This window comes from Lycium barbarum, chromosome 7 (genome assembly GCF_019175385.1).
Source record: "Lycium barbarum isolate Lr01 chromosome 7, ASM1917538v2, whole genome shotgun sequence".
NCBI classification, from domain to species: Eukaryota; Viridiplantae; Streptophyta; class Magnoliopsida; order Solanales; family Solanaceae; genus Lycium; species Lycium barbarum.
Window position 1 is genome coordinate 63291752 of NC_083343.1, and position 72089 is coordinate 63363840.

Sequence of the window (72089 nt, forward strand, 5' to 3'; positions counted from 1 at the left end):
GAAGAGAAGGATGTGACCTGTTATAGCCCGTATTTTGTACGTTCGGATAATTCAAGATAATTGCGAGAAGTTAAGGGCAAGACTATTTACCAAAATTATTTTAATGTACAAGTTGTTTATTAGTATGGAAATATTGAGAAAGGATAAGGGTAAAAAGGGAAATTCGCAAAGAGGTTCATGGTAATATTGAGGAAGGCTAGGGGCAAAACGGGAATTTCGCAAAAATTCAAGAAGGTTCTAGCCAAGCCCCTTTTGGCCGTGTGGCATAAATATATATATAAATATGGAAAAGTGATGACAAAATGAGATAAATTAGTCATCGTTATTTTAATTTAAGAAACTTCAAGAAAGAGGACATGTGTCCACATTCTATTTGATGAGGCTAATTATATATATGGAAAATTGCTCACAAAGCAAGACAAATATTCATCTTTCAACTCAAAGAAAACTTGGAGAAAGAAAACAAAGGCCATTCGGCCATGGTTCTAAAATATGTGTCCATGGAAATTGATCAAGAAAAATTATTTTCTTCTAGTATTCCAACTAATTTGAAGGCCCTAATTAACATGGAGTGATTGTTGGAGTAAGCAAAGCACTTGTTGTGCAAGTGGTGAACCTAGCCGAGCAAGATTTGTGAATGTTGTAGTATGTAGAAATGGATGAAACGCATGAAATATGTGTGTAAGGGAAGTGGCCGAATGGGGGATTGAATTGGTGTGATGTGATGAATTGATTTTACTTAGTATTTTAATTGTTGTTGTGGAAGATTATATGATATAAAATAAGGATTTAATGGTTGGAAATGAAGTTGTAATCGTTTGTGGATTATGGAAGAAGTTAATGTGATATTAGTATGGTTCCTTATAATTATAAGAATAGAGTTGCCAATGTGTAGGTTGTAAATATAAATCATGAATTTGAAAGTGAGACATGTGTTTGGAAGATTGTAAGTTGGGTTGTTGTGATTGAATTTGAAAGGAGGAAATGTGTCGCTATTGTTTTGTTGAATTTGGAAGGTTTCGGGTGAAGTAGTATGTTGATTGGGTTGTTTTGAACATTATGTGAATTGTTTGAAGTATTCTTAAATCATGTTAGAAAGATTTCGGATTAATACTTGAATGTGGGATCATTGGTGTTAGCTTGAGTATATGTGATTGAATTGAATACAAATGAAATGCCGTTGAATTGTGTGACGAAGGTTGCTAATGTTAGAATATATTTTGGATTGATTGTTGAAGTTGTTAGTATGATTGTTGGTATTGTTGTTGATAATTTGGCCGAGTTGAATTCTTGGATTGTGTTGATAAAATTAGCCGAGTTAGATTCTCGGGGATGGTGTATTTACAGGGAAAATGCTGCCGAAATTTCGGCAGATTATAAACGAATTCATTTGAAAGACTAAGACAAGTATATGTCGATAAGTCTAATGATTATGTCAATTCTCTTGAATGTAGACTAGCAAGTTTGGACAAATAAGCGTAGCTAATTGGACGTGGGACAGGTATGTAAGACTTACCCTTTCTTCTTTTGGCATGATCTTTGTGAAACCAACATGACAAAGTATATGTATGATTTCAAAGAAACTCCCATTTTTAGAGCCATTAGGATGGCTAACGTTCTTGATTTCCATAAGCTGTTTCATATGGTTGTGATGCGCATCTATGATGTCCGAAGATCTGTTTGATATGTTTCCGAATGGCATTCGAAAGATAATTGATATGACTAAAGTTTTGATTTTTAAATGATAGCACGTTTGATTATTCCATTGAGTCTTTGATATGTTTTGATACGTACATATGGTGCGAAAAGCTCTATCTGATTTGATCCATAACGGTATTCGAAAAGTACCTAACATGATTGTTGCTCTAATTTTCCAAAAATGGCTTCTAAAACGTTCGTAGAAGGTTCTGTACTTCAAACGCTCATAACTTTTTTATACTAAATCGGATTGACCCGAAACTTGTTTCTGAGCCTTCAGGTGTCGGTAAGTATATTTGTCTATCGAGTCTTGATTTATGTGCATATAGTTTCTCACGACTCTGCTCGTGCATGCCTTAATGTATCCTCCACTGAGTCCCGGGCCAGGATATGTTCTCGTGCATACTCCACAGCATTGTTCACCGAGTCCCTCTCACTTGCGGGCCGGGACACGTTATATGTATATGTATATGTTGATATGATGATAAGGGGATGGCGGCCAGGATGGCATATGATGACTTTAATCACCGAGACCCGCAATAGAGGGCCGAGACACGTTATGTATGTATGGTATATGATGCTGATATGCATGATTCTATCCACCGAGTCCCTCAATAGAGGGCCGGGACACGTTATATGTATACATGATATATGATGTTGACATGCATGATCCTATCCACCGAGTCCCTCACTAGAGGGCCGGGACACGTTATATGCATATAAGATATATGATGTGGACATGTGTGATGTTATCCACCGAGTCCCTCACTAGAGGGCCGGGACACGTTATATGCATACAAGATATATGATGTGGACATGTGTGATGTTATCCACCGAGTCCCTCACTGGAGGGCCGGGACACGTTATCTGTACATATGATACGATGTGGATATGCATGATTGTCACTTAAAAAGGCAAGTGCTTTGATGTTTTAAAAGGTCATACTTGATTCTGGTAAATCTCTGTTTCAGTTATGATCCTCTTTTCTGTATTCCATGCCTTACATGCTCAGTACATATTCCGTACTGACCCCCTTTTCTTCGGGGGTTGCGTTTCATGCCGCGCAGGTACACCCAGATGAGTTGAAGCTATTATAGAAGATGTTCCAGCGGAGATGGCAAGCTCCATTTACTCCTGGAGTGTTGCCGAGTCAGAGTATACATGCTATGATTTCTGATTAATGTTAGAAACTTTGTAGACAGAGTCGTGGGTATAGAATGTCAGTTTTGTAAGCGGCTCCATCAGCCGATGTGTCATTCTGTGTTATGTGATAAATTCCAAATGATTACAGATTTTGTGTGATTTAGGGAACAACGGAAAAGAATATTTCTAAAAGCTCTCATTATGTATTTCATTTAATTTAAGTTAGATGTCCAAGCGAGTATGTGTGTAATAAGAGTCAGCGGGTTCGCTTGGCTCCGAATATGGGGTCGGGTGCCCATCACACCCGAGTAAGGTTAGGGTGTGACAAAGTGGTGTCAGAGCAGGTTGTCCTAGGGGTTTTCTGCAAAGTCGTGTCCAGCAGAGTCATGTTTATGGGTGTGAAGCCGGCCACATTTATAAACAGGAGGCTGCAGGGCATTTAGGGATTGTTGACCTTCTTTCTGTCTTAGATCGTGCGATAGAGCCAAGTCATAGAAAAATGGAATTCCTTATATAAGCCTTACATACGACGGAATAAGGCGAGTGATGATATGGAAGGTCATGAAGGTAAGTCTTGATATATTTGTTCTGTTACCTGAAATTGGAAGCTCTGGATGGTTGGAATATGTCGTATGACCGTATGCTCTATGAGGCATTGTTGATATGTGCTGTGTGCAGATTTTGAATAGTAAGGATTGCAAAGGAGATTCTGCCAGAATTGTTAAAAAAAATCAGGTCATTTAGTTAAGTATGCCTAACAGGAAGAAGCGTGGAAAGGAAATATCGTAAATAGACAATAAGCGAGATGCATTGTTTCAGAAGGGCTATGGACTTGGCATGACATGAAGAACGATGGCGAGAAGGACGATTAACAGTCCAAAGGATTAAGATGGATAATATTCGAGGTTTAGTAAGAGCAAGGTCTGTCGAAGGATTCAGAGAAAGTCGACAATTAGTTTTGCTGTAAATTATTATGTAAGGATGGTGAGTGGAAATCCGAATAGGCTGATACCTAAAGTATTCATAAGTAACGGCGATGAAGGTATATTTGCTACCATTGGGAATCTAGGAATCTGGGACGAAGGGTAGTTGTACACATAAGTGAAAAGTGAGCACTGAAAATTGAAAAGGGTAAAATAGTAATTGTAAAGGGAAGGACGTGTTACGAAAATGTCTCGGAATCTGTAAGACTTCGACTTAATCCAGATTATGTAATAAAGTTCATGCGAGGAAGTGGACGCGATTATATCAGCATTAAGGCACCGGATTCCATCGAAGTTTCGAGGTTAAGCGTGCTAAGGTGGGAGAAATCTTAGGATGGGTGACCCCCTGGGAAGTGCGCAAGAAATTCTATATATCCAGACATAAGAGACAAATGAAAAGCTAGAGTGGCCTAAAGGAAGCTAGAGTATACGGGATGGTTGGAGACCATAAAAGGCCACATAGGACGAGACAGGCGAGATTAGAGAAGAGACAGAAAGTGCGTCACAGCTCTGGAATTTGGATAGGTTTGAATAGCGTTTGGAAGTATTTTGTGGGCTAGTTGATAGTAATTATATATATGAATGCGTATGATATCTCATATGTAATTGTATCGGTGGACATGTGAGTCCCAGCAACCGGCGCTACGGAAAAGAAGGCATTAATCAAGTAAGGGTATCGAAGTTCGAGTGACAACAAAAATAAATGGTACAAGTGTTACCTGGTAAGCTGCTATTATTTAAGATTGGAAACTTTAATACAACGATATTTGGAAAAGAAAGAGTGTGAGTAAATGGAAGACAAGGAGATTAAAATGTCAGAAAAAGGTGAAAGGTAAGAAACCTTAGTGAGTGAAGCCCCCGAGAGAAATTATCGGCAAGGTACGAGACTATTTGGATAAAATTCAAAGGTAGGCACGCGAAAAGGATAAAGTGTGGTAATATGGAACAAAAGAGGAATATGTGAGGTTCGAGAACCAATATCAATAAGTGGGGCTAAAGGAATGGTGACTATGACGAGGGATGTGAAGCAAGAAAAGAATGATTAGGCCTTGTGACGATGCTAGGAGATTTAGGTTCTTGAAAGGTATACAAAGGGATAAATGTACAGCCATATTAATATGGTTGCCTCAGATATGGAAGTGCCTTTCTGAAAATATGACTTAGGAGTGAAACAGAATTGTGCGTATAAAGTAATATTTCACGAACTTCAGAGCTGGTGCTGCAATACCGAGAGGTGAAGAGTGTTCAAGGAGGAAGAAACCCAAGAGGGTTAAGGATGAAAGTAGGAAAAGTATACTAATGGGTTGGTCAAAAGAAGAGGAGAATATTTGGGAGCAAAATAATTGGGGATCTTTAACCATAGGAGTAAGAAGGATACCTTAACGAGTTTGCGATAGGAACCCGATTACGCACCAAGGAAAGAGTAAGGATAATGGGTGAACACTGTTGATTTGGAAATTAATGGTATGGAATGAGAATGCATGCGAGGTCTGAGAGATTTGATCTTGGAGGAAATGGAATGAAATGCAAGAAACGCGCGGGGGAGACCGCCTGGTCATAACATCATAAATATAGTTAAGGGTTCGATGAACGAGGATAAAGAGAGTGTAAACTGTAAGGATTCCATGCTAAGGGAAAAAGTAGTAGGACGCTAAAAAAATATGGATGCCCAGCTGCAGCACAAACGCGTAGCTAAGAAGAATTACGAGTAAGTGAACTAAGCGGATGAAAGGATTAGTAGTGGATGGAAGAATACAGAAATGTTGGAGAAAAACTAGTAATGATATAGTCAAAAATGAAAGAAAGACTTAAGATGAGAAGTTTTCGATATGCTATGCACAGAGTTGGAAAGAAAGACGAGGAATAAGGTAATTACCGTAGACAAGAAGTAAGGTATAACCGAAGGCTTCATAAAAGGGACATAGTAAGTCTCGACATCCCCATGAACTAGTAAGTACAGGACACCATTAGTCACAAAAGACAGAGAGATGGAAAGACGAAAAAGAAGCCAACAGAATTGGATACCCTTATAAGTATTTTAGTTAAATATGAGAGTGCAAGTAGCAAGAAGATAGACAGGCTAGATTATACGATGAAGGAGCCCCTTAAAAAGGGGGGGGGGGGGGGGAGAATATATTATATCAGACTCTAAAGGAATCGCAACATTTCCAGGCTCCAGAGGAGGAAAATTTATTAGCTCGGGGCAGAGTTCGAAACATATCAGGCACATTAGAAGGAATACATGAAAGAAGTAAAAACGAATTGACAATGAGTGTACCATGAGGATGACATGAAGGGAAAGGATGGAAGACACCTTAAGAGAATGCTTCACGCCAACATGAGTTTTGATATGTTTAGAACATGATTTGAATCCCTCATATCGGGCAAATTGGCACCGTACCTAAGTACGCAGTGACATGTTTTAAAGGGTAACAAAGAGAGCAAGAAAGGTATGCAAGCTAAATTCACGAAGGATAATGGAGAGAATGATAAGACTCAAGAGATATTTCGGGTGACAAAGACTATTATAATGAAAGTATCAACAATTGGTAGCCGGGAAACTTGTGAAAGAAAGAAAGAACGCAGCGCCTGTGAAGGAAATAAAAGAGTTCATCAGATACTAGAGAATAGTTCGGGGACCATTAATTATACGGAGCATGAGAATACACGTTATGGAATTATATGAACCATCGACGCGAAGCGATGCTCAATCATATTTGTAAAGACTCCACACCGGAGAGTCAACAAGAAATAACGATGGACGAAACGAGTGCCAATACAACGAAATCGAAGACAAGTATACTTGTGTCGAGAAATGTGGGGGAAGGAAGTAAAGAAAAAGTTGTAGTAAGAGCTCAAAGATGTTGCGAACTAAGAAGTTAAGTGAACTCGGATCATAAGTTACCATAAGTGTAACTGGACTGCGAAGGATAATGAATGGCAAAGAAACATTACGTACATATGTCTTTGGATAAATATTTAGGATGAAAAATTAAAAGGGATAATGACAAAGACGTAAAGAAACAGGGAGTGAGGAAAAGAGAACACTACAGGCCGATGAATATTTATAGCATGGTAAGCGAAACAGCAATATTGTAGATAAAACGAGAGCAAGGAACAGCCTGTGGCCATATTGGATCGTCAAGGGAAGATTGCGCGCCAAAGACATGGCTTCTGTTAAGGTGTGGTGACGAAACAATAACAGAGAAGAGATGATCTGGGGAATACAAGGATAATGAGTTGGCGCAGCGGATTAGAAAACCTATGACACGGAAGGAGGACTCATGTAGAGACCGAGGAGTCCGATTATAAGAAAATAGGGTGAAAGATAAGGAATGGGCATGAAGAAAAGGACAACCATAAGAGGAACCCCCCCCCCCCCCCCCCCCCCCGAAGTGTTACAAGACCCCATAATACCAGTTGAACATTCGAGGACGAATGTTCTAAAGGGAGGGAGGATGTTATAGCCCGTATTTTGTACGTTCGGATAATTCAAGATAATTGCGAGAAGTTAAGGGCAAGACTATTTTACAAAATTATTTTAATGTACAAGTTGTTTATGTCACGACCCAACCCCATAGGCCGCGACTGGTGCCCGACCTGGACACCCGTATAGGTACCTATCAGATATAGTCACACTGAAACTACGACGATACAGAAACTTGTAAAGGAACTGCAAAGTTCATAACATCGTCACACATATATATATACATATATATATATATATATATATATATATATATATATATATATATATATATATATATATATATATATATATATATATATATATGTACTTCCAGATCACTGTCTCCTGAGGAGTCACAACTAATCATATCATGAAATAATACGCAAGCCGACAAGGCTGCCATCACATATCAATATCATATGCAAGCCGACAAGGTTGCCACTATAGACGGACATCATACCACAGCACATCGTATAGACACAGCTGAACAGAACCCATACACAACCCACACATATGTCTACAGACCTCTAAGAGTAACAACAGTATCATATGACGGGACAGGGCCCCGTCGTACCCCTGGATAAAATACATATACACCACAAGAGATTCTGTACCAAAATCTAGGCTCCGGAACAAGGGAGCTCTCCAAGATAGCTGAATAGGACTCCTAAGCTGGTGGGTTACCAACGTGAGCATCTGTACCTGCGGGCATGAATGCAGCCCTCCCGAGGAAAGAGGGGTCAGTACGGAATATGTACTGAGCATGTAAAGCATAAATACGATAAACAGGATCATACTGAAGTAAGGAGTACAGAAAAACCAGTACAATAACCAGAACCCACAAGGCTTACCTTTGAATCATAAATCATGGTGTCAATATCAGACTTAACCCGTTATGAAACTTAATGTCATAATTAGATAATCATCTTGTTCATATGCATATGTATAACGTGTCCCGGCCCTCTAGTGAGGGACTCGTTAAGTAAAATCATATTATGCATATATATAAGGTGTCCCGGCCCTCTAGTGAGGGACTCGTTAAGTAAAATCATATCCTCATCATGTATATATATATATATATATAACGTGTCTCGACCCTCTAGTGAGGGACTCGGTGAATAAGATCATCATATGCCATCCTGGCTGCCATCCCCATACCATCATATCATCATGTCATCATATCATCATATACATATACATATAACGTGTCCCGACCCTCTAGTGAGGGACTCGGTGAATAATGCAGTGGGTCTGTGCACGAAAACATGTCCTGGCCCGGGACTCAGTGAAAGATGTAACAGTAAGCACGAGCAGAGTAATAAGTAACCATATGTACCCAAATCATCTTTTGAAACTCAATAGACAAGTAGACTAATTAATTCTCGAGTGTCAGGATGATTGTCATATTAAGTTCTCTCTAAATGTCATTACGAACTACATAAAGGAAAGTCTCAGGGATCATAGACATGTATCAAATCAATATTGGACAGCTTATGAAGGTTAAGGACATTATTCATTATGGGATCCTTTAGGAATAGGAACTTTTATGCATCATTTACTATTCAATCATATACAGGACTCGAGGGCAATAGTTCGACTATCTTGAGAGTTCTAACATCAAGAAGGGAATAAGAATCATAAATCATACTCGGAACTCGTGAATAGAATTACCCCAAAGCTCATATCATATCTTACTTACATCTAGGACATGCCAAAAGAAATAAGGGATAGGCTTTACATACCCGTCGTAGATTAACCGTAACCAAGTGTGCTTCGTCGCTTCCTTTAGCCTATTTAATATGAGAGTAACACTATTGTCAATAAACTACGACTTCCCAAACTTATAAATCTACAACCAATCACTTATGGGAATCACTTCTTAATTCATATTTCTTGATTAATGTTTGATTAGTTAAGAACTTAACGGAAATCGGGCAGCATTTCCTTTATAAATTCAACAAACCCCGAGAATTCAACTCGGCCAAATCATCAATAACAATACCAACAACCATATTAAATCCATAATTTCCAGCCCTCAAAACAATTCCAAACAACCACCAAACAGCCCGCACGACAACAATAATAACTTGTCCGATTTCTCACAATTAATTTCGTAGTTCCCATCTCATAATTTAGCTATAACTAGGATGAATTTAAATATACCTAGGAGAGAATAGTTCTTACCTTATATGCCAAGAAATACTTATCTTCCTCCTTATTTTACCACGAAGAAGCCTCCAATTTGCTATCATCTGGAGGAAATCAACAGGGGCATAACCTTTATATCGTTCCTTACATATATTTTTTTGCGTGGAACCTTTCTATAATTTCTTGATTAGAACCCGTTCATTTACATTTGTAAAGGAGCTAAGTTGCTTCTCTTCATTCATTTTTCTAGTTTGTGAAAATGTAAATAAAAGGGATGTCAACCACATTCCTATATATAAACCGTGGGGTCCATCCATATAATATATCCTTGTCTAAAAAAATGCTCCACCATCAGATACTTAATTGTATTAGTCATACGTCCCATTCTTTGTAATGAATCCATGTGTCATGACCATTGACACTTGTCCCTTTGTTGGGGGCCATACCACCTTTTCTCTCACTACACTTATTATTAAATAAATTCCCCACATAATTAATTTCTTAATCTCAATTCACTTAAATAATATTCATTTTTAACATATTTCATGTACTCGTTATCATGGGCAAGTGATATAGCACTGGTCCATACCCCCTTTTGGTACACACAAAATATTATTTGCAATCTTCGTCGTCACACTTTTTGGTCTTAAATCATTTCGGGACTTCATTCCTCATATACACCGAGTTCTTAATTTTCATGCTCGAATATGACCGTATCCTCCAGGCTCGGATAAATTTGCTCATGTTGGACGGTCCAATTTCCTTGTCCAAAATACGGGGTATTATAGCTTGGAACGTATTTCACTCAAATAAACGTTGAACCTTAATGAAAATTATTTTATCCAACTCACTTGACCTCTAATCCTTTCAATACATCTGCACCATCACTCTAACCACTTATGGGGTTGAGGGATAACCTCGCCTCCATTACTAATGTCATTTAACTCGCACGCTTTCCAACGCACGAAAATACGGGATGTAACAGTTTATTAGTATGGAAATATTGAGAAAGGATAAGGGTAAAAAGGGAAATTCGCAAAGAGGTTCATGGTAATATTGAGGAAGGCTAGGGGCAAAACGGGAATTTCGCAAAAATTCAAGAAGGTTCTAGCCAAGCCCCTCTTGGCCGTGTGGCATAAATATATATATAAATATGGAAAAGTGATGACAAAATGAGATAAATTAGTCATCGTTATTTTAATTTAAGAAACTTCAAGAAAGAGGACATGTGTCCACATTCTATTTGATGAGGCTAATTATATATATGGAAAATTGCTCACAAAGCAAGACAAATATTCATCTTTGAACTCAAAGAAAACTTGGAGAAAGAAAACAAAGGCCATTCGGCCATGGTTCTAAAATATGTGTCCATGGAAATTGATCAAGAAAAATTATTTTCTTCTAGTATTCCAACTAATTTGAAGGCCCTAATTAACATGGAGTGATTGTTGGAGTAAGCAAAGCACTTGTTGTGCAAGTGGTGAACCTAGCCGAGCAAGAAGAGATAAGTGAAGAAGGTATGTGCTCAATCTTCTTTTACATGTATTATGGATGATTTGTGAATGTTGTAGTATGTAGAAATGGATGAAACGCATGAAATATGTGTGTAAGGGAAGTGGCCGAATGGGGGATTGAATTGGTGTGATGTGATGAATTGATTTTACTTAGTATTTTAATTGTTGTTGTGGAAGATTATATGATATAAAATAAGGATTTAATGGTTGGAAATGAAGTTGTAATCGTTTGTGGATTATGGAAGAAGTTAATGTGATATTAGTATGGTTCCTTATAATTATAAGAATAGAGTTGCCAATGTGTAGGTTGTAAATATAAATCATGAATTTGAAAGTGAGACATGTGTTTGGAAGATTGTAAGTTGGGTTGTTGTGATTGAATTTGAAAGGAGGAAATGTGTCGCTATTGTTTTGTTGAATTTGGAATGTTTCGGGTGAAGTAGTATGTTGATTGGGTTGTTTTGAACATTATGTGAATTGTTTGAAGTATTCTTGAATCATGTTAGAAAGATTTCGGATTAATACTTGAATGTGGGATCATTGGTGTTAGCTTGAGTATATGTGATTGAATTGAATACAAATGAAATGCCGTTGAATTGTGTGACGAAGGTTGCTAATGTTAGAATATATTTTGGATTGATTGTTGAAGTTGTTAGTATGATTGTTGGTATTGTTGTTGATAATTTGGCCGAGTTGAATTCTTGGATTGTGTTGATAAAATTAGCCGAGTTAGATTCTCGGGGATGGTGTATTTACAGGGGAAATGCTGCCGAAATTTCGGCAGATTATAAACGAATTCATTTGAAAGACTAAGACAAGTATATGTCGATAAGTCTAATGATTATGTCAATTCTCTTGAATGTAGACTAGCAAGTTTGGACAAATAAGCGTAGCTAATTGGACGTGGGACAGGTATGTAAGGCTTACCCTTTCTTCTTTTGGCATGATCTTTGTGAAACCAACATGACAAAGTATATGTATGATTTCAAAGAAACTCCCATTCTTAGAGCCATTAGGATGGCTAACGTTCTTGATTTCCATAAGCTGTTTCATATGGTTGTGATGCGCATCTATGATGTCCGAAGATCTGTTTGATATGTTTCCGAATGGCATTCGAAAGATAATTGATATGACTAAAGTTTTGATTTTTAAATGATAGCACGTTTGATTATTCCATTGAGTCTTTGATATGTTTTGATACGTACATATGGTGCGAAAAGCTCTATCTGATTTGATCCATAACGGTATTCGAAAAGTAACTAACATGATTGTTGCTCTAATTTTCCAAAAATGACTTCTAAAACGTTCGTAGAAGGTTCTGTACTTCAAACGCTCATAACTTTTTTATACTAAATCGGATTGACCCGAAACTTGTTTCTGAGCCTTCAGGTGTCGGTAAGTATATTTGTCTATCGAGTCTTGATTTATGTGCATATAGTTTCTCACGACTCTGCTCGTGCATGCCTTAATGTATCCTCCACTGAGTCCCGGGCCAGGATATGTTCTCGTGCATACTCCACTGCATTGTTCACCGAGTCCCTCTCACTTGCGGGTCGGGACACGTTATATGTATATGTATATGATGATATGCTGATAAGGGGATGGCGGCCAGGATGGCATATGATGACTTTAATCACCGAGACTCGCAATAGAGGGCCGGGACACGTTATGTATGTATGGTATATGATGCTGATATGCATGATTCTACCCACCGAGTCCCTCAATAGAGGGCCGGGACACGTTATATGTATACATGATATATGATGTTGACATGCATGATCCTATCCACCGAGTCCCTCACTAGAGGGCCGGGACACGTTATATGCATATAAGATATATGATGTGGACATGTGTGATGTTATCCACCGAGTCCCTCACTGGAGGGCCGGGACACGTTATCTGTACATATGATACGATGTGGATATGCATGATTTTCACTTAAAAAGGCAAGTGCTTTGATATTTTAAAAGGTCATACTTGATTCTGGTAAATCTCTGTTTTAGTTATGATCCTCTTTTCTGTATTCCATGCCTTACATGCTCAGTACATATTCTGTACTGACCCCCTTTTCTTCGGGGGCTGCGTTTCATGCCACGCATGTACACCCAGATGAGTTGAAACTATTATAGAAGATGTTCCAGCGGAGATGGCAAGCTCCATTTGCTCCTGGAGTGTTGCCGAGTCAGAGTATACGTGCTATGATTTTTGATTAATGTTAGAGACTTTGCAGACAGAGTCGTGGGTATAGAATGTTAGTTTTGTAAGCGGCTCCATCTGCCGATGTGTTATTCTGTGTTATGTGATAAATTCCAAATGATTACAGATTTTGTGTGATTTGGGGAACAACAGAAAAGAATATTTCTGAAAGCTCTCATTATGTATTTCATTTAATTTAAGTTAGAAGTCCAAGCGAGTCTGTGTGTAATAAGAGTCAGCAGGTTCGCTCGGCTCCGAATATGGGGTCGGGTGCCCATCACACCCGAGTAAGGTTAGGGTGTGACATGACCAATGCTCCCCCACACGTCATCAATATGATTTTCGGCCGATCTATGATTGCCGGAACTAGCTTCACCGCATCAAGAAAAACAAAGATTTCGGTAACATGAGAAAAGAGAACTCAAAAACTTTCAGATGAGGACTTCTCCGACGAAGATGAGGCAAGAGATACCTTACCGCAAAATGACGCTCTGGTCATCACTATACTTATTGGTAACTGTCAAGTCAAACGGGCCATGATAGATTAGGGGAGTTCTGCTAATATCCTCGGTTGGAAGGTGGTGGAAGAAATGGGACTTCTTGAGAAAATGATACCGGCTGCAAGGTCACTCTCCGGGTTCAATATGTCCAGCGAGACCACCAAGGGCGATATTGATCTGCCCGTAGAAGCCGGCAGAGTCATAAAATTGATGAAGTTCTATGTGATTTGCGGCGACATGCAGTACTACGCTATTTTCGGGAGGCTCTGGCTCCACGATATGAAAGTTGTCCCCTCAATGCTTCATCTGCTGCTTAAATTTCCTACCCCGGACTAGATCAGGCAGATTCGGGGGGAACAACCAGCTTGAAGGGAAATGTTCGCCGGGAAAGCCTGTAGTAGTGGAAAGTCCAAACAAACCCATCCTATAGTAATTACAGGACCCAGGTCCCGCATCGGATGTAGATAAACAGGCACCGGCAGAGAGCAAGAACAATTTGAGGCCGGAGGAGGTTGAAGATCACTTCTACGGGGTCCCAAGGTATTTCTAGCCACCAGACGATTTGGATGCTACCAAATTCACGGCTGAGGAGCTTGAGCAGATTGCATTACATCTGGATCTTCCGGAATGAAAGGTATACTTGGTCACTGGGTTAACCCCGGAGCTCAGGGAAACAATACTTATTTAAGGGATAACAATGACTGCTTTGCTTGGTCCTATAAGGATATGAAAAGTATTCCGTCGGACATGGTAACCCACAAGCTCGGGCTGGACCTCAGCATTCCACCAGTGCACCGCCCTTACGCCCTCGGACATGGTAATCCACAAGCTCGCGCTAGAAGAAGCGTCCCATAGCATAAGTCCGAAACAGGTTTGTCAAAGAAGAGGTAGCTCGTTTGTTAAATATCGGATCTGTACGAGAAGTTAAATATTCGGACTAGCTCGTAAACGTAGTTGTAGTGTCAAAAAAGGGTAATAAATTTAGGATGTGCATAGACTTTAAAGATCTAAATAAAGTGTGTTCAAAGGATTCATTTCTGCTGCCAAGTATAGATCAGATGATCGATGCTACGGCCGGACATGAGGTAATGAGCTTTTTCGATGCCTACTCCGGCTATAACCAAATAAGGATGTACCCGAAGGATCAAGAGAAAATTTCCTTCATAACTAATTTCGGTACATATTGTTAAAACGTAATTCCTTTCGGATTAAAGAATGCTGGGGCCACTTATAAGAGGCTCGTAAATAATTTTTTTAAACATCAAATAGGTAAAACCATGGAAGTCTATATAAGTGATATGTTAGTTAAAAGTCTCCATACCGGGGACCATATTAGTCATTTGTAGGAAACATTTGCTATCTTGAGACAATACAACCTGAAGTTGAACCTTGAGAAGTGTGCGTTTAGAGTAAGGTCCGGGATATTCTTGGGTTTTCTAGTCTCTCAAAGGGGAATTGAGATAAACCCGGAGAAGATAAAGGCTATCGAAGATATTCCGGAAACACTGGAGGACGTAAGGGCGGTGCAGCGGCTAACTGGCCGAATAGTGGCCCTTAGCTGGTTCATATCATGATCTTCAAAGAAGTACCACAAATTCTTGTCTTTGCTTAAAAAGAAGAATGATTTCAAGTGGACACTAGAGTGTCAACATGCGCTTCGGGATCTGAAAGCATATTTGTCCTCCCCTCCGCTCATGTTCAAGCCAAAAGACGGAGAGGTTTTATTGGTTACCTGGCCGTCTCAGAGGTAGCGGTAAGTGCCATTCTCATATGAGAGGATCAAGGTATGCAATTTCCTGTTTATTACTTGAGTCGAGTCATGTTTGGGGCCGAAACTCGGTAGCCCCTCTTGGAAAGGTTGGCTTTGGCCTTGGTAATGGTGTCGCGAAAGCTCCGGCCTTATTTCTAATGTCACGCGATTGTCGTGGTAACCAACTTCCCTTTAAGGAACGTGTTCCACAAGCCCAAACTTTCAGGGCGATTGGCAAAGTGGGCGGTTGAATTAAAGGAGTTCGATATTGAGTACAGGCCCCATACTGCAATCAAGTCCCAAGTCCTGGCAGACTTTGTGGCGAATTTTAGTCTGGGTGTGGCCTGTCAAGCTCAGAAGGAAGCTTCTTTAGTTCAGTGGGCTGCATCCAGAGTTTGGACACTCTACACGAATGGGGCGTCCAATGTAAAAGGCACGGGGATAGGTATGGTTCTCCGTACCCACACAGGAGATGTTTTGAGGCAAGCAATTGATAGCGTGCCTCTAACTAATAATGAAGCGGAGTATGAAGCTTTGATTGCAGGTATTTAGCTAGCCCGGGGACTCGGTGTGGAAGTCATTGAGGTAAAATGTGACTCCCTACTGGTGGTAAATCAAGTTCACAGAGTGTTCGAAGCCAATGAAGAGCGCATGCTGAAGTACCTGGAGAAGGTTCTAAGGTTGCTTACCTGGTTTCAAGAATGGATGGTGGTGCATGTCCTTAGAGAAGAAAACGTAGAAGCCGATACATTGGCCAACTTAGGCTCATCCACGGAATTGACAGGCCCGAACTCAGATCTATGGCCCAACTACTGCACCCAGCGTTGGATCAATTAGGATATGATGAGGTCAATTCCATAAGCTTGGTTTGGGACTGGCGGAACAAATTCCTGGACTACCTCAATCACGGGAAGTTACCAGAGGATTCGAAGGCTTCTCGGGCTTTGCGAACCAAGGCGGCTCGATACCGTGTTGTTGATGGCCTACTTCACTGCAGGTGCTTTTTCGGCCCGATGGAAAGATGCTTAGGGCCTGAGCAGTGGGATTATGTCATGCGGGAGGTTCACGAAGGCATTTATGGTAATCATTCCGGCGCGGAGTCACTCACCAAGAAGTTGCTCTGGGCTGGGTATTACTGACCTCGAATGGAGGAGAATGTTAAGGCGTTCATCCGGAAGTGTGATAAATGTCAACGGTATGCACGAATGTTACATCAACTAGGTGAAGAGCTGCATCCGGTTACATCACCGTAGCCATTCATGAAATGGGGGATGGATATAATAGGGCCGTTGCTGGCTGGACCTGGTCAGGTATGGTTCGTATTAATGGTAACCGATTATTTCTCTAAATGGGTCGAGAAAGCAACATATAAAAAGGTCCGAGAGAAGGAAGTAATCGAATTTATTTGGAATCATATAATCGGCCAATTCGGGATTCCGAAAGAGATCCCTTGTGACAACGGCCCGTAGTTTGTTGGAGCCAAGATCACGAATTTCCTTGAAGAATTGAACATCAAGAGAATCACTTATTCTCCCTATCATCCCAGCTGTAATGGCCAGGCGGAATCAACGAATAAGACGGTTATCCAAACTTTGAAGAAGAAGCTGGAAGATGCCAAAGGGGCGTGGCCATCGAAATTACCGGAGGTACTATGGGCTTACAGAACCACAGTAAAATTCAGTGCCGGTGAAACTCCTTTCTCCCTTGTATACGGGGTAGAGGATCGGAGCTCCCAGTCTAAGGTACGACCGGGCGCAAGAACAATCCAACGCCGAAGCGATGTTGATGCAATTAGACTTATTTGAGGAACATAGAGACCTCGCGTACATCCGTATGGTTGCACAAAAACAACGGATGGAGCGCTACTACAATCGTCGCACCAACCTCTGACATTTCAAAATCAGGGACTTGGTGCTGCGGAAGGCAAAGCAATGTAGTCGAGACGTGAATGTGGGAAAGCTAGGCCCAAATTGGGAAGGCCCGTACAAGATGATTGGTATTTTCGAAAAAAAGGTCATACAAACTACAGGAAGGAGACGGTAATTAGATCCCTAGTAATTGGAATGTTAGTTTCCTCAAAAGATATTATGCTTAGCTGGAAAACTGTGGCCGTTGGCGCTGTACTCTTTTTCCTTTCGACCGGTTTTTATCCTAATTGGGTTTTTCCGGCAAGGTTATTAATGAGGCAACACTGCTTGTCCATTACTAGGTTTTTTGGGAGGCATTATACAATGTTTGGAACCTCATTCTTTACTTCCAAAATCTGGGGTATACATATATGGATATACTGAAGATTGAAGATAAAACAACTGTGGCTATGTTTCAGAAATTTAAACAGGCGGGGACTGCCCGGACGAAATCGGCTCAGAAATGTAAATAGCATCACCAGGGACTGCCCGGACGAAATAATTGCATGTATCTAACTGGACTGGCCACACTAGATGGCAGCCGAAGTTCTATAACTCAAGTTAAAGTTAAGGAAATTAATGAAATTTTCCTGTTAAGAAATATTTTTGCCATGTTAAGCGAATATCTTTGCCATGTTAAGCAAAATACATTAAACGGATGCGATTAACCTCATACCGAAAAACTTTGTGCCAAAGCGAATAGGAGACGTTCTTTTCTAAGCACCGAGAAATAAGGGCCGTCTCTTATAATGATAATAACCTCTTACAAAGAAGGTTAAGTTCGGAAACCATAAGAACTAGTTCGAAAGTCAGCATAAAGTTCGAGTCGGATGAAAGTTATTCTAATTTAGTAAGGGGTATCTTTAAAGCAACTAGCCTTAAATGATCAGGCGACCTGTACCCGAAGGTCCAGAGAGCAGAAAGCAACATACGTGCCTAGCCTTTGAGGTTTTGGACTTGTGAATTTATGCCTGTGTCCTTTGAAAATATAAGAGAATACTAGAGCTGCAAAATTTAAATCTATATAAAATCTCTCTAGGGCTCGGAGGCAAGAGACAATTTCAAGGCTCCCAAAAGTAGCTGTAAAAACCAGACTTTGCGGAGACCTCGATATAAAACAAAAACAACAATCACAATTGTTCAAAAGAGAATTAAAACAAGGGCATGCAAGCCCTAAGATAAATAAAGCATGAGCGCATAGGCCCATCAAAGTTACCAGTTAGGGGGATGGCGGACCACCCTCAGCAGGAGGAGGAGCCCCCGAGCCTTCACTCTCGGAGCTGCTATCCTCGGATGATTGCAGGTTCGCCATTGTAGACTCAGCGGCCAGAAAATCTACTTCGGCATATAGAAATGCTTCTGACAGGTCCATCTTCTTATCCAAGGCATCCCGACGGGACTTCAGAATGGAAAGGTCACGTATCAGACTGGCCTTATGTTCCTGGGCAGCCCGGCACCACTAGAAAATTTCCCACCTTGCTCGAAGACGGGCCTGGGAAGCTTCTGAACAACTCAGCTGATCCTGGGCGGCCTCCAGTTTGCTTGTCAGACGACGGACTCGCACTTGTAGGTTTTGGAAATAGAAATTATTAGCCTGCAAGGTTCTCTTTTCTTCATCCAGCTATTGCTTGGCTTCATCGTAACTCAGCTGTAGGGAGTGCTTTAAGGATTCTGATTCACGGCATCTTATTTGGAGAATTTCAACCTCCCGGCGCAGGTGGCGATTTTCAGTGGTTACAAAGTCCGGCACTTGCATTTTCCCCGCCTCGGCTATTATAGAGGTGGTGGAGGTATGGCATGCGAGGATCTGGTTGGCAAGCTGATACAATATGACCTTTAGGTTTGGGCCAGGTGGCTCTGGTTGAGTGGAAGTCTCTCCGGCTTCGTTGGTGCTGAAGTACAATGGTAAGGGGTCGGGACCTGCATGCTTCGAAGGGTCCGCCGGTCCTTCTTACTCAACGGGGACGTCCGGCCCTGCTATTCCGGGGGTCGGGGGATTCTCCTCTCCGCCCTCAAGGTTAATCACACCCTGGTTTTTCTGCACCTCTTTCCAAGCCTCAACAAGGAGGCGCCGGGACCACTTGGGAGCCTATCCCATCAGTCAAGGCTCCGCCAACCTGTAAAGGACTCTGAACTTTGCGTTTCTACCCACCAGAGTGCTGAGTAGTGGCGGACATGATATTGGAAAGGGCGGTAGCACTTGAGGGGATCCTCTGGGCTGACGATCTCCGAGTTAAGATTCCTGCATGCAGCCAAGAGGCTCCATTAGCAAAGATGAAGAAGCATGAGGAATTATTTTAAATCTAGGTCCGATATCTCACCGTGGTTCTTCCTCTCCACCACTCTGCAGTCCAGCTTTTCCAAGTTCTGGTTACTCTTACAGTGGCTCTCAGCAGGTCCAGTACCCACTCAAACATCCCCGGTACAAAGTCCGGGGCCACAGGGGCTGCTGTAAAGATAGAGAAGGTTATGCAGCGACAAAGGAAAATTCAGATAATCGGAAGGAAGGGCTTATGAACTTACGAGTGTTGTTCCACGTCTCTGGAAAGGGCTCTAGAGAGGCATGGTGGAGAAGATCTGTTCATATCATCACAAAATGGTCGTACAGCCCCGGTCAAAGTCATCTTCGGCACTAGTAATCAGCCTACGAGAGCCGCGGGGAAACAAATATAGCCATGTATTTAAAGCTGCATCAAGTGATCAATAGATAAGGCGAGTCCAGCGCGATCAGCGAGTTCCTGTATATAGTAAATGGTCCTCCATAACGGAGGAGCGAGTTGGCCTAAGAAAACGCGGTACCTACGATAGAACGTCTCGATTAAATAAGGAACTGGTAAGGTGAACCCGATGGTGAAGGGGTATGTATGAACCATGGAATACCCCTCGACATGGTGAGTCATCCTGTCCTCAGAATCAACAGCAAGGGCCATGACCTCCGAAACTAGTTGCAGTCGGCGTAAACTTGGGGTAGGTCTTCATCGGTTATCAGGGAATTAATCTCACGCACAGATTCATGGCGAGTATCTATGCGGAAGTCTCCTCTGTACACACAGTCAAGGGGCAGAGTTTCTGTGGCAAGGGATCCTAGGTTGATTTCTTTGGTTATGGATGCTTCAGGGCTCTTCTCCTATCCCGAAGTCGGGGAATTATTAGAAAAATGAGGGGAAAAAGGGACTGAATTTGTCGGGCTTTGAAAAGACAAGGCCATGGTTGAAATTGATGTTAATATTATGGAAAGGAAGGTCTGAGTCTTAAGTAAAGGGAATCTAAACTTCGTGCAAAGAAAGAAATAATCTGCTTGAGTGGAAAGATTGGGAAAATATTTGGGGTTTATATAAGGAAGAAAATCTTTGAAACCCCAGAAATCAAGGCTTCAGTGGGGACGACAAAGCATCAATGGTCATCTTCATTGCCTTATGAAACTTCGGTTGATTGGCGTGACGATTGAGGTCTTAGAACATTTCGGGATCCGGAGCATTACGAATGAATTTGAATCTCTTCCATTTCCTGGGAAAATCTGTTCGAATCTCGAGAAGTGGGGGACTATCTGTATTTACAACTGCGCCAATATAGTTAGGACACGTGGCACAAAGGACAAGTCATAAGGTGGGTTAGCACTGTTACCACCGGTAAAAGAACAATGGTACCAGAGAAAGCGCTAGGCCTGGTGGGGCATTCGAGTAGACCCTATTGAGAACATAACGGTCTTCCATTATGAGTCAATTCAAGTATTACAGATATTGTGTGATTATGCTTAATGACCCTCTTCATTACTCATTATTGCCATGTATTTAAAGCTCATTATGGGCAGGGGCGTAATACATGGAACATGCGCCCCTAGCTTTTAGTATAAATAGGGATTGTTATTTCCATTGTAAAGAGAGGAGATACAAGCTAATATACTCAGTTCTCACACTTATTCTTTGCATAAACTTTAATCTTATTGTTATACTTACTAAGCTCCGGTGCCACGGCTTGATCAGAACGGAGAAATCTAAATCCGAAATTGTCACCTACTGCCCAGGCTTTTCCTTACTACTTAATTTATTTACTTATATTTACATTATCTCGATACGAGCATCATAATCTTATTGGTCACTTTGATCTACGTTTCCCTGACCACATCTATAAATTCAACCAAACAGTTTTGCGGGTAAACAGCTCATCTAGTCAAACTATAACTGAATCTTTACATAATATGTATAACCTCCAAGAAAATTTACAATATTAAGAATTTTGGAAATCTTCTCTTTCGCACAAATTATAGTTACTATTGTCCCCATCTCAACCCGTGTTCGTCGTTGCTAGAGTTTTGTCCGTTGGTCGCTGGTTAGTTCTGTTAGTTATTAGTGCTTCTTTATTGGAATGTTGCTGCTGTTGGTTGCTACCAACAGACTTGTTCCGCACGTACATGAAATCTTATGCAAATAATTTTATTGAAAACATGAGTTGGTTTGAGAAAGCACACAAAAAGATTGGAAGCTCGGCATACTTTGATGTTGCCTTAATTGACCAATTGTTAGCTATCACCTTTCGTTGACGACCGCACCTGTTCAACTCAGTCAACTACATAATTAAAATTTTGTTCAACAACAACTCATAATCACCTTAAATTGATCAAACAATGATGTTAATATGTTCCAGAGTTAATTTTCATATTAATCAATATCTCAATTCTCAACATGCTTATTGTAATGACTTGCTAGGTCATTATGGGAGGCTGACTTAGAAAACTAGACCTCCGTTGGGAATTCCAAGGCCGCAGGTCAGTCCGTAGCGTGTTTTTATGTATAAGTGCATGCTTTGTTTGCGTTTGTAGGGCCTCGGATTGGTGTTGAGATTTTTGGGTGAACAACTGGTGGAAAAACCAAGCTATTGGTCAAAATGGACCGTTGCAGCGGGTGAGGGACCGCTATAACAGGTCCATCGTAGCAATGATAGGCTCGCCGCACCAGGGAGCTAGGGATTAATGAGGTTCGCCATAGCGGGAATTTTCCCGCTATAGCGAGACCACTGCAATGAGACATTGACCACTGCAGCGGTCGACGCGAGGCAGAATCCGTGTTTTATATTCTGTATTCCGGACCCATTCCCTGCACAACTCCAAAACAGTTTCCAAGAACTCGTGTGGCAAAATTCTTAGGCTAGGGCTAAAACTCTCTTGAAAGGTAAGTCTCAACCCTTCACTTTGTTTATTCCACCATAATGTTAGATTCCATGTTTAGTTAAAGGGTCTCTAATGGTGAATGAAAGGATTCCTTAGAAACTGCAAAACCTTGAATAAATTAATGGGTAATTTATTTTATTGTTGTTTGATCATCTAGGAGCATAGATTGTCACTTCCTAAGATGAGAACTTGATTATTACATGATGGGAATGATTTATTGAGACTTAGGATTTTATAAAGATGGTAAATTTAGCGTAAAAAACTGCTTCTAAAATGGTTGAAACGATTAGAAAACCCATGAACGGATAGAATATGATTATTAGGATTAATACTAGTATGACTTCACGCTAGTGATAGTTCACCCATTTGAAAAGGGTAGAAGTAGTTGGGTTCTTTCCCCCAATTGTTGTATTGATTGAATAGATGATTCGAATACTCATGTAGTGCTATATTTCTAGACTTTGAATGTTCGGAAGCTTTGGGAAACGGGAAAGCTATCACAGAGTGATTGCATTTTCCTAGTTCCGCTTAAGGTAGGTTACGATCTACTTGAGTTAGACTTTGATTAGTTGATTGTATATATTATGCAATTGATAGGAGAAGCATGATTAGGGCTTTGGACATAAAGTGTGGTTGGAACTTCCTTAATTGATATTGGTTGACTTATTTGTGATTAACTATTATGAAATGATAAAGAAGGAGTTAATGAATACTCTTCTTGAGGACTTGAAGTAATCCCTTATTCATGCTATTGATTAAATGATTGTTGAGTCTTGATATGACTTGTGATATGGTGACTTGTGTTCCCTGATATTGATCTATTTATTGTTCACATTCCTTAATTGATTGTGGAATGGAAATACATTGTGATGATATAGATAATATAAATAAGAAAAGGCACATTTGACAGGGGGTGAGGATGTGGCCTAGTTATGGGCTCGTGATCCGAGGTTAGTTTCGGACCGAGTCGTACATGAACACCATAGGTCCCCGGCAAGTCATGACTACCTGGGAAAAACAATACGATTTAGCATGTATGTACACGGTTGAGATACTTTTATTATTTATTGCATTGCATCAGACTCATGGCTAATTGGTCAAACATCACCATTTGGCATGTGTGTATAGATATGTGACCAAGTGAGATAATTTGTGAGATACAGCTGTATTGGTGATTACATGATTTGAGTTACTTTTATTGATTGTTGGTTGTGTGGGCTTATCTTAATCTAGTGGAATGATTCTTGTAGATAATTTCTTGTGGTTATGTGTTGTTGTGCCTATCTGTCTATTTTATTGATTTCGTGATTTTATGCATGATACTAATCTTAGTCGGCCTATGATATCTACCGGTACATAGTGTTTGTACTGATACTACCTTGCTGCATTCTTTTAAGTGCAAATTGTGATCCAGAGGCGTCTACCAGACCTCATATTTAGCGTGAGGCATGTTTCGACAGATTTGAGGGTGAGCTCCTATCCATGCCATACCGCCTGAAGCTCTCTTTTTGTTGATGTCTATATTCATTCCATACAATGTTTACGCTTATAGACAATTATATATTCTTTAGACAGTTATGTTTTAGATTTCTTGTACGATGACTTTCGGATTTTGGGGTTGTAATAGTTAGGACTTTCACATCTTTATTTAATCATGGCCTGACTACATGTTTGGATGATTATTACTTACTTATATTCTTGATATGTCTAAAAGTGGCTAAGTAATTGGTAATCGTTGGATGGTGGGTTAAGGGGATTGGTTGGCCCACTAGGTAAATTAGTGTGGGTGCCACTCACGGCTCATTGGGTCATGACAAAGTTGGTATCAGAGCCCTAGGTTCGTCGATCTCATTTTATAAGGACAGGTCTAGTATAGGCTTGCGAATCGGTACGGAGACGTCTGTACTTATCTTCGAGAGGCTATGGGACACTATAAAAATTCAATTTCTTTCTTTCTTTCGTGCTACTTGATTCCAATTGGTATCTAGATGATTCAAACTGGTATCTGCCTTTTCTTTCTATTCTCTCCCAAATGGTGAGTACTCGTGCGGCAACAACAGCTAATGAGGTACCCGTGCCAGCCACTGGGGCCGCAGCTCGCGGTGGAGATCAGGTCGCTGGGGCCGTAGTTCGTGGAGGAGGCCAGGCCAGAGGCCATGGTCATGGTAGAGGCAGGGGAGCAGCAGCACCAGCCAGGGGCGGGGCTTCTGCGGCTGGTCAGTATTGCACTGAGTCCCCTGAGCCTCAGGTAATTCATAGATGGGGGCAGTAGAGAAGTATGGTGTGGAGTTTGTGACCTTCCAAGTCTTGGGTAATGCCAAGTTATGGTGGAGGGCTTTTGTAGAGTGCAGGGCAGCGGGATCACCTTTGTTGACTTGGACTCAGTTTTATCAGGTGTTCTTCGACATGTATGTTCCTCGTACTTTGAGGGACCGTAGGCGTGATGAATTCAGTAATATTGTAGCAGGGTAATTTGTTGGTAGCTGCTTATGAGGCTCGTTTCCATTCTTTGTCTCGCTATGCCCTCCAACTTGTGCCTACCAAGGAGGAGAGGGTTAGAAGATTTGTGAAAGGTTTGAACATTGCTCTTCGGTTGTCAGCTCTTCAGCTTGCAGCAACAGGTACTTCCTTTCAAGAAGTGGTTAATCATGTTAGGACTATCGAAGGTGTTAGACAGGATGGTTATAATAAGTACGTGGAGAAGAAGGCCCGGAAGGGTGTCAGTTTTAGTGGCTCTTTCTCTAAGGGCCAGAGTTCCCAGGTCTATTTGGGACGCCTTGTACAGCCAGCCATGCAGGCTTCAATTAGAGGCCCATCAGGGGACAGTGAGTACTATTCCAGTCAGCCAGGGGGTTCGCAAACCAGAGCTCCGGATTATGGTGGTTATTTGGCTTCGTCCATTTATGTGCAGCGTCCGACGCTAGACCGCGGATGCTTTGAGTGTGGTCAGACGGGGCATTTCAAGAGCAATTGTTCTAGACTTAGGCAAGGTGGCCAGGGTACTGTCACGACCCAACCGGAGGGCCATGCCGGGCACCCGGTGCTAACCCACCCGAGTACCTTTTATCGTACTCTCATATTCAAATCTAGGTGAGCCACATGGCTTACTCATAATTTATATGCATCGATAGTGCTAATCTCGTTGGGCAACAACACATTAATATCATCATCAATAACAATGCCCATATCCATATATACAAGCCGACGAGGCTATCAAAATGACATACAAAATATAAGCTGACAAGGCTACAAGACATCTAACCATACACAACTGTCTACGAGCCTCTAAGAAGAGTATGTCACATCATATGGATGGGATAGGAGCCCGCCATGCCCATAGGTATGTACACAAAAGAATAAATACCAAAAGCTGTAGCTCCGGATGAAATGGAGCTCCTCTATGCAGTCCCTGAACAAAATATCTATGGATCAAGCCTGTCTCCCTGTCCACCTGCGGGCATGATGCAACATTCACAAACAAAAGGAGCTTAGTAAGAATAATGTACTGAGTATGTAAAGCATAATCAATATCATAATAGGAGCATAAGAGACAGCATAAGAAATAGCATAAGATGGGAAAATCAGGGGATAGTAGCCATCATCGTAATTACTTACTTGTCTTTCATAGGGATCTTCCATTTCTAATGCGTGATCGTGTACATACATATATACATATACCTATGTCCATATCCATATTCATATACATATTCGTATCCATATTCGTATCCGTATTCATATCCGTATTCATATACATATTTATAACTATAGCATACCCGACCATAATGGTTTGGTGGTTTCACATACTCGGCCATGACAAGGCTCGGTGTTATACATACCTGGCCCTACCAAGGCTCAGTGTTATCCGTACCCAACTGCAGTGGTGCGCGCGGATAGGTATCATACCCGACCATATGAGCTCGGTGTTACATAATGGTCATACATACTTAAATCCGTATACGTAGGAGTTCATGAGTATCATCGTCATCATTGACATCATCATTTTCGTTATATCTATCCTTAGAGGATCAACTATCATATAAAAGAGACAATAGAATCTTTAACGTATCGAGAATCGTAAGCTTTGGCAATCTTAGAGATAGAGTCATTTGGAAGACATTATGAAGCTCATGAAACAATACATATAGCAAAGGAACCATGCCTTAATGAAAGAAGGGTTAGCCTTACATACCTCTTCGTCTCCTCAACTATTTATCGTTCATCGTTGAAGCTTGAGTTATCTACATTTAGAAGGATTTTATACCATGGTTAATCCTTGATGGTACTCTTAAATTCAAACTAGGATAATTCATGTTCTAATGAAAATTGGGTAGCATTTCCCCTATTTCGTCAACTTCCACCATATCACAAAACAACTCTGAACAACCACAATAACATCCTTAATATACTTATAATATCATAATCAAGTGATCACACTTCGTTAAGCCTTCAGAATTCATCGTTATATTTAACTTATGCTAGCCACTTCATACCCATTTTAGCACATTTTCATATAATGCTTCCTCATCACCATTATTACCTCCCATAGCAAGATTATATCCATATCACACTAAGAATGATAACTCAAGTTAGCATACTACTCAAAAACATCATAAAAACTACATTTAGAACTCATTTTCAACTTTCTTCTTCTATCCAAGTTGTTCAACAACTAAACATTCTTGATAACATGTAATAAGTATGAAAACTAACCTTTTATCTCATAAGAATGAGTTTTGGAGTAAGCTATCAACTTATATAAAAACCCTAGCTTCAATATCCAAAAAATTCTTGGAGTTTATTAACCCTAGCAAGACCTCTAGCACATGGGTACTTAATCCTTGCCTCTTGATATTTAATCTCCCTTGGATTTTGGCTTGGATTAGTTTATGGAGTGGAAGAGAGGGTTTTTGGAGAGCCTTTGGATCTGATTTGGTGAAATGAAATGTCCAAATGAAGTGGAGTAAATTATATAAAGCGGCGGAACTTAAAATCCAGTCGGGCAATTCTGCGCCCATTTTGACGGGCCGTAAAAATTCCTACTGACCGTCAAAATGGTTCGTAGAACTGCCCAGTAAAATATGGTTCATTGTGACCATTTGACGCTGGGCTAGTGCAATTTGGCGGACCGGAGAATTTTCTGCGGGGCGTCAAAATTCCTACGGGCCGTCAAATGGTCCGCAGAAATTTTCTGCTCAAATAGTCTGTCGTAAAACATGCATAACTTTTTACTCAGACGTCACATTGACGAACGGTTTGTTGCGTTGGAAACTAGACTCGATGAAATTAAATTTGGACAAAATAAGCACACCAAAACTACTCATATTCTTGGAGATATGGCTCCCCCAATCTGGACCAAAATCCTGTCCGAAGATTTTGCCATGTTTTACCAAAGTTCTCCCAAACTCCATTCCTTTATTTGTTTGTTCTTAAATCATTCCATAGCTCATTTCATGGGCTTAAACCCCCATAACCATAACATGGGAACATTTAATCTCATATATCTTAAGGTAACTCCCGGTTCCACGATTAGGACAACTACGCCTAACGAATCTCAACGGACGAAACTACGAGGTGTAACATTCTCCCCCTCTTAGAAACATTCGTCCTCGAATGATAGACTCTTGGGGATTCTAAAAAAATTTCGCTAGAGTTTCCCTTATAATATGACACTACCATCCTGCACAGCATCCCAAAATACATCGCCTCACAGGGCTATAACAACACGACAATAACCATGGCCACACACGACCAAGAAAACATCAAGAAAAGCATTACATACCCAAGGTTAATGGCGTCTCTGCCTGAATCTCTTCTGAAGGTGAAAATAAATGCGGGTACCTGGCCTTCATCTCCTCTTCGGCTTCCCAAGTCATTTCCTCTCTATTATTATTATTATTCCATAAAACTTTAACTGAAGCTACCTCTTTGGTTCTGAGCTTTCGTACTTGCCTATCTAAAATGGCAATGGGGACTTCTTCATAAGACAATTGTTTAGTAACTTAGACATCATCTATTGGCATAATTCTAGAAGGATCTCCAATAAACTTACGAAGCATCGATACATGGAAAACTGGATGAACTGACTCCAAATCCGCAGGTAGGTCTAATTCATAAGCCACTTGGCCTACCTTGCGTACAATCTCATGAGGTCCAATGTACCGGGGACTAAGTTGACCTTTTTACAAATCTCATGACGCCCTTCATTGGCGACACCTTCAAGAATACCCAATCTTTCACTTGGAACTCTAAGTCTCTTTGACGATTATCTGCATAGGATTTCTGACGACTCTGACCTGTTAATAATCGTTCATGTATAAGCTTGACTTTCTCTATAGCTTGCTGGACCAAGTCTGGCCCTATTAATTTGGTCTCTCCTACTTCGAACCACCCAATTGGAGATCTACACTTTCGCCCATATAAAGCCTCGTATGGGGCCATTTGGATGCTAGAATGATAACTATTGTTATACACAAATTCAACAAGTGGTAAGGGATCATCCCAACTACCTCTAAAATTCAATACACATGCTCATAACATATCCTCAAGAGTCTGAATGGTACGTTCAGCTCGCCCATCCGTCTGCGGGTGAAATGCCGTGCTAAGGCTCACCTGAGTCCCCAAACCTTCTTGGAATGATTTTCAAAAGTTGGCTGTAAACTGAGTCCTTCTATCGGAGATAATAGATAGTGGAGTACCGTGAAGTCACACTATCTCTTTAACATAAAGCTTTGCATAATCTTCTGCCACATATATAGTTCTGACTGGTAAGAAATGAGCTGATTTCGTGAGTCTATCCACAATCACCCATATACAATCATACTTACGTCGAGAACGGGTAAAGCCTGTAATGAAGTGCATGTTAATTACTTCCTATTTCTAAGTTGGAATTTCTATAGCTTGCAACAATCCACCCGACTTTTGGTGCTCAATTTTCACTTGCTGACAGTTAGGACATTGAGCTTCGAATTCCGCTATATCTTTCTTCATCCCATGCTACCAATATATAGATTTAAGATCCTGATACATCTTCGTTGCTACTGGGTGAACAGAATAACGGGAACAATAGGCTTCTCTCAATATTTGGTGGCATAATCTTGCAACATCAGGAACACATAACTTGCCTCGGCATCGGAGAATTCCATCTCCAGATATCTCAAATGATGACTTCTCCTTCTGAGGGAGTGTATTTCTATAATGAATTAACATAGGTTCTTCGTATTGGCGCTCTTTCACTTCCACTACTAGTGACAAGACCGCTGCATTTTGAATGATAGCTCCCATACTACCTGAGTCCATTACTCGAATCCTAGGCTAGCTAACTGCTGGAGCTCACGAGCTATCTCTCTTTTCTCTGGCTGAACATCACATAAACTTCCCATAGATCTATGGCTAAGATCATCAACCACTACATTTGTTTTCCCGGGATGATACAGGATGTCAATATCAAAGTCTTTCAACAATTCCAACAATCGCCGTTGCTGTAAATTCAATTCTTTCTGCTTGACGATATACTGAAGGCTCTTATGATTAGTATAAATATCATCGTGGACGCCGTATAAATAATGTCTCCACATCTTCAATGAATGAATCACTGCAGCCAATTCAAGATCATGGGTCGGATAATTTTTCTCATGTTTCCGCAACTGTCTTGAAGCATACATCATCACCTTACCATGTTGCATCAACACACAACCTAACCCAACACCTAAAGCATCACAATAGAAAACATAACCTTCCGATCCCTCTGGAAGTGTCAGGACTGGGGTAGAAGTTAATCTATCCTTTAGCTCTTAGAAACTACATTCACAAGCATCTGTCCATTGGAACTTAACTGACTTCTGGGTTAGTTTCGTGGGTGGTACAGAAATAGAAGAAAAGCCTTCTACAAATCTCCTGTAATAACCTACTAAGCCCAGAAAACTACGGACCTCCGTAGGTGTTGTGGGCCTTGGCCAAGTCTTCACCGCTTCAATCTTTTGGGTATCTACCCGAATACCATCGGCTGAAATAATATGCCCCAAAAATGTCACTGAGTTCAACCAAAATTCCCACTTAGAAAATTTGGCAAATAAGTCTCGAGTTTGAAGAACTCCAAGAACGGTACGCAAATGATCTGCATGTTCTGCTTCGGACCTAGAATATATACCAGGATATCATCAATGGACACAGTTACAAATAAATCTAAGAAGGGCCTGAACACATTGTTCATCAAATCCACAAGTACTACTGGTGCATTAATAGCCTGAATGACATTACCCGGAACTCGAAATGGCCGTATCTGGTTCTGAAGGCTGTCTTAGGAATATCTTTCTCCCTAACCTGCACTTGATGATATCCGGATCTCAAATCTATCTTTGAAAACCATTTGACACCTTATAATTGGTCAAACAAATCGTCAATCGTTGGAAGAGGATATTTGTTCTTGATCGTTACCTTATTCAGTTGCCGATAGTCAATACACATTCGCAAGGAGCCATCTTTATTTCGCACAAACAACACGAGTGCTCCCCACTGGGATGAACTAGGCCTAATAAAGCCTTTCTCAAGAAAGTCCTTCAATTGTTCCATCAACTTTTTCAACTCTGCGGGAGCCATTCTGTAAGGAGGAATGGATATGGGTTTTGTGTCTGGTAGCACATCAAGAGCAAAATCAATCTCCTGTTTGGGAGGGAGACCTGGAAGCTCTTCCGGGAATACATATGGAAACTCATTCACCACTAGAACAGACTGAAGAGTTGGCGATTCAGCTTCTACATCTTGAACCTGAACTAGATGGTAAATACAACCTTTGGCGATCATTTTCCTTGCTTTGAGATAGGAAATAAACTTACGTTTTGGGGACGCAGTATTTCCTTTCCATTCTAAAACTGGTTCTCCCAGAAACTGGAACTGAACCATTTTCATTCTACAATCAACATTGGCATAGCAAGAAGCCAACTAATCCATGCCTATGATAACATCAAAGTCCACCATTTTTAACTCATGTAAATCAACCATAGTACGATGGTCACAAATCATGACTACACAATTTCTATATACTCGACTAGCTATTATCGGTTCACCAACGGGTGTAGATACCTCAAAAGGTTTGATCGATTCCGGTTTAGTCCCAAATCGACCCGCAATATATGGAGTAACATATGACAACGTAGAGCCCGGATCTATCAAAGCATATACATCATGAGAAAATACCGATAATATACCTGTGACGACATCGGGGGAAGACTCAAGATCTTGGCGTCCAGCCAAAGCGTAAATACGGTGCTAAGGACCACTAGAAATAGGAGCTCTCCCTCTACCTCTACCATGGCTGACTACACCTGTGAACCTTGCCCCATAGGGCGTATCGATGATTAAGACCAGGCTGCCGATCCTGAAGGCTGGACTCTACCCCTACCACCAACTGAGGGGCAATCACGCATGATATGGCCTGGCCGACCACATGTATAGCAAGCCTCTGAACCTAGTCTACACTGGCCCCAATGTAACTTCCCATACTGGGAACATCGTGGCACGGGTGGCCTAGCTTGACCCGAATCACCCCTGAACTGAGAACCCGAAGCCCTGAAACTCTGACTCGGCCTAGAATAAGTAGACCTATCAAATCTCTGGCCTGTAAACCGTGGAGGCGCACTAGTCATAGAATGGCCTGAATGCCTAGAAAACTGCTGTCTCTGCCCACCTCTAAACTCACTCGTCAGACCTAAAGATCTATCCCTCTTGCTATACCCTCTATCATGCTCACGTTCACTCCTTTTTTGTAGTTGGCTTTCTTCCAAAATCTGGGCATGGACTTGAATGCGTGAAATATCCATGTTGTCCTGAAGGGATGCAGTCAAGCACCTATCCATCAAATGTGGCCCTAGGCCTCTTACAAACTCGGTCACCCATATCCGCTACCATAGCTGGAGCATACCTAGCCAAAGAGTTGAAGCAGAGACTATACTCTAAAGAACTCATACTTCCTTGCCTATGATTTAAGAACTTATCGGCTCTAGTTCGCCGAACCTCTGGGGTAAAGTAATGTCGTAGGAAGGCATCCACAAATTCTTGCCATACCGGGAAATGTGCATTGACTCCCCGTGAAGTCATCCAAACTGTGTACCAATGAACCGCGACATCCCTCAATCTATAGGATGCTAACTCCACCGATTCAATGTCCGAAGCATGTATTAACTAAAGTGTCCTCAACATCCCATCAATAAAATTCTGGGGGTCCTCATCCAGCTTCGACCCGAAGAATTCCGGAGGGTTCAAGCTAATAAAATCACGGGCCCTTGCACTAACATCCCTATCACCTTGCCCTGTACCTTCCCGCTGAGTCTGGGAGGCAACCAACTGACTAAGTAAATGAATGGCCTCTTTTACATCTTGGCTTGAAGCATCCGGTGAAGGAGCTGGGGGTGCTGGAGCAGGGGCCGAGGCTCCCTCATGCTCCTCAGAAATACGCACTGAGTGAAAGGACTGAGATTGAGCCGCATTCTGGGACTCACTTTCCTCTACAACCGTTGGCGGTGCTCTTTTAGCCCGCTTTCCTGCCACTGTCTTACCCTTTTGGGCTGCTGTAGCTTTTCTCTTTACAGGCATTTTTGAAATATATAATACACGGTTAGAGAAAAAGAAATCCTTATATCATGGCTCTATCGCACGATCTTATGAAGAAAGAAGGTCATTCATTCCTAAAATGCCCGCAACCTTCTGTTTATAAGTGTGGCGCGCAACACACCCATAAACAAGACTCTACTAGACATGGCTCGTAGACACACCTTAGGATAGAACTGCTCTGATACCACTTTTGTCACGACCTAACCGGAGGGCCATGACGGGCACCCGATGCTAACCTACCCGGGTACCTTTTATCGTACTCTCATATTCACATCTAGGTGAGCCACATGGCTTACTCATAATTTATGTGCATCGATAGTGCTAATCTCGTTGGGCAACAACACATTTTTATCATCATCAATAACAATGACCATATCCATATATACAAGCCTACGAGGCTATCAAAATGATATACAAAATATAAGCCGATACGGCTACAAGAGATCTAACCATACACAACTATCTACGAGCCTCTATGAAGAGTATGTCACATCATATGGACGGGACAGTACCCCTCCATGCCCATAGGTATGTACACAAAAGAATAAATACCAAAAGCTGTAGCTCCAGATGAAATGGAGCTCCTCTATGCAGTCCCTGAACAAGATATCTATGGATCAAACCTGTCTCCCTGTCCACCTGCGGGCATGACGCAGCGTCCACAAACAAAAGGACGTCAGTACGAATAATGTACTGAGTATGTAAAGCATAATCAACACCATAATAGGAGCATAAGAGACAGCATAAGAAGTAGCATAAGATGGGAAAATCAGGGGATAGTAGTCATCATCATAATTACTTGCCATCATCGTAAACATCATAAAAACTACATTTAGAACTCATTTTCTACTTTCTTCTTCTATCCAAGTTGTTCAACAACTAAACATTCTTGATAACATGTAATAAGTATGAAAACTAACCTTTTATCTCATAAGAATGAGATTTGGAGTAAGATATCAACTTATATAAAAACCCTAGCTTCAATATCCGAAGAATTCTTGGAGTTTATTAACCCTAGCAAGACCTCTAGCACATGGGTATCTTGATCCTTGCCTCTTGATATTTAATCTCCCTTGGATTTTGGCTTGGATCGGTTTATGGAGTGGAAGAGAGGGTTTTTGGAGAGCCTTTGGATCTGATTTGGGGAAATGCAATGTCCAAATGAAGTGGAGTAAATTATATAAAGCGGAACTTAAAATTCCATCAGGCAATTCTACGCCCATTTTGACGGGCTGTAAAAATTCCTACGGACCGTCAAAATGGTCCGTAGAACTGCCCAGTCAAATATGGTTCACTGCGACCATTTGACGCTTGGCTGGTGCAATTTGACGGATCGCAGAATTTATTGTGGGTTATCAAAATTCCTGCGGGCCGTCCAATGATCCGCATAAAGTTTCTGCTCAGACAGTCTGTCGTAAAACATGCATAACGTTTTACTCAGACGTCACATTGATTAACGATTTATTGTGTTGGAAACTAGACTCGATGAAATACAATTTGGACAAACGAAACACACCAAAAATACCTAATATTCTAGGAGGTATGCCTCCCCCAATCTGGACCAAAATCCTATCCGAAACTTTTGCCAAGTTTTAGCAAAGTTCTCCCAAACTGTATTCCTTCATTTGTTTGTTCTTAAATCCTTCCATAGCTCATTTCATGGGCTTAAACCCCCATAACCATAATATGGGAGCATTTAATCTCATATATCCTAAGGTAACTCCCGTTTCCACGATTAGAGCAACTACGCCTAACGAATCTCAACTGACGAAACTACGAGGTGTAACAGGTACTCAGTTTCAGGCTCCCAGAGCTCTAGCATCAAGAAGAGGGGGAGGATCCTATGGGGTCAACCGCGCTCAGTCAGGGCGTGGCGGTCGGACCGATGGTAGTGTTGTCACCCAACCTAATAGAGGCGGGTTTCAGTCTAGTAGAGGTGGATATCAGCCCGGCAAGGGCGAAGCTTGGACAGGGCAGGTTTATCGCAATGGTTCATCGACTACTGGAGGACGGATCCATTATTATGCCTTTCCTGGCAGGACAGAGGCTGAGGGCTCAGATGCAGTCATTACAGGTAATATCTCAGTCTGTCACCGGATGGCTTCTGTATTGTTTGACCCGGGTTCTATATTTTCTTATGTGTCTACATATTTCTTGATGGGTCTTGATATGATCTGTGATTTACTTGATGCCCCTATTCATGTATCTACTCTAGTTGGAGACTCTGTGGTTGTAGATAGAATTTTTCGATCTTGTACTGTCACACTTATGGGGTATAGAACCTGGGTTGACTTAGTGAAATCAGACATGGTAGATTTTGATGTCATCCTGGGTGTGAGTTGGTTAGCTCCTTATCATGCTATTCTAGATTGTCATGCTAAGACAGTCACCTTAGCTATGCCTGGGGTGCCTAGACTTGAGTGGAAAGGTACCTTAGTCCCTCCCCGAAGAAAATTATTTCCTTTATTCGTGCAAAACAATTAGTGGATAAGGGGTGCTTGGCTTATTTGGCACATATCCATGATACCAGTGTTGAATGTCCATCTCTTGAGTCAGTTCCTGTGGTATGTGAGTTTGCGGAGGTGTTTCCCGTAGACTTTTTGGGCATGCCACTGGATCATGACATTGATTTCTGCATTGACGTAGAGCCAGGGACCCGCACTATATCTGTCCCGCCATATCGGATGGCACCAGCGGAGTTTAGGAAATTAAAAGAACAACTTTCAGAACTTTTTAGTAAGGGGTTCATCCGTCCAAGTGTCTCTCCATGGGGCGCTCCTGTTCTGTATGTGAAAAAGAAAGATGGGACTATGCGAATGTGCATTAATTAGCTCCAGTTAAATAAAGTCAGCATCCAGAATAAATACCCCATCCCTCGTATTGATGACTTGTTTGACTAGCTTCAGGGGGCTTCTGTGTTTTCAAAAATTGATCTGAGATCGGGCTATCATCAGTTAAAAATTCGGGCAGAGGATATTCCTAAGATAGATTTCTAGACCAAGTATGGGCATTATGAGTTTTTGGTTATGTCTTTCGGGCTTACTAATGCCCCAGTTGCCTTTATAGATTTGATGAATGGAATTTTTAAGCCGTACTTAGACTCATTTGTGATAGTTTTTATCGATGACATTCTGGTGTATTCGAAGAGTAAGGAAGATCATGAAAGGCACTTTAGAGTTGTTCTTGGGTTGTTGAGAGACAGGCAGTTGTATGTCAAGTTCTCTAAGTGTGAATTTTGGCTTGCATCTGTGTCCTTCTTGGGACATGTGGTTTTGAAGGAAGGGATTATGGTGGATCCGAAGAAAAGTGAGGCAGTGAGAGATTGGGCCAGGCCCACGTCTGTGACCGAGATTCGCAGTTTCACGGGTTTGGCCAATTACTATTGTCAGTTCGTGAAGGGGTTTGCTTTTATTGCTTCACATTTGACCCGTTTAACTCAGAAAGAGGTACCTTTTCAGTGGTCCGACGAGTGTAAGGAGAGCTTCCAAAAGCTCAAGAGTGTGAGGAGAGCTTCCAAAAGCTCAAGACCTTACTGACTACAACTCCTATTCTATCTTTGTCCATGGAGGGCAAGGACTTTGTAGTATTGTGATGCTTCTCGTTCTGGTTTGGGTGCTGTTTTGATGCAGGAAAAGAAGGTCTTTCCTTATGCTTCCAGACAACTGAAGATCCATGAGAAGAACTATCCTACTTATGACTTGGAGTTGACAACTGTGGTTTTTGCGTTGAAAATTTGGAGGCACTATCTCTATGGTGCTCGTTGTGAGGTATTTACTGCTCATCGCAGTCTTCAGCATATGTTTACTCAGAGGGATCTTAATTTTAGGCAGCGGAGATGGATGAAGCTGCTTAAGGATTACAATATTACTATCTTGTATCATCCTGGCAAGGCAAATATGGTGGCAGATGCCTTGAGCAGGAAATCAGCTAGCATGGGCAGTTTGGCTCGTTTGATTGCATCCGAGCGTCCATTGGCCACGGAGGTTCAGAATCTAGCTAACAGTTTCAGGAGGCTTGATGTGTTTGGTTCGGGCAGAGTATTGGCTTGTATTGAGGTGAGATCATCGTTACTAGAGCAGATTAAGGCCAGACAGTTCGAGGATGTGAGTTTAAGTAAGATTCACAATAATGTCTTGTGCGGGGAGGCCAAGGAGGCCGTGATTGATGATGAGGGTGTCTTGAGAATCAAGGGGCGTGTTTGTGTTCCCCGTGTTGATGATTTGATTAGGAAAATTTCAGCGGAGGCTCATAGTTAGAGATATTCCATTCATCCTGGCGCTACTAAGATGTACCGTGACTTGAGGCAGCACTACTGGTGGGCTAGGATGAAGCGTGATATTGTAGAGTTCATTGCACAGTGTTTAAATTTCCAGCAGGTGAAGTACGAGCAACAGAGACCCCGGGGGTTACACTTCAGAGGATGCCTATTCCAGAGTGGAAATGGGAGAGGATAGCGATGGACTTTGTGGTTGGTCTTCCAAAGACCATGGGTAAGTTTAATTCAATTTTTTTCATTGTTGATAGATTGACCAAGTTTGCCCACTTCATACCGGTTTAGGTTACCCATACTGCTCAGAAGTTGGCCCAGATTTATATCTGGGAGATTGTTCCCCTGCATGGGGTTTTTATTTCCATCATACTTGATAGAGGCACGACATTTACATCCCGATTCTGGAAGACTTTGCATTTAGAATCGGGTACTAGGTTGGACCTTAGTACAGCTTTCCACCCTCAGACGGATGGCCAGTCTGAGCGGACTATTTAGGTCCTAGAGGATATGCTCCGAGCCTATGATATTGACTTCGGTGGACATTGGGATTAGTTGTTACCATTGGCAGAGTTTGCATATAATAATAGTTACCACTCGAGCATTGACATAGCCCCATTTGAGGCTCTCTATGGGGGGAGGTGTAGGTCCGTGTCAGGTGGTTTGATGCTTTCAAGGTAAGGCCATAGGGTACAGATCTTTTGAGGGAGTCATTAGATAAATTCAAGGTGATTCAGGAAAAGCTCTTGGATGCTCAGTGTAGACAGAAGGAGTGTGCGGATCGAAAGGTCCGAGATCTTGAGTTCATGGTTAGAGAACAAGTCTTGTTAAAGGTCTCACCCATGAAGGGTGCGATGAGGTTTGAGAAGAAAGGTAAGCTTAGTCCCAGATTCATTGGTCCGTTTGAGATTCTTAATCATGTGGGGGATGTAGCCTATGAGTTGGCTTTGCCCTTAGGTTTGTCAGGTGTGCATCCAGTGTGATAGCAGCCATGGAAGCTCAACTCCATTGAATGACAAGGAAATGTTATGTCAAGATCAATGGGCTTCAATTAGCAATTAAAAAATTGTCTTGTGATGGCAAAAGAGCTCCAGCCCTATTCAGATTTTTTTTCTCAAGTCTTACACCTATTTGGAGGCCCAAATTAAAGTCCAAAGTGAGATGAAATGAGGCCCAAATCAGCCCCAAAAGAAGAAGTTTCCAGCAGCCCAAATTAGCCCAAATATTAGTTTCTAGAATAAATATTTAATTGTTGTTTTAATCTATGTTGACTTGCATTGGTCCAAGTGTGGGTAGTCTTCTAGGTTGTTTTAATCTATGTTGCCTGCCTTGGTCCAAGTGTGGGAAGTCTTCTATGCTTCTAGGGAAGATAATTCCCATTTATTTCTATTTTGACTAGCTCCTTCTTTACAACTATATAAAGGGTTGATTGTCATTCATTGTAATGAGATTTTGAAGAATATATTATATTGAGAGTTCTTTTGAACCTTTGTGGCATTACTTTAGGATTTATCTTTCAACCTAACTAGTTCTTAGTTCAAGGTAGTAAGATAATTTCTTCTTTGATATCTTTGATTTCTTTTTGGTATTCTTTCGAAGGCGATTAGTTCAAAATACTAATTGTTGTCTTAAGTTACTCATAAAGCGGTCAGGATCCGAATCTACTGTTTTTGATTTGTTATCTCAAGTAAAGGCGTTACATTTCTTCCTATAAATCTATATGTTGTTACTTGGATCTTGTCAAGACTTTAGAGTAAGTTCTTGAAAATTCGTGGATTGTTCCTTCGAATTTCCCATATCTTTTATTTTCTAGTTTTTAGATTCTTTTCTATATTTTCTTCCGCACTTCTTATATTTTAATTATAAATTTGGGATCTCCCTAACCTCGTTGTTATCAAGTGGTATCAGAGCGGTTTTATCAAGATTCTGTTCTTGATAGTCTTGGGGATTTCTTGAAGAAAAAAAAAAGCCAAAAAAAAATAAATTTAAAAAGTACTGTAGCAGTGAACAGTGACGAAAAAAAAAAAGTTTAGTGTTTGTTCTTCAAGAAATTTCTTCCATTTATTTGTTTTTTAAAGATTAAGATAGAAAACAAGAAGAGGGGATCTTAGATCTTTAAAGCTAAGAAGCAATCAATTTTTTTTCTTACTCCTTTTATCTTGTTAAAAAAATAAAAAGTCCTTTTTGTTCGAGTCTTGTTTCAACTAAATTCTAATTCTTTCTAGGATTGGTTCTTCATTTGCTTTAGTGCCCAAAATTCTGTATTTTACTACTAAGGGCTTGATTCTAGTGAGGTTTAATTATAAATCCATAAAGTGTTTTCCCAAAGGTTGTTTGAGTGGAAAAAGGCAAGAGTGCATGAGAATAATTGAGGGAAAAATCCAAACAATTAAATAAACTGAGTGATACATTTCTTTAAAATAACTATGTCTTTCACAATTGCAAGAATCTATGATTATGAAGGATTGGCCAAGTGCGGTAGTAATCATGTGGTACTACCAAGATTGTGCATGTGTGCTAGTAAAGAAACTTACCTACGATGGGAATACTATCACTACAAAAAAAACAGCGTTTAGTGACGGACGTATTCCGTCGCTAATCAGCATATATCTGTTGCTAAACATGTGTTACGACGGATTAGCGACGGAATGTGGTCTGTTACGATTTTTCGCGTTGCTAACCTATTAGCGACGGAAAAATAAAATTCGTAGCAAATATAGCGACAGAGTAGCGACGTATGAGATCCGTTCCACATTATAGCAACAGAATATTTTGTTGCTATTGTTATGAATTCCGTGACTAATTTCATATTTCATTTCGTCGTTTTAGTAAATTAGCGACGAAAACCATTGTCGCTAATCCGTCGCAAAATATTTGAATTATTTGTGCCTGCATTTAGCGACAATACAATGTTTATCGCAGTCTGTAGCCTGCTGTTTTCCCTCTAGCAACGACCAAAATCTGTCGCAAATCTGTCACAAATATTTTTCTTCCATTTTTTTTAAATGCACCTGTTGTAACATACTAAATACAAATTAATAAATACCCTTAAAAATAACTGACATTCACATAAAATAATATTTATAAAAAGGATTCAAAATAGATAGCGGAATCCTAATCGTTTAGTCCAAAACACCGACAACACCAAGCTATCAACTACCAAAAGAACCCATACATCCATCAAGTATTGTTAGTGCATAATTTTGTTCTTTCCAGCAAAAAGCAGATCACATAAAAAACTAATGCATGGGTGAAGGACTACGATCATCATCAGAAACTAAAGGATCAATATCGTCAACATTAGCAGTAGTAGGAGGAGGCACTATGGGTGTCACAATTGATGGTTTGTCGATAGGCGTATTTGGATGATGTGATGGTGAAAAAATTACTCCACGTGCCTTCTCAATAAATAAAGGAAGAAAGCGATCAGTCAGTGTAGGAATCAATCGCATCACTAACTCCTCCATATTTTCTGTCGGTGCTGATTGAGAAGTTGAAGGTGCTGCTGATGCTGAAGCATTAAAGCCAGAATTGACGCAAAGATTCGGCCCATAATAACTTTGTGCTTGATATCCAAGACCATATATTCTTCTCTTCCTTGTTCCCCCAGCAGCTTCGTAATATGCTTTACATTGATCAATATCATACTGAGACTGTGATTTTTCCCGTAATATTTCTTGATATCTTTCCTGTAATAAGTAGTGAAATTAAAACATCAAGAATACTAATCATTCAATTTTACCAAATAAAAAGATAAATGAATTCCAAAGATAAGGGAGCAGATATATTTATCCATTTTTCGTTGGAATTGAAGTCTCATGATGACCAGCAAAAAAGAGTTTCATACAACTTGGATATAAATGATCATATACACTGTCTCATAGTCAAGTAACAGAACATGAAAACAAAGACAATTAGAGTTCCTAAACAACAAATAGAAGGACAATTTCAGGCCATTTCCTACTGATTTAAGTCATTACTGATACTACTTTTCAGTTCATCCTGTCTAGTAGACTGTTTATATCAAGCAAAATTAAATTGACCAACATCATCTAAGGCAGACTCATCATCTTCCGATAGCATCCAAGGCTACTTAGGACCCTGCTTAGGACTTGCTTAAGCAACCGCAGCAAAGGATTAGAGATACGTATTAGCAGCACTAGTACTGAGTTACGTATTAGCAGCAGTAGTGAAGAGTGTCTCAGTATTAGAGATACGTCATGTTGAAAGGAGAAAGTTGTTTAATTAAGTGCTAGCAAGCATTAGTACTGAGTTGCTTTGTCAGAAACGTGCAAGGTTCATGAAATGGTTAAAAAGCAGGCCGAAAACATATCATGTCGAAAACAGTTGCTAGAGGCTTAAGTGGAGATGCCAGATACCAGTTTACGCATTATTGGAGAAATAAAATGCTGGAAATTTATAACATAGTGCCCTTAAAAAGTGATTTTACTTCAGTATAATGATCGGAAATAGTTCATGATCAACTGTCTTCTGTCCTTCGTCCATTTTTGTATTCATAATAAAACTTATGGTTGATTTTTTTATTGGTAAGGTGATAAGTTAATAACCGTGGATCAATTTTTTATTTCCCTGTCAATTCTTTGAATTAGAAAGTTTGCATTCATGTTATAGTCATCTTTTTGTTTTGCTTGTTTACATTCCTCCAGGGTCCTAAGTAGCCCTGGATGCTGTCCGAAGATGATGAGTCTGCCTTAGATGAATTAAATTGATTCTGAAATTATAAAATTTTGAACTTACATGGACAGCTCGGGCACGCTCATCAACAAAAGATTCTCCATCATGATCATGTGTATGGACGTGCAAATGTACCTCACCTGGTGTTGGATCTCGACCCTTTGCAACAACCTATACAAAAGTTACTCATTTCAGAAAATTACACCAAGAACAATAGCAGTATTTTTCAAGAACAATAGTAGTATTTTTCAAGAACAATACCAGAATCAAGAACTGCAAAAAACACCTTGAAAAACCAATTTTCAAGTAGTAAATATAAAAAATTTAAGAGTGTATGAAAAACTATATACTTACAAGTCTCTTGCGATGCTCCCCAATGCAATTAGAGCCACCTGTGTGAGTCCCGACAGCCACTTCTTTCCCTCCACAACGATTCTTTGCATTTATTTCTGACTTTTCAACACACTTAGGATCCGCCCAAAGTTTCAACCAACGTTCCCACACATTATCAGACACATAATCCGGCTTAATCCTTTTTTGTTTAGTTTTGCTAATGAAATTCCTATACTTTGTTGCTGCCTTAGTATTCCAATGTTTTCTGATTACACTCTCAGGAATCGAAGAGTCCCAATGGTATGTCTTCTGAAAACAGTTTGTAAACTAATATTATTAGTATCCTAACTATAAAAGCTAATACACTTATAAAACGAATTATGATGAAAGTTATACCTTGAATTCCCCAAAATAAAAATCTCTAGTATCTTCTGAGACACCTTTCCAATTGATTCCATTGGGATCAAGTTGATTTTTGAAAGATGCGGATATGGTATTAGAGCATTCTTTAGAAGGTTCCAACCTGCATAAATTTGAAAATATTATTTCAAGGCCTACCACAAATTATATATAAAAAAAAATACAAGCATGGACTAACCTTGCAGGAGTAAGAGTAACAAGTGTAAGTGTCCGCTGCCTACGACGACTACTGGACTCTTCTTCGCTGATAGTGTTGCTCTGGTTTGATGTACCCTCATCTATTGGGCTGCTCAGATCAGGTGCAATGTGAGATAATTCAGGATGGTTGGGTTACTACCGTGATCTGATGCTTGAACCGGTGGCGTACCTAAAGTTTGATCATGGTTTATAGGATCTGGCCCACCTATGGAACTCGTACCACCTTGTTGAGGACTATCTGTGGTGGGAATAGGAATGGTAGGCATGTTTGCATGACGAGCAAAATCACCCCTAAGTGAGGACTTTCCTACACGACCTTGGCTACCTCGATCTTTTCCTAGAGCGATATCTACAAAAATATGTGGACGTGAGGAAATTAAAGCAACCATAAGTAAAAAAACGTAACCAGTAAAATGCAAGTAGGCTGCTAGTAAAGAGGTTTTTATACAAGTTGTTCGCAAGTCTACAAATATGACTAGTAAGTAGTAGGGATTATGAGAAAGAAAAAAATCTCAATAGAAAACCATATGCTATGCCAAATGCAGCATTTGTTGCTGCTGGTGTGCACCAGGAGGGGAACACACACAGAGAAAAAAAAAGCCTAAGCCCAAGGAGTGTTTTCAGGAACTTTGCACAAAGCATGCACTGTTCTTGGGCAGAAGAACCTTATGCACCAGGAGGGGAACACACACACAAAAAGCAGAGAAGGTTGAAGTTTTGGTTAGCATGAACAAATTAAGGTGGCCAGGATGATCATGAAGCTGGTTAGATTACACAGTATCAACACTGCTGTTTACAACCAGGGGGAATTCAGTCTTTCAAAATTGAGTTGGCTCACTAATGCCAACTCATGATGATGTTTCACAGTTTGGACATGACCTGGTGTACTTTGAAGAATCCTGGGGAAATTCAGATGTACTGATCAAGTACACTAGAAGGCTAAGCAGACAAAGGCTTTGGCCTTTGGGAGAAAGGAACAGAGGCTTTGGCCTTTGGGAGAGCACAAGGTCTGGAGGTTGTGAAAGGGTGTGCAGGTCTAGAGGTTGTGAAGGGTGTGCAGGTCTGGAGGTTGGGCTTGGCAAGGTAGAAAACAACAGCAGACTTGGTGGCTCAGATTGCAGAATTAGTGCAGCAGTCTGCAATCTACAAAAGAGGAACAGATGCAGCAAGATGGTTTTAAGCAATATGTAGTGCTGCTGAAGAGCTGCAGTTCTAGTTTTACTGCTACAGGTGGTAGCCTAAAAATGCTACAGTACAGAAGGGAGAGATGCATCAGATGCTAGCACAACACTGCTGCTTACAGCAGCTAGGAACTACAGCTCATTGAGCACATGGAACACTACAGACCTAGTGGACTTTATTAAAAAAAAAAATTAACTAGAAAAACCACCCCTTCCCCACCCATCTTGCAGGAACACTTTTGTCACCACAGCCAAGAAGAAAGAAAAAGTCACGAGGATCAATAAACAGACCTGAGGCTTGAACCGGTGGCAAACCTAAAGTTTGAACTTGGTTTATAGGATCTGGCCCACCTATGAAACTCGTACCACCTTGTTGAGGACTAACTGTGGTGGGAATGGGAATGGTAGGCATGTTTGCACGACTAGTAGAATCACATCTTAATGAGGACTTTCCTACACGACCTCCGCTACCTCAACCTCTGCCTCGAGCCATATCTACAAAAAAATGTGGACATGAGGAAATTAAAGCAACCATCAGTAAAAAAGTAACCAGTAAATTGCAAGCAGGCTGCTAGTAAAGAGCTTTTTAAACCCATGAAACATACGAATAACTTATAGTTGGAATCAAACCCATGAAACAATGTCAAACTGGTTGTACATGGTTTGTTAGAGGTGAAACCAACTGTCTCCAGAATTATATATCATCAAAGAAGGAAAGGAAATAGACCTGTTGAACATTTAACCAACTAACTAGATCCAAGGTAAGAACTAAAATCAACAACGTCAACCTATTAAAGTAGACTTGGAAATAATAGGTAATCTACCTATTCCTATAAAGTAAGCTAGAACAGGTGACAATGGACCAGAATAAGAAAATCAAAAACCTCCTCTAACATTCATGAGTAAATTAAGACTAGCATAGTATTTGGATATTTTTTTTCCTGCTGGGATGGATGATACAGCTAAAATTGTCTTTGATGGGACCACAAACACATTAGAGGATGAGAGCATAGAGAACAACTTTTGATACAAACCTAAAGAGTCAATTCTGATGAATTCGACATCTTTATTATCAGATATGTACTGATCAAAATGTAAATACAAGTACAATTCATATGTATTTCCAGCTTGCATACAACATAGAGATTAGGACTGTCACAAAGAACTAGTCATGCTTTAGTGTTGGATAAATAAGATTAAGTGTAGCTACTGAGCGAAGTTTCATATGTTGATATTACAAGCTGTTGAAATTATCCATCATCTGCTGTAACAAGGGAAAAGAATAGGGAAAGTACCAAAATCTTGTTTGTATTGTCCCATCAAGTGTTTTTGGATGCCTTTGCAGTTGCAACTCTGCAGGTGATTTTACTTAACTGCAATTATTCTTGAATTGTTCTTGTATTAGCTGGAAGTGGCATTTCCTACATATGCTCTTATAGAATGAAAACAGATCATAATCATAGATTCAAATAATGACATAAGTCTTATCCAAGCTAACCCTAAGGGCACACATAACCAAATAAGTAACAAAGCAGACAGGGCATTCTCATAGGGGCCTGATACCCAAGATAAGCAAGGAGTGACACCAACCACCTAGGCAAATAACTAGGACCCCAGATCAAAAGGTGCAAAAGGTCTGGGAAAGACATCACAAGCAACCAAGACTTTAGACCGTATTACTTATTTCAGGTAAAGGAAGGCTTGATAGAGTTTATGACTTAGAGCATACATTTAAACCTGGTAGTTTTTAAAACTTACCTCTCTTTTATCACCCAAGCATGTAATAGACATGTTAACTGATCAGGATTACTGTTAACAAATGAATGAAATCTGAAGACCTTTGTTAAAGAAAAGAGACTTCAAACAGGCAAGTTGTATGGGCACTTAGTCAAAACAGCCTTAAAACAATTTTGGCCCTTAGTAATGACCTTTCAAATGCTTAGTCTAATCAGAATCGTTTCTCAAGGAACAAAAGGAAAAGCAAGGGATAAGTTTATGGCATGGTCATGGTTTTCGTAAATAAGAGGATTCAATCATTACACAGGAAACAGGATACAATCAACAAATCAAAGGGGCAGATTCTGAGATACCAACCATGGATGAACAAGCTAAGGAAAGGTGGATGAAAGACACATGATCACAAACAGGAGCAAATGGGAAGCAACAAAGTTGGCAGCTAGTTTCTTATGATGTGGACTCAGACTAGCACCAATACATTTGTCAGTCCTACCTCTTTACACAAAACCAGTTTAAACAATAAGACTCCAAACAGGCAGACTCCCAAGATAAAGAAAAAAGAAACCTTCAGGAGACATGCTGAAAATCGTACAATACTAACTTTCCAAATATTGACAGTAGTTCATTTAACTCTAGATGTATCCCCTCTACCTAAATCTTCGTTGATAGCGACTCAGTAGATGTGCTGGTCGGAGGTAACATTGAAAAGTCAAAGTGCGGACAAGCTTGCCCAGTCACTACCATTATTAAAACAAAAAAAATAGTAGCAGCATGTCTACTAGAGCAACAACCTAAAGCATTTTTTATAGTTTTCACAACTGGCATACAAACTAATGATTCAGCTGAAGTTATCCCACTCCTGCTTCTTCTTCTTCCATACATATCTTATAATCAGTTCACTAAATTAGTAGTTTTCATCAAATTCAATTTTAGCCATTCTTGCTCATCAGTTGTAGAAATAATGTAGCAGTTCTTTGTCATCAACAACTGCTATTTATCATTTTATACAAATCAATAGTCAAGTTACTGTACAGAGAGAGAGGAGATGAATAAACTTAAGTGAGAAGAACTTCAATAGCAGGCAACAATACCTCAACAATAGCAGCTAAAATGCAGAACCTTCAATGAGTAGCACGTCAATGAATTCTGACCAGCTGTCCACTACGTATCTGTAATATAAATAAAATCAGGAGGATTCTATCAAAGGTGAACTAAATAATAATGGAATATAAAAGTCTAATAGAGGATTTAATGGTTTTAGTTACATGTTACTTTATCCCAAGCAAGTATTTTGGCTACGAACTTAAGCACGTAACCCCAAATAAGTAGCCAATAAATAAGAAGGCATATATCAAACAACATAGTCGCATAGTACACTACAAGATTCAGTAAGTAATGATGAAAGTGGTAAAATAGGTTAAAGAAAACAATAAAGAAAAACTGTGGTGCAAATCAAAACACTCAACCATCCATCAGAAACTTTTACACCCCAATCTTAAGCAAAATACAATAAAGATACAAACAACACATGCTACTAAGCATTAGTCACTATCTGTTCCTTCTTCGAACTCTTCCTCATCCTCCGTAGTTTCCTCTGTTTCATACTCTTCTTCAGTTTCATACTCTTCTTCTGTAGATTCATCTTGGATTTCATGATGCTCTGGCAATAACCTATCATCGATGTGTTCATCCATTTCAATTGCATTCCCGTTTGGATCATATAAGAGTATATTTTCATCAATTGAAACATTCATATCTATCTCGTGGACTTCAACTTCTTCAACTTGGAATGGAACATTCAAATATGGAGCTGTCATCATTACTTCCTCATCGGGTAATTCAACAACATTCCGAGGTTTGACCTTCAACACAGCTGCCCAATCATCCTTATCTTTTTTCTTGCTAGGATATGACACATAACACACTTGAGTTGCTTGCATCGCAAGAATAAAAGGTTCATATTTTTTATATCGGCGACGATGATTAACATCAACCAATTTGTACTGATTATGCTTTTTAACACCAACATCCATAGATGGATCAAACCATTCACAGTTGAATAACACAGTTTGCTTTAAAGGATCTTCACGAAATTCCACTTGTATAATCTCTTTTATCCGTCCATAGTAATCACCAAAATTTGGATTCGAGATACAAACTCCACTGTTCATTGTTGATCTTGCGCTACCATGACTGTCCGTGTGAAATTTGTATCCATTAGTAAAATACATAGAATGACATGTAGCGCCTATTAGTGGTCCATGAGCAAGACTACGCAAGAATTTATTCTCAATATGGTTGCAGCGGACCAATTTGGAAAAATGTAAGACTTAGTTAAATTTTGAGAATTTAATAACATCTTGTATAAAAATTAATGATTGTTGAAACTTACATATTCCTTGAACCATATAGAGCAATATGCTTCAAGCCTCTCATCTATTTGACCTTGAGATAGATTCGGGAGTTCTCCTTGCAGACGTTGCACGTACATACTTCATTACAACAAAGTAAGTTCAATAGAAAGTCATGATATATATGGATACATTTATAATAATAAGAGAGTTTAACATTCAAATGCTACCTCACAAACGGTTCAACCTCTTTACAATTTAGTAAAATGTAAGTTTGGGCAGCCTTGATTTCTTCAAGGGATAAATTCCTCTTTTTTGCTTCTCCCCATAGTCGACCGGGATGGGTGAATATTGATAAATTTCCTTCAAGATCTTCTACGGCACCCCCATCATCATTACGGTCCACATCGTGATTACCTGTCATGACATGAGGTTCAAAATAATGAGAAAACAAATGTGTTGACTCCTTCATCAAGTATGCTTCACAAATGGAACCCTCAACACTAGCTTTATTCCCAATCATTCTTTTAAGAGTTCCAGGTACCTAAATACATAAATGGATGGACCGTTATATTAGAAAAGTTATGTTTAGCATACTTGTCACAATTTGAACATAAAGTTTCAAATTTACCTTTCAAAAGGATACATCCATCGATATTGTACAGGTCCAGCAATCTTTGCTTCATATGGCAGGTGCACAGGCAGATGTTCCATTGAGTCAAAGAACCCATGGGGAAATATACGTTCTAACTTACACAAGATTTGCGGGATGTCTGCCTCTAATCTTTCCATGTCATCCACTCGTAGAGTGGTCGAAGTAAAATCTTTAAAAAATAAGCTCAATTCTATAAGTGCTTGCCACACATTACTGGGAAGCAGTTCACGAAAAGCAATAGGCATTAGTCGTTGCATGAACACATGGCAATCATGACTTTTCATGCCAAATAATCTTTTCGCATTTGTGTCTGGACATCTACCCAAATTCAAAACATACCGATCTGGAAACTTCAAACCCTTCACCCAATTGAACAAGCTAGCTCTTTCTTCCTTATCTATTGTATATATAGCTTTTAGATATTTTCCACTAGTGTCCTTTGCCAACTGTGGTCGATCATAGTAATTTAACATATCTTGACGTGATTGTAGATTGTCTTTGGTTTTGTTATCAATATTAAGAACTGTATTAAATACATTATCAAAGACATTTTTTTCAATATGCATGACGTCAAGATTATGTCGAATCATGTTAGAAATCCAATAAGGCAAATCCCAAAATATGCTTTGCTTTTTCCACCCACAAGACTTACATATTCTCTGATTAACTTCCTGTGCATCTAACTCTGTTACTTTCCTTATCCCTAAGTCACAAATTTGGTTCAAAATTTCCTCTCCTGTTCTATAGAGTGGTGATAGTCTTTTGACAGTCTTACCTTTGAGAAAGGTTTTACGATCTGTCCTGAAAGGATGATGTTGGTCAAGGAACATTCTGTGACTATCAAACCAAGATGTTTTCCTGCCATGTTGTAATCTAAAGGATTGTGTTTCCTCCATACAATAAGGACATGCTAACTTGCCCGCAGTACTCCATCCTGATAACATAGAATATGCTGGGAAGTCACTGATTGTCCACATCAAAGCTGCCCTCAGTTGAAAGTTTTGCTTTTTCGAGATGTCAAATGCTTCTACACCTGTTTCCCACAACAAAGTCAATTCCTTTATTAGAGGTTGCAGATAAACATCAATTTTATGTTTCTGATTGTTTGGCCCAGGAACAATGACAGTTAGGAACATATATGCCTCTTTCATACACATTCCTGGAGGCAAATTGTATGGGGTGACAATCACTGGCCACGAAGAGTATTTCCTCCCAGATTGACTAAACGGTTGGAAACCATCAGTACATAACCCCAACCTTACATTCCTTGGTTCAGCAGCAAAAAAAGAATGAGTTTCATTCAAGTTCTTCCAAGCCTCAGAGTCTGATGGATGACGCATTACCCTATCGTCTTGTGTATGCTCATGGTGCCATCTCATGTCGGCAGCTGTAGCATGGGATGCATATAATCTTTTCAATCTAGGAATCAAAGGAAAATAATACATTTTCTTGTAAAGGACCAATTTCCTCTTACGAGAGCCGACACGACGCTTATATCTATGGTTACCACAGAATTTACAAGATGTAAGGTGTTCATCACCCCAATACGACATACATCCTGAATCACAACAATCAATCTTTTCAACTGACAAACCCAAACTACGCACTAGTTTCTTAGTCTGATAATAGCTATCAAGCACTTTGTTATCTTCAGGTAAAGCCTCTTTCAACAATTGTATCATTTGGTTATAACCTCTCTGTGACAAAGTATTCTCCATTTTAATATTTAACATTCTGGAGACTACTGCAAGTTGAGAGAGAGAAGAACAGGGATATAATTTTTCATCAGCAGCTTGTAGAAAATTGGAAAATCTTTGGGACTCGGGATTAGGCTCCTCCTCCATTGAAGGTTCATAAGGATGAGAAGAATCAACTTCAATATCGCTATAAGATTGCGAACTCGAACCCTGACCAAAGTTGGGACCAACTGCATGCAAGACCATTTGTCGGTATGGATTATCGAATCCCGATTCAGGTTGAGAACCACCGTGCAAATCATTACCTGAAGCTATCTCACCGATCACATCTTTTTCCCCTTGATACTCCCAAACAAAATAGTCCTCAACAAATCCAAAATTAAAAAGGTGATATTCAACTATTTCAACATCCATGTATTTAATGTTGTGACATTTTTTACATGGACATCTAACCTTGTTACCGCTCATGTAATTTCGTTGAGAAAGTGCAAATTGGATAAAATTTTCTACACCGGTTACAAAGCTAGAGTTTATACCCCCTCGGCCATCCAACCTATCGTACATCCAATCACGCTCTAGATTATTCATGTTCCTATTAATGTTGACATAAACAAAGCAATCAAATTAATGTTCTGTCTTCATATCATTAATACAACCGAATGACCTCAAAATGGAAGAACAAGCTGAAATAACTTAGTGAAACAGAACATATCATTCACCTTTTAGTTAAAAAAAATGACAAACTGAAACAAAAAAAATCGAGTAAGAAACCCAGTTCACTAACACTGATTTCAAATCACAGAATATAAAGAATGTTGAGTTCTTCAAGCTTTTTCTCGACATGCAACGAATTAAAACAAACTTTAACCATCAAATAATATTATCCTACAAGACTTAGCACAAACAAAGGTCGAATTTCCATTTTCATCAGATTTTGGCCCAAATAGAGATTCCCAACACTTAACCTTCAAATAAATTATAAACCCAATAGTTTTCAAGACACCCAACTTCGATTTTAGCCAAAACAAAAACACTTAAAACACTTTGTCCTTTAGATAATAAACAAGAAAACACAGATATCTTAATTTCGTTTTAGATTTAATGTCAGAAAACACAAAGAAGGAGATAATGAAGAAAGAAACTGCCCATAAAACATAGAAAAATCAAAACATACCTTTCCTTTAGATAAAAGTTGCAGTAGAAGAAGAGAAAAACACAATAGAAACCCTAGATTCACATTATTTTGATGTATGTTGTGCTCTCTCTCTCTCTCTCTCTCTATGTTAGCAATTTCGCACACACTCTCTCTATGTCTATGTTGGGTGTGTTTGAACTGAAATGAAATAATGTTTACCCTAGCTAGGAGATATCTTTTTTTTTTAAAACATTTAACGACGGAATAGCGACGGATTTTATATTCCGTCGCTAAATAATACATTGATTTCTTTTAATGATTAATATTGCGACAAATTTTTGTTGCTGAATCCGTCGCTAATTAAAAATAAAATTTGTCGCGCCTCTTCTGTTGCTAAATCTGTAGTGAAATTTAAGGCGCCAAAAATTCGCGCTAATTATTAGTGACGAAACTCAGTTTTCGTTGCTAATCCGTCACTATATAATGAGATAAAATTTTAGTTGCTTTTCTCGCGACAAAATGAGAAATCCGTAGCTAATTCGTCGTTAATTAGCAACAGAATATGGTCTGTCGCTAATATTCCGTCACTAAACGCCGGTTTTTTAGTAGTGTATATGGAGCAAATATTTGCTTGTACCAATTTTTGGGAGATGGAAAAATTGGAGTTTGCCACAAGGGCATTGTCCTTGAAATTACGGAAGTTAGTCGATGATTATCGTAACCCTCATTGGGTGAAATTTAATCGGCTACTTTTGACGTGGAGTGATTTAAAGGAGGAATTGAGGCGCATTCATTCTATAACACTGTCCAAGATGAACCTAACTCTAAAAGTCCTATTCGTTCCAATTCGATGGTGAAGTATGTAATCTTCCAAGAGGAGGTATCAAGTTGTGAACAAAAGAGTGACTCTTCATTATGTGTAACTTATTGATACAACTCGAATGGCATCAAGACCTTTTACAAGGAGCCATGCGAGGGAACTTCAAGCTATGCAAACATTGTTCATGAGGAGGGACATACTTGAATACACTCTAGCACCTTCCCGGGGATTTCAAGTGTTCATGATAGCGTGGGAGGATAGTTTGGAGAAGAGGGTTGAAAATGGTCATACTTGCAATGTGACTATCACTTGAAGATTTGCAAATTCAAGCTTTGTTCCCAAAAGAAGACACCTAAACAAGGCCCTTACTTCATTAAGGGTAAAAGTGTAATAGTGTAGTTTTCTTCTTTTGAGCCTTAGTATAAATAGTAGTTTATTTCATTTAGAAGACGTAGACTATTTTGATTATTCATATTTTGAGATTGTAAAACTCTTTTGAGTATTGAGAGCTTGTGAAGCCTTGGATTGTGTAATTGTTGAGAGGAAAGGTTGCTTGGGATTCAAATCCCTTGAGGTCTTCCTAAGAATTTGGTGTTTCTTTTGCTCTTAATTCAAAGGTCTTAGTTTCCTATAACTTGGGTTGCTAAATTAAGTCTCAAGTTGTGTCAAATTATCTATCTTTTTCTTTTCTTGCATGTTAATTCTATTTTTCGTTCTTAATCTTGTATCAATTGGTATCAGAGCTTAGTTTAGATTTGTTCCACCAAATCTAATCTTGGGTTTTGATTCAACAAAAAAAAAAAAAAAAAAATTCAAAGTTCGAAAAAAAAAAAACTCAAATGTTCTTGTTGATTTTGTTGAATCTAGTGTTAGATTAGAGTTTCCTAGTGTTTCTAGAGTCTAAATCTTCAATTTCGAGTCAATTTGGAGTTAGGGTTTGTGTTCCACCATTGTTGAGCTTCAAATCTTCAAGAACTTGAAAGTGGGTCTTGTTGAAGAAGGTGAAGTTGAAGGTTGAAACCTATTGGGCTTTGTCCTCTATATTAAAGAGAACTTAAATCTGAAATTTGAGCCAATTTGGAGTTGATTTGAGGGTAGTTGAATTTTTGAATTGTTCTAGTGTTCTTGAAGACCTTCAAATCTTCATAAGGAAGAAGACTCTCCAAAGGGCCATTTGATCCAAAAGTTGTCAAATAAAGTTCTGAAAAAGTGTTTGTGGTCCAACAAAAACAAAAAAAATCAGAAATACTTAGTCTAAGTTTCTGATTTTTGCAAAAAAAAAAAAAAAAAAAAAACACAAAAAAAGGGGCATCGAATTGGTCCATATGCGACACTACATGCGACACATGCGAGTCGCATGTAAAACCTGCTAGTCGCGGGTGGAGTCGCGCCCGGTGACAGAGAGTTGAACAATTTTGGGGTGCATCATCGACGAGACGCGGATCACCATCGCAGGTTGAACCTGCGAGTCGCAGGTGGTGTCGCACTTTGCGACAGAGAGTTGAGCATTTTGGGGTGCATCATCTGCGAGCCGCACATCACCATCGTGTGTTGAACCCGCGAGTCGCAGGTTCTGCACAGGTGTCGCGGGTTGCACATTTCAGGTTTTTTTTTTCAACTCGAATTCTCTTTGATTCCATTTCTCAAAAAAAAAAAAAAAAATCTTGATCCTTAGTTGATGGTCTTGTGTCCCTAATCCTTTGGTACCTTGGATCAATTGGGGCTTCCCGGTCGTGTTTTCAAGTTATCACCTACCCGGGGCCGAAATTTTAGTTATTTTCCCGATTTTTGCATTCCATTTTCTTGTGTCTCTCAACTAGTAGCCATTTAGTAGTTGTTCGTACTTGTGTTTGCTAGTTCTTGTGTCCGCATTTCTTTCGTACCAATTCCTTTCGTGCTTTTCTTCATTTTTTTTACTTCGTTGTTAATTTCTTGGCTCAAGTGTGTTTGTTTTATTGAGTCATCCTCGTTCTTCTTGGTCTAACAAGAATCTATTCCGACCAAGAGTAGAATTTGAACCCTTGTGACTAGTCGACATTAACAAGCACACAATCTTTGGCGGAAGCAATTTGTGAGGCAATCAAAGGTGCGCATACTTGAGCGATTGTGAGTTGATTTTACTAATCTAACGTGTTTGCTTGTTTTGTTGAGTGTCTTAATAGGTACCATGGCTATGGAGGATGAAACTCGAGTTCCCACCGGGGAACTCACACTAGTTGATGTAATGAGAGCCTTACAAGCCTTAAACGATAAGGTGGATAGTATGGGTGGTCGAATGGAAAACTTGGGAAGTAGGGTGGAAGCAATTGAAGGAGGTAGTAGGGAGGTCTCATATTCGCCCCAAGTGAAATACCAAGGTGGCACAAGCGGAGCTACTCGAAGCACTTCACCCACATTGTCACCCGGCACCTTCCATCATCTATATAACCCTACTCCCCAAAACACTCCTCAAAACACGACTCTCACCCCACCAAACAACATTCCCATAGGCCAACGGAACAACCCACTCCCACAAGATCAAAATCCAAATGACCCACCCCTAAATGCACCAATGCCACCCCAAAACCGTCCAAACATCCAACAACCAAATGAGGAAGAGATAGAGGAAGCTATACTTGAGCACGAACATTATGGTGACCAAGGTTGGAGGCCACGAGGGAAAGCACAAGGAGGTCATCGAGGAAGGGGTGGAAGGCATGGTCCTAACCCTCACATGGGTAGGCAAAGAGGGTACCAAGCTCGTGAAGGGTACCAAGGTCGTAACCATCAAGGTTATGACGACGATGGAGAATTTAATGAGAATCACGGTTATTCTCCCAACCTTCAAAGGAAGTAGTGATCCCGATACATTCCTTGATTGGGTGATGCATTGTGATAGAATCTTCTTGACGAATGACATGTCTGAGGTGAAAAAGGCGTCTTACGCCATTGCTCAATTTGAAGGGTATGCCTCCACATGGTGGGAAACTCAAGTGAAAGCAAGAAGAATTATTGGGCTCCCGCCCACACCTACTTGGGATGAATTTAAGGAGGCCATGCGGCGTAAGTATGTCACCGAACGCTACAAACAAGAACAACTTAAGAAGGTGTACACCTTAAGGCAAAAAAAAAAGGTGTGGAAGAATACTATGATGAGTTCCAAATTGTCAAGATGAGGATCGACTTTGACGAGGATGAATTAAATGCTATGACTCGGTTCCGAGCCGGGTTAAATGGTGACATTGTCTCCTAAATGAGACTCCACAACTATGGGAGCATTGAAGAGACCCTTCAAGCGACTATTGGAATAGAGGAGGGTCTCAAGGAAGACAAAATCAATAAGTCATGGGGCTATGTGAGTTCATGGAACAATAACAAAGAACGAGGGGCTTTCTCCTCCAATTGGCAAAAGAACAAGGGCCCCGTGCAAGAAGTCAAGAAACCATTTGTGAAGAATTCCCAAGTTGAGAAGCAAGTCGACCAACAACCTCCAAAGTTTGCGCCAAAAGAAGGAGGTACGAAAACCCCTATTCAATGCTTTAAGTGTCATGGCTTCGGTCATAGAGCAAGCGAATGCCCTAATCGAAGAGCGTTTATTTTGAGGGACACTTATAGTGAGGATGAGGGAGAGTGTGAGGAAGATGATGAGGGCAATCATGAGAATGAACAACATGATAGTGAAGGGGATGTTGTTGATGGTGTGAAGAGCCTATTGTGCCTCTCTATGTGGTGTGTAGGACCATGATAAGTAAAGCAATGGATGACCCAAGTCAACGGGAAAATCTCTTCCATTCCAAGTGCATCATTAACCAAAATACTAGCATCATGATCATTGATAGTGGGAGTTGTGCCAATGTTGCTAGTACCACACTTGTTGATTTCTTGAAACTTCCCACCACCCGCCATGAAAACCCTTACAAACTTCAATGGCTCAATGAATGTGGTGAATTGAAGGTGACTAGGCAAGCTATTATCAAATTTGCGGTTGGGAAGTATCACGATGAGGTGTTGTGTGATGTTGTCCCCATGCAAGCGTGTCATCTTCTACTTGGCCGACCATGGCAATATGATAGGTCCGTCAACCATAATGGGAGAACTAACCAATACACCCTTGTCCACAATGGTGTCAAACATGTCTTGAATCCCATGACCCCCTCCCAAGTGGGTGAGATCTATAACAAAATGAGGGAGTTGAAGGAGAAGGGTCATAGTGCATTACAAAAGAAGAATGTTGGGGAAAAGGGAGTAGAGGAGAGTAGTTCTCAAGAGGTGAGTGGAAATAAAGGAGAGCTTAGAGGAAAAACCAAGGTATCGCTTTTGGCGAATTGTGGGGAAATTAGGGAGGAATTGGGGGGGCGTCAACCGGTGATTCTCCTCATGCATAGGGACTATGCCTTGCACACTAATGAACTAACCCCTTCTTTCCCTAGTTCTATTTCTTCTCTTTTGCAGGAATTTGATGATGTGTTCCCAACGGAACTCCCAAAAGGGTTACCACCCTTGAGGGGAATTGAACACCAAATTGACTTTGTTCCGGGGTCTCAATTGCCAAACAAACCGGCTTATAGAGCCAACCTAGATGACACTAAGGAGCTTCAAAGGAAAGTGGATGAGCTCCTCAAAAAGGGAGTTGTGAGAGAAAGCATGAGTCCTTGTGTCGTGCCCGTGATCTTGGTACCAAAGAAAGATGGATCATGACGCATGTGTGTTGATTGCCGGGCCATCAACAAGATAACGGTAAAGTATCGCCATCCCATACCTCGTCTTGATGACATGCTTGATGAGTTGACTGGTTCATGCATATTCTCTAAGGTAGATCTTAGGAGTGGGTATCATCAAATCCGGATGAAACCCGGAGATGAGTGGAAAACCGCATTCAAGACCAAGTTTGGTCTATATGAATGGTTGGTGATGCCTTTTGGTCTCACTAACGCTCCTAGTACTTTCATGTGTTTGATGAATCATGTGATGAAACCTTTTATTGGCAAATTCGTGGTTGTTTACTTTGATGATATTTTGGTGTATAGCAAAACCATGGATGAGCATGTTAGTCATTTGAAATGTGTGTTTGAAGTGCTTAGACGAGAACAACTTTATGCCAATGTTGATAAATGTTCCTTTTGTGTGGATGAAGTTGTTTTCTTGGGATTTGTTGTGAGCACAAGGGGGGTTGAGGTTGATGATTCCAAAATAGAAGCCATAAGAAATTGGCCCACTCCAAAAATCCATTGGAGATGTAAGAAGCTTTCATGGCTTGGCTAGTTTCTATAGGCGTTTTGTTAAAGGATTTAGCACTATAGCCGCCCCTTTGACCGAGGTAATCCGAAAGGACAAACCTTTTTCTTGGGGTGTGGAGCAAGGTAATGCCTTGGAAAATTTGAAACAAATGCTTAGCTCCACACCATTGTTGCAATTACCCGACTTTGATAAAATATTTGAAATTGAATGTGATGCTAGCAAAGTAGGTATTGGTGCCGTTTTAATGCAAGACCAAAAACCCATTGCCTATTTTAGTGAAAAGCTTAAGGGTGCGACGTTGAAATACTCCACCTATGATCTTGAATTGTATGCTTTGATTAGAGCTTTGGGTAATTGGCAACACTACTTGTGGCCTAAAGAGTTTGTGATTAGGACCGACCATGAGTCCTTAAAACATCTCAAGGCCCAAGGAAAGTTGAATAAAAGGCATGCTAAATGGGTTGAATTCCTTGAAACCTTCCCTTATGTAATCCAATACAAAAAGGGAAAGGACAATGTAGTGGCGGATGCCCTATCAAGGAAACATGTTTTGATTAATACCTTGTCTTCCAAATTGATGGGTTTTGAAAGCTTGAAGACATTGTATTCCGAGGACCCCGTATTTGCCAAAATCTTTCTAGATTGCGAAGAGTGGGAAAGGTAGAGGTGGATTAGGGATAGGTCGTCTACTCCCTATTCTAGGTTTGATGGTTTCTTGTTCAAAAACAAGAGTTTGTGTGTGCCCATGAGCTCTTGGAGGGAATTATTTGTGATGGAGGCACACAATGGGGGATTGATGGGACATTTTGGGATTGATAAGACTTTGGGTATTCTTGAGGAGAAATTTTATTGGCCTCATATGCGGAGGGATGTGGCTAAGATTTGTGGCCAATGCATTGAATGTCGCGGCGCCAAGTCTAGACTCCTTCCCCATGGTTTGTATACCTCTCTCCCCACCCCTCAACAACCTTGGGTTGATATTTCGATGGATTTTGTGTTGGGTTTGCCTAGAACCAAAAGGGGTAAAGATAGCATCTTTGTTGTGGTTGATCGATTTTCTAAAATGGCTCATTTCATTGCTTGTCATAAAGTTGATGATGCTCCTCATGTTGCCTCTTTGTTTGTTGAACATGTGGTAAAGTTGCATGGTATTCCCAAAACCATTGTGAACGATAGGGATCCAAAATTCCTTAGCCACTTTTGGAAAGAATTGTGGGGATGACTTGGTACTAAATTATTGTTTTCTACCTCTTGTCACCCACAAACAGATGGCCAAACCGAAGTTTTCAATAGGACCTTGGGTTCTATGCCTAGGGCCATGGTTAAAGGAAAATTAACATCTTGGGAAAATCAATTGCCTTTGGTTGAATTTGCTTACAATAGAGTCATTCATAGCACTATTGGCATGTCACCTTTTGAAGTCGTTTATGGTTTTAACCCCCTAACCCCTTTAGATCTAACCCCTTTATCTCAAGACGTTGTGTTGAGTTTAGATGGGAAGAAACGAGCCGAGGCCATGAAGAAGTTGCATGAGAAGGTGAGGCTTCACCTTGAGAAAAAGAATCAAGAAACGGCCAAGAGAGCAAACAAGGGTCGCAAACGAGTTGTGCTTGAACCGAGTGATTGGGTTTGGGTACATTTCCGAAAGGAGAGGTTTCCCAACAAAAGAAAGACCAAGTTGATGCCTAGAGGAGATGGTCCATTTGAAGTACTTGAACGACTCAATGATAATGCATACAAAATTGATCTTCCACCTGAATACCAAGTTCATAACACCTTCAATGTGTGTGATCTCTCTCCTATGGTGGTGCAAGATGATGATCCCTTAAATTTGAGGACAAATTCTCTTCAAGAAGGGGAGAATGATACAACTCAAATGGCATCAAGACCTTTTACAAGGAGCCAAGTGAGGGAACTTCAAGCTATGCAAACATTGTTCATGAGGAGGGACATACTTGAATACACTCTAGCACCTTGCCGGGGATTTCAAGTGTTCATGATAGCGTGGGAGGATGGTTTGGAGAAGAGGTTTGAAGATGGTCATACTTGCAATGTGACTATCACTTGAAGATTTGCAAATTCAAGCTTTGTTCCCAAAAGAAGACACCCAAACAAGGCCCTTACTTCATTAAGGGTAAAAGTGTAATAGTGTAGTTGTCTTCTTTTGAGCCTTAGTATAAATAGTAGTTTATTTCATTTAGAAGACGTAGACTATTTTGATTATTCATATTTTGAGATTGTAAAACTCTTTTGAGTGTTGAGAGCTTGTGAAGCCTTGGATTGTGTAATTGTTGAGAGGAAAGGTTGCTTGGGATTCAAATCCCTTGAGGTATTCCTAAGAATTTGGTGTTTCTTTTGCTCTTAATTTAGAGGTCTTAGTTTTCTATAACTTGGGTTGCTAAATTAAGTCTCAAGTTGTGTCAAATTATCTATCTTTTTATTTTCTTGCATGTTAATTCTATTTTTCGTTCTTAATCTTGTATCACTTCTCTTACACTAACATAAGTTCCTAAACCTCCAGAAAAAAGAGAAGATGAGAGAATAAAAGAACTGAGTGAAAAAAAAAATGATAAGAAAGAGAGATACAAAATTGGGAGGAGTAAGGGAGTGCAAAATGGCAACTCAAGAGAGGAAAAAGGAAAGTTTCAGTTGAGAAAAGCGAGTGAGTTGTCACAAGAAAAGAATGGAGAGAAAAACAAAAGCAAGAGTGAAAAGAATGAGAGTGAAGGCAGAGATGTTAGAATAAAAAGTGATTTGTTACAAGAATTGAGAGAATCAAAAGAGAGCATAAGTGAAAATGGTTCTTGTTTATCTTCTAACCTCCTTACTCTTTGTCTTTCTAGTGTTTTTGAATCTACATTGCGGGTTTCGGAACAAGCGCCCATGCGGTCTTTAGAACAGCAAAGAAAAGAGATACAGATCTTATGTTGCCAAGAAGATTCCACAAAACTTTCAAGTGCTACATCACATGTAGACCAAGGTAGAGGATCCTTTAAGGAAGCAACTTGTGGTAAAATGGCTAAACCTAATACTGTATGTGCTTTAAAAGCCATTGAATGTGAAGGAATTGTAGGTAAGAGTTATGATAATTCAATTTTTGAATCCGTTGTTTCATCACCTATGGATGAGAGTTATGCTCCTTGTTTAGGTAATTCTTTATTTGACTCTAGTGATGCAGTTGTTGATGAGAACTCATTCATGTCTAATGTGCACTATGCTAGTAATCTTTTAGTTGTAGCAATGGAAGGGGATATGACTAATCTCATTAGTCAAGGTTTTAAATTGTGTGATAACCCATTGTGGGATGATAATAAAGATGAGTTTGCAGTTTATTTTTGTCCACTTTGGGATACCCCAATGAAGGAAGAAAAGATGGTGAAATTCCCAATGAAGATAATGAGACACATGAAGCTTTTGGTGTCTTAGATATTAAAGAAGTTGAGCTAAATGCAGGATATAGTCACTCAAGTGTGGAAAAGGATAAGTGCTCACACATTGCTAATTTCACAATATCTTTATCTTGTTTCGTCGATCCTTTTTTGCAGGTTTATTCCAAGACACTTCTTGAGGAAATTACTTTTGATCCATATCTTGATTATGGTATATCTAATGGTGAGGTTAAATTATTTAGCAAGAGCAAATATGGTATGTTTTCCTTGTATTCATACGCTTTTGGTCTAGCTAATGACCCTCTGCAGTTTAAAGAGCTTACGAATTGTGTTTTTAGTGCTTGTGTTGGTGATTACATTTTCCTGTTAGCTGATGTTATACTTGGCCATTTAAAAGGAGTGTTTGTGCATAAAAATAATAAGTGGATTAAATGGTTGCATGGTCACTACCTTGTGTTACTCATACCAAGTGGTTGTTGTGTTTTTCTACTTATTGTGATTATCATGTTGGTTGCAGGAAAATATCAAGATTCAAGGACGAGAATCATCTTTAAGAGAGGAAGAATGATAGCAACCATGAAGGCTCAAATGCATTAAATAGCAAATAAGGTCACCACCAAGATTCGAGACGAATCTTCTTTAAGAGGGGGAGAATGATAGCAGCCATGGAAGCTCAACTCCATTGAAGGACAAGGAAATGTTATGTCAAGATCAACGGGCTTCAATTAGCAATTAAAAAATTGTCTTGTGATGGCAGAAAAGCTCCAGCCCTATTCAGATGTTTTCCTCAACTCTTACACCTATTTGGAGGCCTAAATCAAAGTCCAAAGTGAGATGAAATGAGGCCCAAATCAGCCCCAAAAGAAGAAGTTTCCAGCAGCCCAAATTAGCCCAAATATTAGTTTCTAGAATAAATTTTTAATTGTTGTTTTAATCTATGTTGACTTGCATTGGTCCAAGTGTGGGTATTATTCTAGGTTGTTTTAATCTATGTTGACTGCCTTGGTCCATGTGTGGGAAGTCTTCTATGCTTCTAGGGAAGATAATTCCCATTTATTTCTATTTTGACTAGCTCCTTCTTTACAAATATATAAAGGGTTGATTGTCATTCATTGTAAATGAGATTTTGAAGAATATATTATATTGAGAGTTCTTTTGAACCTTTGTGGCATTACTTTAGGATTTATCTTTCAACCTAACTAGTTCTTAGTTCAAGGTAGTAAGATAATTTCTTCTTTGATATCTTTGATTTCTTTTTGGTATTCTTTCGAAGGCGATTAGTTCAAAATACTAATTGTTGTCTTAAGTTACTCATAAAGCGGTCAGTATCCGAATCTACTGTTTTTGATTTGTTATCTCAAGTAAAGGCGTTAGATTTCTTCCTATAAATCTATATGTTGTTACTTGGATCTTGTCAAGACTTTAGAGTAAGTTCTTGGAAATTCGTGGATTGTTCCTTCGAATTTCCCATATCTTTTATTTTCTAGTTTTTAGATTCTTTTCTATATTTTCTTCCGCACTTCTTATATTTTAATTATAAATTTGTGATCTCCCTAACCTCGTTGTTATCACAGTGTTCCATGTCTATATGTTGAAGAGATATCATGGGGATGGTTCATTCATCATTCCTTCGGATTCTGTCTTGTTGGATGAGAATCTGTCCTATGAGGAAGAGCCTATTGCAATTCTAGATAGAGAAGTTCGTAAGTTAAGGTCGAAAGAAATAGCGTCAGTGAAGGTTTACTGGAAGAACCGTCTTGTTGAAGAAGCTACTTGGGAGACCGAATTTGATATGCGAAAGAATTATCCCCAGCTTTACATTGAGTCAGGTACTTTTCCCTCGTGTCTCTTCCTTTTCCGTTCGGGAACGAACGAGTGTTTAATTGGTATCAGAACTAACGACCCACTAGGTCGTTAGGTGACTTAGAAAACTAGACCTCCGTTGGGAATTCTAAGGCTGCAGGTGAGTCCGTAGCGTGTTTTTATGTATAAGTACATGTTTTTTTTGGCGTTTGTAGGGCCTCGAATTGGTGTTGGAATTTTTGGGTGAAAATTGGTGGAAAAAATCGAGCTACTGGTCAAAATGGACCGCTGCAGTAGGTGAGGGACTGTTGTAGCGAGTCTGTCGTAGCGGTGATAGGCTCGCTGCCACAGGGAGCCAGGGATTGATGAGGTCCGCCATAGCGGGAGGCTTCCCGCTATAGCGAGACTGCTGCAGCGAGACATTGACCGCTGCTGCGGTCGACGTGAGATAGAACTGTCTTGAAACAGTTTCCAAGAACTCTGTATTCTTTATTTCGGATCCATTCCCCACACAACTCCAAAACAGTTTCAAAGAACTCTGTGGCGAAATTCTAAGGCCAGGGCTAAAACTCTCTTGAAAGGCAAGTCTCAACCCTTAACTTTGTTCATTCCATCATAGTGTTAGATTCCATGTTTAGTTAAAGGGTCTCTAATGGTGAATGAAAGGATAGAACCCTAGAAACTTCAAACCCTCGAATTAATTAATGGGTTATTGATTTTATTGCTGTTTGATCATCTAGGAGCATATATTATCACTTTCTAGGATGAGAACTTGATTATTACATCATGGGAATGATGTTTTGAGACTTAGGGTTTCATAAAAAGGGTAACTTTAGCGTAAAAACTGCTTGTAAAAGGGTTGAAACGATTAGAAAACCCATGAATGGATAGAATATGATTATTGGGATCAATATTAGTATGAATTCACGCTTAGTAATAGTTCACCCATTTGAAAAGGGTAGAAGTAGTTGGGTTCTTTCCCCCAATTGTTGTATTGATTGAATAGATAATTCGAATACTTACGTAGTGCTATATTTCTAGACTTTGAACGTTCGGAAGCTTTGCAAAAGGGGAAAGCTATCGCGGAGTGATTGCATTGTCCCAGTTCCGCTTGAGGTAGGTTACGGTCTACTTGAGTTAGACTTTAATTAGATGATTGTATATTTTAGACTTTGATTAGATGATTGTATATTTTATGAAATTGATAGGCGAAGCATGACTAGGGCTTCGGACATAAAGTGTGGTTGGAAATTCCTTAATTGATATTGGTTGACTTATTTGTGATTAACTATTATGAAATGATAAAGAAGGAGTTAATGAATAATCTTCTTGCGGACTTGAAGTAATCCCTTATTCATGTTATTGATGAAATGATTGTTGAGTCTTGATATGACTTGTGACATGGTGACTTGTGTTCCTTGATATTGATTGTTCACATTCCTTAATTGATTGTGGAACAGAAATACATTGTGATGATACAGATAATATAAATATGAAAAGACACATTTGACAGGGGGTCAGGATGTGGCCTAGTTATGAGCTCGTGATCCAAGGTCAGTTCCGGAGCGAATGGTACATGGACACCATGGGTCCCCTGCAGGTCATGACTAACTGGGAAAAACAATACCATTTGTTGCATTGCTTCAGACTCATGGCTAATTGGGCAAACATTATCATTTGGCATGTGTGTACGGATATGTGACCGAGTGAGATAATTCGTGAGATACAACTGTGTTGGTGATTACATGATTTGAGTTACTTTTATTGATTGTTGGTTGTGAGGGCTTATCTTAATCCAGTGGAATGATTCTTGTTGATACTTTCTTGTGGTTATGTGTTGTTGTGCCTATTTGTCTATTTTATTGATTTCGTGATTTTATGCATGATACTAATCTTAGTCGCCCTATGAAATCTACCGGTACATAGTGTTTGTATTGATACTACCTTGCTGCATTATTTTATGTGCAGATTGTGATCCAGAGGCATCTACCAGACCTCATATTTAGCGTGAGGCCAGTTTCGACAGATTTGAGGGTGAGCTCCTATCCATGCCATGCCTCCTGAAGATCTCTCTTTGTTGATGTCTATCTTCATTCCAGACATTGTTTACTCTTATGGACAATTATCTATTATTGAGACAGTATATTTTAGAGTCCTTGTACGATGACTTTCAGATTTTGGGGTTGTAATAGTTAGGACTTCCACATCTTTATTTATTCATGGCATGACTAGATGTTTGGATGATTATTACTTGCTTATATTCTTGATATGTCTAAAACTGGCTAAGTAATTGGTAATTGTTCGATGGTTGCTTAAGGGAATTGGTTCGCCCACTAGGTGAATTATAGTGGGTGCCACTCATGGCTAATTGGGTCGTGACGCTTATATTTCTTTTCATTTCAGCCAATATTCCTTCAACAACAGAAAAATATTCTTTTGGGTGAATTCTTAGTTATTCGCCTATAATTTAGGTAGCAAATGATTTAATAGGTTCATTAAGGTCATTGCAATTAAACTTTTCCTGAAAGGTTTGCAAACACCTCAACTCTTACTTACTTTTAGCTTCCCGAAAGCATGACCAAACAATCTATTACTCTCTTTTGAAAACAACTTTCTGATTACTCTCAATATCTAGACTTAATTTTTTATTTGACTCCAATCACGAAATTGGAATCCATTATTATAATTTGCAGTACTAATACAGTAATACCCGTCAAGATCCAACTTTAGCTATTTGTTACATTGTATTCTGCTTATGTTGAAATTCTACAACCCTTCAGTTTAATGCATCTCTTATCTTGATTATAAAGGGCTGCTTTATTTTGAACCAACAATACCTATTTTGTTCTTAAGATATATTTCAATTTGGGAAAAATCGACCAGCCACACCTCAAAGGCTAATAATATTTCTCAAAACTAAATATAATGGAAAAAAAGTAAAATTAAATTCTACCTTATTTAGATCTAGAAGCTATACCAACTTTCAGTGGATCATTCACACACAAATAACTTCATTAATCAAAATAGGCAATATCGTCATTATATAGCCCAACAACTCACCCAAGCATAGGAAGTCTATGTTGCTTGGACTTTCCGTTTTAAATATATATAGATAGATTGATGATATAGATATATAAACCTGTCTTCAACTCAAATCACTATATATCCAAGCAAATCGATATTAAAAAATTTCCTCTGCAGATGTATCGAAGAACCACTATCTAGTAACATTAGTGTGCTAATTCTTGTCAGAATACCTAAGGATCCACTTTCCCGGCTACCATTATTATGGTTGCCACATAAGTACCAACCAAACATGGCCGAAGTATACATTATCTATACACATCGACTGTATATGTTGTGTATAAGTATGAATAGTATATGTATATTTAATATACTTTATACACTACCTATACACTGTGTACATATTTTGTAAACTAGACGTCGAATGGTATTTTACTGTAATTTTCCCTAGAAAAAAGTACAGGGGAACAAAATAAAGCAAATGTTTATAAGTAGTTTTAGCAGTAACCGTGCCATATTTGTTACAACAATGAAACAGTGCCATCAATCAATAGCTTTTTCACTGACCCAAAGAAGTTAATCACCGGTAGAAAGAAAAAAAAACAAAGAGAAGTTAATCACCAGGATTTAAAGAAAAACAAATTTTGAGACCTAAAGTCCTGTCTGTTTTTAAGCATACTGATGCATCTGTGAATGGCAGAATTTGTCAATGGGATTCAATTCTTTAAAAAAAAAAAGAACTAAAGCTAAAAAGTTCAGAAATTGTAGTCAGCGAAAATTAAACCTGTATCCTCAGAGAATTTGAACCCACTTTACCACTCAGCTAAGCTTTTGGCTTGTGTCAAGGGGATTCTACATTTAATATATATACATAAAAAAGGAATTTAACCCTATATACACGAATGTAGTTTTCCAAAGAAGAGGGTTCGGATGAACCCCCTAGCCTCTTACTAGATTCGCCCATGCCTGGAATGTTTGTAGAAGATGGGTTGCTCCTTTAATGCAAGTTTTTGTGCCAGCGTTTTGTGCTAACCTAATTGTTATCTATTCAAATGGTTTTCTTGAATGTGCTACACTAAATGAACACTTACAAGAGTTGTAACACAATTACTGCTCACACTTCTGGTTCTGTAAGCTTCTTTCTTGTCAAGTGAATTTCACTCATATTGTCCCATTTAATTTTCGTGTGGTTCCTCCAACCAGTGAAGTCAAACATCATCCATAAAACTCCATCTTCATGTGCTACTATAATAGATCACATCCTCATGCTGAGATACTAGAGCTGTCCAAGTTCCATCTCCTTCGAGCTATTTTCAACTGGAATAGAATGTTTCCTACTGCTGAGGAAGCTGAAAGCTTCAAAAGAAGAGATTCCTAGACACATTATCACTAGGAGATACTAAACACTTCTATAAATGCAACCAAGAGGAAGCGACTGAAATATCACACAAATACCAGATTTCCTGGAAACATGAATGATACAATAACATTAACTAGTGTTCATGGTCCAATAAACCTTTTCTCTTGCATCTCCAACAAGCAGAACGTCTCATACTAAAGACACGTTTCTTTGATAATGAAATCAACTATAATTAACGATGCCTTTTGATATTGCAGTGAGACGTTCACAAGCATGAACACACTCACCAGTAACCTTACATATGACAAAGTTTCTTTCATAATACTGCAAATAGCAAAGATACTTGGGGTGGAAAATGCTCAACATCCATTTCATATCTTATTCCTCTGACTAGACTTTTTGCTGTCTCTTTCGCCTGCATCAATAACCAAAATGGATGATGTTCAAAGATTTGCTCAATAGGTGCACAATTTAACTTAAACATTGAGCTGATGACTCTTCATCTAAATAGAAACAAGAAGGTAACATAAGCTACTGGGCCAAAATAATAAAAAAGGAGGGTGCAATAAACCTCTGCTTCATCAAATCTCTTTTGAGTTTTATAGTATCTGGCAAGGAATATTAAGGCTTCAACCATGTTTGGACCTTCTCATTCTTCAACTTCCATCCTTTCCAACTTCTTGTAGTAAAATGCCGCTTCATCAGAACGGCCGAGTTCAGCATGCAGTTTTGCTGGGTGGTGAAGTGCAATTGCTTCTCTATCGTTACAACTCGCAGCCCTTCTGTAACATTTGATTGCCTCTTCAAGCATATGAAGTTATTTTGTCTCATAGCATTGGGCCATACCAATCCATATCCGAGAATCATTAGGCGGCAAGAACACTGACTTTTTAAAGTAGTTAAGGGCATAGAAGGGCATTCCCATCATCTCATATGCTTGCCCTAACCCATACCACGCTCGATAATCACATGAGTCTATGTCCACAGCCCACCTATATGCATCAACGGCTGCTGGAGTATTTTTCATCTCTACATAGTAATGTCCCCCATAGTGTCCAAGCTAACAAATAATTTTTGTTTAATTTGAGCCCCCTCCGAAAATACATAACCGACTTCTCATGCTGCCCCTTCAAACTGTAATAGTTCCCAATAATGCAACAAGACTCTGGCCTGTATTTATCTGTCAAGAATACTCTGTGTGCTAGATAACTTAAGGCTGAAAAATGTTCCTTCGCATACAGCACATTGGAATACATATCCATGTCTTCAATCCTGTAAGGGTCATTTCTTAGAAGTTCCTCAAATATGACTTCCACTTGGTCAAATTCTCTCAGGCTGTATTGAGCTTTAGCGATTTGGGCCTGGATATAATTGCTAAAGCTAAAATTACCTTTCAAGTGCTTATATTTTTCCAATGATTCACTGTGCATACAGAGTTCTTGGTAAGCACTGGCTAGGAAGAAGTCTTTCATCCAGTGGTTATTAAGATTCAGACTCTTCAATGTCTTAATGTTAGTGCACAGTGACTGCAACTCAGACCAAGCACTCCAGTTCCAAGGATAAACATTTACAGACTCAACAAGAACTGTCCTAGCAAGATTGCCATTGCCTTTCTGCTTAAGAACAAGACCATGCAAATAAAGGCAGAAAGAGTCTGTTTTTCCATTTTTGTAAAGTGTAGACAATTCCCGGTCAAGAGAAACCAAATCCTTGTTCACAGCATCACTTTTACCTAAGGGTCCCTCAAGTTCAATCATTTCTTCTTCTTTTCGCTTTTCGGTAGCCTTCAAGAAAAAGCAAGAAGCAGAGGTAAGGATCAAGGATCATCTGGTACACGTTTAAAAAAAAAGGAATAAAGCTACTTAAGGATGGGCAAAATTGTTTTGATAATTATAGAAGTTCGATAACATTTGAGAACCAAAACTAAGATGAAATTTATTCAAATGGTGGCACTGGTAACATTTTCAAGGCAAAAGGCAAACAGAAATGGGCAAACTAGTAAAGGTGCCGACTCAGAATAGAACAAGATTTGATACCGACTCATCCATTTCTTTCCTCAATGGCTAACTGAGAAACTTGATTGAGGAGAAGAAGATTGAAAATGAGAAAATTGGAATCCACTAACTTTCCTCCCTTTGACCAATTTCTGTTATCAGTTACGTTAGGGATGGAATTTAAGAAAAGGTGGTTAAGGGCTATTACATTTGTATTAATCAGAATTTTCCTCAAATGAATTCTTTTGCTTCTATCTATGACCAGACTTCATCAAAGATTGGACATTCAGGAGTAAGTTCGAGTCACAAAATAGTTAACACTGGTTTATTATTTTTCTTTGCAACTGTTAACACTGGTTTATTCTTGAATTCATGAGTGAGGTAAATCATATGGAATAAGGAATAACAGAAGGTTAAAAAATCAGATGAAGAAGTGACAAAACAACTCGAATGAAAAACAAATTCAAGTAAACTCCATTGATTCAAATAAATTTTCCAGTCCAGACAACACCACTTATAGGGAAAGCTAAGAGATATAAGAAAAGAGACAAACATCATCATTCAAAGTTCGATGAGAATTATAAGTTTAACTGAGATATTTAAAAAAAAAAACAACTTCGGTGGTTACACAAGAATGATAAGATGCTAGACTTCAGGGATGAGACTTAGAAGCAAAGTTGAAGGAAAGCTGTTGAAAAAAGTGAAAATAAAGGAAGCTATAAAAGACCATTCACCCTCCCTCTTCCAGCTTGGAGAGGAGCAAGCCAAAGGAACAAGCAAACGAGAAGAACGGAGAATCATATATAAACTCCAGATGCACTAGGAAGTCGACACCCAGCAATATAAAGGCTCCCAAAAGCTTAGCAATCTTTTTCTTGAACAGTTGAAAAGACAACACATAAATAATAGAGCTTTCTAATTGGTGGATTTCTTTCGTCTTTAGAGCCAACGGATCTAGAAACAAAAATGTCCACTTTCCATTAAAAGAAATCTCTACCCACATATACTACCAGAATGTTCTATTAACTTTTTTTTTAATGACGTGAGGTGTTTCGTTAATAAAAAACATCACATAGATGCATAGTTACAAGAATTTTAAATGCAGAAACAAAACAAAATTGTTGGTCCCTTTACAGTGTGTCAATCTAAGAACAGGAAGCTACCAAAATCCAAAAATTGGTCAGTACTAATTACGATAGCTAACAATATAGCAAAAAACATTGAGTAAGCATTTAGCTTTGAGAGAGTGATTTAGTGTTGAGGTTCCATCAAAACATCTACTATTCATCCTATTCCGTATACACCAAAACATTAGTTGCAGGGATTATCAAGCTCCAACTCGTATGTGCCTCTCTCATATTCTGTGGCATGACTCAATTCAAGCCAAAAATACAGTAGAACATCCACAAAGGCTAGTGGACATTGGGTAGTGTAAAAACAAGTGGTTGACAATTTCTACATTCTCCATACATAGTAACACTTGTTGACCAGCTGAAAACCTCTTCTGTTGAGATCGTCTTGGTTAAACAGGCCTCATCGAGAGCAATCCAATTAAGGCGCAAAACTTTAATAGGTATCTTGGTCTTTCATATTAATTTCCAAGGCCATCTATCAATCACTTGGTTCTGAATACCAGAATTATGAAGGCTTCTTTATTCCCCCAACATATGGTGTCTTGTTGACTCTCATCAAATGTTGTACCCCTCTATTTTTGCTAGCAAATCCATCAAGCCCTCCATTTTCCAGTCTTTTACAGACCTTCTAAGACAAAATCCCAATTACTGTCATTTATGTTTGTGCTATGGATGAATTCTTGGCTAAAGCAATCTGAAACAGGCTAGGGTGCTCATCCAGTAATTGAGTGATTTGTCTTTCAGAATCTAATGTGAGCTCCATTGCCTGCTTTGAAATAAGTATTCTAAAAACACTTATTCCCTAATTTACTGATGTACTTCCAAGGACCTACAAGGTACATTAGAACTTCTACTGCTCCAATTGTCTTTTTTTCCATGCTTGACCTTGATCACGTCCTTCCAGAGGCTTGATTCTCCTGTGCCATACCTCCAAAGCCATTTCATAAGTAGACATTTGTTGTGAACAACTAAATCTTTGATTCCCAAACCTCCATTGCATTTTGGTTATCTGACTGTATCCCACTAATTAAATGGAATTTGTGAGAGCTGTTATTTCCTTCCTGAAGGAAATCCCTCCTGATTTTGTCCAATTGCTTTAACACCTTTATTGCTTTAACACCTTTTTGGGGATGGGGAACAATGAAATGTAGTGTGTTGGCATGTTGTAAAGCACACTATTGATGAGAGTTAATCTGCACCCATAGATAGATATTGAAGCTGACAAGCTAATCTCTTTTTAAATTTTCCAATAACACCATTCCATATCTCACAATTTTTTAATTTGGAACCCAATAGGAGACCTAAGTATGTGGTAGGTAGTGTCCCAATACTGCAACCCCGTCCCATGATACCTGAAAGCTCCTATATAAGCAAATGGTTAACAGGATAGATGATACTTTTTGGCACATTGACATGTAACTCTTACAGAGCTTCAAAAAAGAAAGGTGTTAGGTTCAGGTACATAACTTGTGATTTTTCTGCCTCATAGAACACTAAAGTATCATCAGCATTCGACAAGAGAGATATCATTAGCTGAAGGTTTGTAATTGTTTTTGAGAAACTACTACTCCCTCCGTCCCAAAAAGATTATCCTCTTTTG

The 72089-nt window shown here is 39.6% G+C and overlaps 2 protein-coding genes and 1 pseudogene across 2 annotated transcripts; all 3 read right to left on the bottom strand.

Annotated features, from left to right (window-relative positions):
- Window positions 1-40586: 40586 nt before the first annotated feature.
- LOC132601505 (uncharacterized) lies at window positions 40587-44586 on the bottom strand. Its single transcript, XM_060314589.1, has 9 exons — window positions 44395-44586; window positions 44245-44306; window positions 43859-44136; window positions 43163-43342; window positions 42974-43118; window positions 42772-42898; window positions 42397-42681; window positions 42106-42213; window positions 40587-41036 (listed from the first exon to the last, which is right to left on the bottom strand). Exons 1-9 carry the CDS (start codon window positions 44584-44586, stop codon window positions 40587-40589), a joined length of 1827 nt encoding a protein of 608 aa, XP_060170572.1.
- Window positions 44587-47452: 2866 nt separating this feature from the next.
- LOC132601506 (uncharacterized) lies at window positions 47453-51028 on the bottom strand. The gene is made up of 3 exons (XM_060314590.1): window positions 48926-51028; window positions 48493-48806; window positions 47453-48104 (listed from the first exon to the last, which is right to left on the bottom strand). The coding sequence occupies exons 1-3, from the start codon at window positions 51026-51028 to the stop codon at window positions 47453-47455; spliced, it is 3069 nt and encodes a 1022-aa protein (XP_060170573.1).
- A 16237-nt stretch (window positions 51029-67265) lies between these two features.
- LOC132601508 (anaphase-promoting complex subunit 8-like) lies at window positions 67266-69173 on the bottom strand (annotated as a pseudogene).
- Between the last annotated feature and the right edge of the window lie 2916 nt (window positions 69174-72089).

What these genes read in the sequence shown, in the direction of transcription:
- LOC132601505 (XM_060314589.1), bottom strand. Translation starts at nt 44,586, where the DNA reads ATGCCTACCATTCCCATTCCCACCACAGTTAGTCCTCAACAAGGTGGT. An exon ending in GTTACTCTTACTCCTGCAAG is followed by an intron (nt 42,899 to 42,973) that starts GTTAGTCCATGC and finishes AAATTTATGCAG; the next exon opens with GTTGGAACCTTCTAAAGAAT. An exon ending in AGCGTGCCCGAGCTGTCCAT is followed by an intron (nt 41,037 to 42,105) that starts GTAAGTTCAAAA and finishes TACTTATTACAG; the next exon opens with GAAAGATATCAAGAAATATT.
- LOC132601506 (XM_060314590.1), bottom strand. Translation starts at nt 51,028, where the DNA reads ATGGATGTTGAAATAGTTGAATATCACCTTTTTAATTTTGGATTTGTT. An exon ending in AAGCAAAGATTGCTGGACCT is followed by an intron (nt 48,807 to 48,925) that starts GTACAATATCGA and finishes TTATGTATTTAG; the next exon opens with GTACCTGGAACTCTTAAAAG. An exon ending in GAGGTTGAACCGTTTGTGAG is followed by an intron (nt 48,105 to 48,492) that starts GTAGCATTTGAA and finishes TCACACGGACAG; the next exon opens with TCATGGTAGCGCAAGATCAA.